Source organism: Sipha flava, unplaced genomic scaffold (assembly GCF_003268045.1).
Source record: "Sipha flava isolate LNK unplaced genomic scaffold, YSA_version1 609_pilon_pilon, whole genome shotgun sequence".
Classification (NCBI taxonomy): Eukaryota; Metazoa; Arthropoda; class Insecta; order Hemiptera; family Aphididae; genus Sipha; species Sipha flava.
In genome coordinates, this window is record NW_020273586.1 from 1 (window position 1) to 56,670 (window position 56,670).

Consider the following 56,670-nt stretch of genomic DNA (forward strand, 5'->3'; position numbering starts at 1 on the left):
GTATCTTTGATATTGCCCAACCCTGGTTATAACCAATTGAGTGTTTAACGCTATAAATAATTTAAACGTTATGAAAAATTTAGCGTTTTGCGTTATTTAAATTAGTGTAAAATTTGAAACGTTTTCAAATGTAGTAATACTATAAAATACATCATAATTTTTGTTTCTTAATAAAATACCCATTAGTTATATAAAAATTGTCTTGGTCTAAAAATTCTAGGGGGGAGGGCGACTGCCTCCATCGCCCCCCTCAAATACGCCACTGCCTATACTTCACCTACCTACCTACCTATCTTGGTATTTAATTTAAAATATATAAATCTAAATTGTTTATGATATTTTTATCAAAAAAAAAAAAAAAAAAATGACAAATTTGATCAAAGCCATGGAACATTTAACCGTTCCCATATTTTTACACCAATACAAAAATATAGTAAAACTAAATTTTTTTTCTTTATAAGTAGACATAAAAATAAAATTTGGTAACAATTGCTATTTATCAATATTAAGAGATTCTAACTATCAAAAATAAAATAACCAATTTAATTTAAAATATTTTTTAATTTAAATAAATATTTTAGAAAAAGTTATTGAAAATATTATAAATGCAAAGATAATTGGAGTAAAATTTATGGGATTTGAATTTGGAAACCAAATTTTTAATTCCATACCGTTTTTTAGTGTCAAAATTTGGAAATTATCCTTAAATAATTAATTCAATTCAAAGAATAAGTACTGAAATAATTGAATATTTATTTAAATGTGGATCAATGCAGCCATTCTCTCATGAAATTCCCGCAGAGTGTTTTCCCAAAAATTCTCAAGGTAGATAATTTCATTATAGTTGCTAGTGGAGAAAACCACTCAGTAGTTCGTCGAAAATGAATGTCCTATTCTAAGATTAATAACCGATTATACTGTGTTCATTGTGCATTATTTGGTAAAAAAAGGAAATGTGAATGGATATGCAATGAGATTTCAGATTGGAAAAATGGACCTGTCAAAATTTGTAAAAACGAAGTTACGGAAAGTCATACTTTTGCTTCGATTAAAGCAATATATAAAGAAGCAGCTTTTTTTCTTATTCAATCAATGAAATAAAATTAAATGAAAAACTAGTAATGAATAAAGATGTTATCAACAATTTAATAGACATTATATTTAGGTAGACATAGTTTACCATTTAGAGCAGGCCCTATTATTTGTACAATTTCGGACTGCACACTTGATTTTGCTGCTTTAAATGAAAAATTAGTCTTGCTACTGTCTTAGAAAAAGGAATATATTACATACATATATATATATGCATTAAATTTTAAAAAATTCAATAATACTCATATTTCCTATTAGTTGGCTTATTATTTAATTTTTATTTTGTAGACCGTAGTGTACACTTGTACATTCGTGGTACACATTGTGTGTCGGAGTGCACATAAAAATAGGGCCTGGTTTAGAGGCCATAGAGAAGGTTGGAAAGATAAAATCCGTGGAAACTTTAAAGATTTAACAATTTTATTAGCAAAATATTCATCGCCATTAGCATCGCATTTAATTGAAGTTCACTTAAAGGGAAAACACATATATCATTTTACCTCATGGCAACGGCAAATCCAATTAATTCAAGCTATTGCTACTCAAATACGTAATTCAATTAAAGATGAGTTATTAACACGTTCACTGCTGACCGAATTATGCATTAGCGCGCGCATAGCCGTAACCAAAAACCAGTCTCGGCTGATACTGTCAACTACGTGCTGACACCGGCGTTGCGCGCCCGATTCATGCTAATAATAAATAAGAATCCACAATTATATCTAAATAAATACTTTAATAAATATAACTGTTCATACATCACACTTTTAATTATGTTTTTCAATAATATTACGATACTATTGAGTTTATAAGTACTTTGGTTTTTTCTCAATTTGTACTACAACCAGCGGTTACACAAAAATGTAAAATGAAAATTCAACTTTTTTTTTGTATAGATTTATTTTTAATATTTAATAAAATGAAATAAAATAAAAAAATACTACTTATTGAATTAGACTGTAGTTTTTAACTCACAAATAAGTATAAATATATATAAAACAATTAACATAATTTTTAATTTATATACTTCTGTGAAATTCTTCGAAGCAGTCTAGACAAAATCCTGGCTCGTCTTCACACATTGAACAATAAAACGACGTCATTTTTCGTACTCCTTTTGAACTGCATAGTTTACATTTCTTATACATGATTTTGTTGTTTTTATTTTTAGATACTTTTTTTGAAAAATGTAATGCATTATTATTTGTTGGTTGTTTTTCAGTAATATTACTTTCCCCAGAATTTAATAAAGTCGAAATAATTTTTAACCGATAGTCGTAAAATGAATTTTTTTTTTACATTTTTATTATACAATAAGTACGAATTAAGTAGTACGAATTGTATAAAGTGTATTCCTAGTTTCTTATACCACCGCAACGTTTTCCTTTCGCAAGGATAATAGGAAAGCATTTGATCCTCTCTGTCAATGCCCGACATATATTCATTGTACTTTGTTATGGAAAGAGGTTTCGATTTAATTATTCCTCTTCTATTAGTTATACTTACCAAATCGTGTGAATGTTCTGAAGATATTGCGATCACATATCGTCTGTCTTTCCATTTTACCACACCAACTCCCTTTTCTGTATATTGATAAATTGTTTCACCTTTCTTCGATTTTTTATCATTTATAGCTTTAGGATTATTTTTTCTATTGGCTCGTAAAGTACCCGTACAGTATGTTTGTTTTTCTAATAAATAATGTGCTATCTTGACACTGTTATAATAGTTGTCCATATAGATTGAATGGCCTTTGTAATAATAACCTTCCATTAGTTTCTTTACAACGTATTCGGTATGATTTAACTCTTCTGATGTACCAATACCTTTTCCTGAATAAATTAGAACTCTATGAACCAATCCCCACGACTCAGTCATCATATACAACTTAATCCCGTATTTGTGTCTCTTATTTTTTATATACTGACGAAACATAAGTCTTCCTCTAAATAAAACCATAGATTCATCGATCGATACATTTTTAGATGGTTGGTAAAGTTCTTCCATTGTTTTATTGAAATAATTTGTCATTTTGTCGATTTTATGTAAGCGACTTGTAGGATTATCATTTTGTTCTGGAATTTTGCAAAAATGTAGGACTCTGAGCTATAGCATAAATCGGTTACGACTCATAGTACTTCGAAAAATATGAAAATTGAAAAGCTCATTGGTTTTCCAATAGTCTTCTAATCTATTTACGCGAATAGTACCCGTGTGAAATAAAAGAGCAATACATTTTTTCATTTCAACAACGTCTGTATTTTTCCAAGTTGAAGTACGAGAATTAGACCGATCGCTGTTCAAAAAGACTTCAACTGCATATGAATTTTCCTCTTCTACTAAAAACTCCCAAAATGTGTTTGTAACAAATAAATTATATTTAAATAGATATTTGAGCTAACTAATCCTTTAAGTATATTTTTACAAGGCGTATAAATTGATTTATTGGCTGCTACTGAATATATATAATGTGTATTTGAAAATATTCAAGTTTTCAGAGATGACAATCAGTTTAAAAAATTAATCGAAGATAAAAATCAGTTTGTATTATCTAGAAATGACGAATTATTAATAATTAAATAAATTAAATTACGAATTTCACGCCATTAGTAGCAAATAGAAGAACAAAAGCCGGGTGAAATTATGTCTAATGAATCTATCAGCTGTCCACTTACAAATTTTAAAATTAACACATACTTCACAATCATTGACATTGTGTGTAATAAAACGAAAGGAAGATTTAATGACCAGTCAACACCACTATATAAAGATTTATCACTTTTTCAAGTAAAGCAAATAATAGAAGTTAAAGAAAAATCAAATTTACCAAACGATACATTTAATGGTTTTGAAAAAATATATGGACAATTTGTAAAGGCTGAGGATTTGAGGCGTGAATACAATTTGTAAATTTATATTTAATGATTGCAAAATTAATAAAATTACCAGAGAAGTTACATAAGCCAATACCATGTGATGATGATACCAGTAATGACATCGAAAAAGAGAACTCAGAAAATCATATTGTCAACAACGTCTGGAACAATAAATATAGTATACATGGTATGTCAATAAAATGGGCTAAAAGAAGTGTTTGCAGCTATTTATACGGCGTTAAGCATTGGACTAACTTTACCAGTATCAAGTTCATCTTCAGAACGAGCCTTCTCAAAATTAAAATGAATTAATAGTACAATCGCAGAAGTACGATTGGATTCTCTGATGTTAATATCATGTGAAAATGATATTGACATTGACTCTGACTTATTTATTAATATTTTTACATCATACAGTACAGTACTAAAAAAATATTATGTTAATCAAATAAGTAGGTAACAGGATGCAGTAAGCAATGAACATATTATATTTATTAATTAATTATGATGTTATTTATGTAAATAGTTTCTATTAGTGCATGTAACTCTCAATGCATCCATAACTGTATGTCCACATAATATGATCTTAATAAAAATATAAAATATAAATCAGTTTTATTGTCAATATCCTTTTCTGATGATCGTTTATCATATAATTAATTTCTATGCTAATTAAAAATTAAAGTACTTATATATATATATATTAAAATATTAAATAATGCGAAAATTTAGTAAATAATACAATTTATTTGTGAAAATAATATTTTGAATTTAAAAAATCGGTATTGACCGGGGGGTGTGAAAGGCTCTGCACCCCATGGCTTAGGTTTCATACCGTATAAAGATAGGTGGGTATAAATTAATGAAATTTGCTACACCTAAAAAAAATTAGTTCGGCGCCACTGTGTTGTATAATGTAAAAATTTCAATTTTGACGGTGCATTATGTAAGCAATTGTGTGACAAAATTATTTATAAATGTATAATTAATTCTAATAAGCATCATGTATATTAATTTCTGTAAACAATCTAAGGTGACTAAAAATGTATTTGTTTAGTTATCTATAGCTATTTTATAGATTTAAAACTATTGATTTGATACTATGAAGCTATAGATTTATTTCAATACTTCTACTCAAGAATTTCTCGTAAACTATTCTAATAATATTACTCAATTAATTATTGGCTAATTAACTATCACTATTTGAATTCACAATTTGTACTTCGAACATTTAAAGAGTGATAAGTTGAGTTCTTCTACTGTAGTTATGTTAATTATAACCAAGCCTCGAAAGCATTTCAAGATCATGCAAATAAAATCGAAACTTGGAGAAAAAAAAAAAAAAATTAAAACAAATTAAAGTACAAATACTATAACAAATTAAAATTAAAATAAATACCGACAAATCTGAGCAAATTACTCTTATCTTAAAGAGATCTCCCCTAGAGTGTCCTCGATTAATAGTGGATATCATACTTATTCCTGTTCGAACAGAAATAAAATAATTATAGTTATAATACTAGGTAAAAATCCTTGAAGTCTAAAGAAAAAAACAGCAAACAATAGACTCCGTCTCCTCCGTCCTTTCCTCACTTCCAGAATACCATTTCAAAACAAACTACTTATATATGTCATTATACTAGTTTGGTCTTATGGGATCACAATCTGGGGTTCTTCCAAGCCCTTAAAACACCAGGCCAATTCAGGCTTTCCAATCAATTGCATTAAGACTATTGACCAAACAATGTATAAACGTTTCCACTAAAATGTAAGCACACATAGCATTATTCTAATATCCCATATGTCCACCGTCATGCCTTCGAAAATATCCGCCACGCAAATTAAAACGAAAATAGTGTAAAGATCTATTGAATTAGCAAAATAAATGTTATTCAAGTTTTTCTTATCTTATTTTAAATATCCAATTTGTGTATTGTAATAATTTGTATTCAGAATGTTAATTGGCTTTTAATAATAATAAAAATAAAGTTGAGTTCCTATACTTAATTATATGTAATAGAGAAACCGTATATGTCAAAAGCTTCTAACCTTACTTCCAGAGCATTAGATGACTATTAGTGAGCTTATCAAATATACGAGTACTAGGAGCACAGATGGGCAACAATAAGAATTTATCTAGCATAAGCGTTTAAAGTAACTTTTGTTGGGCCTAAATATTTTTTGGAATTTTTTTTTTTTGACTTGAAGGTTATAACCTAGGTTAGCGACCTATATTAGCGATAGGTTATAACATATCGCTAATATAGGTCGCTAAAAACTATAATTAGGTTGGTTGCAATGAATTTGTCGCTAGACTGTTTGAGAAAAACCAGGACCCGATTGTTAGATTTGGGTCCATGAATATTTTCACATTTTAGTAGACCATTTAATAAAAAAAATTTTAATATATACTCCATTAATATTTGTTTCTATTCGACCATATTCTATTATTTATTTGCGTGGTTTGAACATGGGTTGGTACAACTTGATAAATTTTTATTAATATTTATGTATGCCCAGTCCGCATATTAAATTAAACAGGCCTACAACATTTTTTCAATAATTATGGCCACTTTAGCCCTGAACTCTAGTGTAAAGTACAGAACTTTATTAGCAGTAGTTTTTAGTTAAAGTAATAATTGTTGGTCTATGTATAGAACAAAGATTATGATAATATGATAAAAACTTCTTGGTTGGGTTTATTATTCCGAAACAATTTTTTTCTCTTTCGATATATATTTCGCATTGTCTCATTAAATTCGATCTTAATGAATATTTAAAACGTAAAAATGAATAATGAAATTCATTGATTTATAGTTCATGAATTGAAACAATGTTACATTATATAGTATGGGGCATAAAAACGTAATAGGTAGTTAACCAAAAATGTATTGAAACTAAAACGCCACTTATACGTTTCATAGTATGTTTCCTTAATTATAATAATATTTGTCTATTATTTTTGCCTATATTGTATAAGGGAATCCCGAACTTTGCGAGTGACATATTATACAGCGAGGGCAATAGGCTCATAAATGCATAACTTATGAGTAGAGCAGAGGACTTGTGGCATTTGCATATTTTTTTGCACAGTCACAAAAATAACAGAGTGCGAAACAAATATGTTTCATGCTTCTACAAAGCTAGTTTTGAAATTTTATTGTACATATAAATGCATATTTTGCATTTCTTTGTTTTTTAGGGCATATTTCTTCCATTTTATACTTTTAGATGCATATTTAAAATAATTTATCATTTTATCAATAATTTTTCGTTGACGTTTTTATTTATTTATACAAACAAAATTACGTTGAATTTAAAATGATTTTAAATTTTGATCATAATATTAATATGGTTTTTGACGTTTTCCAGACCTATCATGGTTTTACTAAAAACACGTCTCGAGAGTTGTTGTTTAGTTTGATTGTCGGGTTATTAATTTTATTTATAGACAGATGACATAATATGAACAATATTATTATATTAATGCACAAAATATTGATACGGGCTACGGGGACGCCATATTCATATTTCAGTAATCGCTGTGTTTCTCAACGGTTGACAGTCCTAACACGAACTATTTACTATTTATTATAAAAAATGCCTAAAATAAGTATCCAGATAAGAAAACCCATAAAATAAATCCAATTAGTTCATTGTAACTTGTAAGTTGTTAAATAAAATTGTAAATAAAATGTATTCATTATAATAAGTACCTACAGAAAAAATTCTTATTTTTTGATAGCATTGATTTTAGAATATCTAAAAGGTTCATGAGGATCTACTATATTTTCCGTGGACAGGCCCCTTAGAGAATTTTTTTTGGCGCGTAAAATGTCTTAATATGGCATTGCATAATCTCGTTTATGAAATAAACGGCATATTTTTTTTACATTATGTCACTTACTCATGACTATATGTTTCGTACAAGTCCATAAACACACCATTTATTTCACTAAGTATACAGATTAATTATCAGTTTATTCAGAGACATTTATCACAACTGACGTAACTATTCGATCATAAATTAAAGATAACTGGCAAATTGAAAAATATTTTTTTCCTAATAAAAAATTACACAACAAAACCTATATCAGTTTCTTTATATATATTATATGTATTTAACCTTATGGTCATTATATAAGTAATTAACAGTTCTCTGTTATTATACGATTCACTGAAAGCATTTCAAATATTTTCAAGGCTAAAGTTCTTTCATTATATGTAGGTATTATTTATTATATTATAAATAGTTATATAAAGAAGTATTTCATTTTATCTGTATAGTGAATTATTTTTTTAAGATAATTACGTATATTTTTTAGAATACTTAACATTAATAAGTAACTAACTAAACCAATACAATTAGATTATTAATGTTATCTGACATCATATAATAACTCTTATCTAATAATACGTATTATATTATTAATTTGATCATATTACACTTTGACTTAAGAGTTTACACATATATTAAATATATATTTATTTGTTTAAACTGTTGATAATAATTCAACCATGAACAATTACCTTTTAAATAAGTTCATATGTTCAAATTATTGACCATTGTAAATATTTATAACATTACGTACCTACCTACCTTATATTGTTATTATTAAATTATTTAATACGTAAATACTGTATTAATTAATTTCTAGATCTTGAGATAGGACTAAGGAATGTATATATACATCGTGGATGTAAATATAGAACTATAGTCTATCATCTATGGACTACTACTATAAATTAATTATACATTTAACATATGTTACTTCAAGACAACTACATAAAATTGTATTTTTTTCATTTCATAAATAAAGAAATAGAATCTATTTCTTTAATTTTTTCTTTTATTATCTGATAATAAACTGGATTTTAATTTATACACAATAAGGGAAATCAAAAATAATTAAGCTTAACTATGGTATTTTCCTTTTTCTTTTTAACTTTTACATTAAGTTAAGGATTATTCTTCCATTATTCTAACTTTATAATTAAAAAATCTAAAGCATAGATTTAATTTAATTAGTGTATTGTTAACTGATTGTTTTCATAAACAACTATAATAGACATTGTATTTTATTTCATAATAAATTGTGAAATTTTATCCATGTGGACTTTGATTTTGTTATAAATGCAACTTGAAAAAATGAGTCAGGCATTTATGATAAATACATTTTTTGCAGTACCTTCAAATCATTTTTGTCAGATCACAAAATAATTTTATCTTATTTTTAAAATAATAACTGATATTCATACAGATACATATATATTATAAAATATAAAACAAATTACAATTTTCAGGTGTAAACTAATTTTAATAAATATTAAGAAAATATTGTAGGTTGTCAGAACAGATTACATTTATATTTTAAAAATGACAAAAAATATTGAAATAAAAACATTACATTTTTTTTTGATTTTGTTAAAATTTATCATCAGTCTCATAAATGAAAGTAGTTTCCAAAACATTAACTTACACCTAAATTAATTTGGGCTCCAATATAATAAATAAAGAACTACCACCAATTTGATGAAAAATTAAATGTTGCACAATTATAGAAATAAAAATAAACCGTTGTTAAAATACAAATAGTCATAAATATATACTTCTGTATTTCCATTAATTACTATTTGCAAGAGAGATTTAATTTAAGTTTTAAATTAGCAGCCAATTTGTCCAAAAATTCAAATGTATTCAAATAATCAGATCGTTGAACACCATTCATCCCTTTAATGCATATAGCCAAATCTTTAGTCATGAACCCACTTTCTATAGTTTCTATGCAGACTTCCTCCAATTTATTTGCAAAATCTTCCAATTGTTTGTTGTTGTCCAATTTTGCTCTATGCAACAATCCTCTAGTCCATGCAAAGATAGATGCAATTGGATTTGTAGATGTTTCTTTACCTTGTTGATGCATACGATAATGTCTAGTAACAGTACCATGGGCAGCTTCTGATTCAACAGTCTTACCGTCAGGGCAAATCAGTACAGATGTCATCAATCCCAATGATCCATACCCTTGGGCAATAGAATCAGATTGAACATCACCATCATAATTTTTACAAGCCCAAACAAATCCTCCTTCAGATTTCATGGCATATGCTACCATATCATCAATTAATCTGTGTTCATACCAAATACCTTTAGCTTCATACAATGGTTTATACTGTGTATCATAAATTTCTTGAAATATATCTTTGAAACGACCATCATATTTTTTTAAGATTGTATTTTTAGTACTTAGATATAAAGGAAGCTCCCTAGATAGAGCAAACTTCAATGAAGAATGTGCAAAATCTATAATAGATGCATCTGTATTGAACATTCCCAATGCAACTCCTGCACCCTTGAAATCATTGACAACTTCTTCAATTTTTTCATTACCTTAAATAAAAATAAATAAAAATTTACATTTTATATGGTAAAATTAAAATTATAAAATGTACAAATCATCATGTACTAAAAATCAAAATGTACCATCATTAGAAGTCCATGTTAATGTAAGTTTGCCAGCTCCTGGAACAACAAAATCTGTAGCCTTGTATTGGTCAGCATGAGCATGTCTTCCAATTATTATTGGTTTTTCCCATCCTGTAACCAATCTAGGGATGTTTTTGCATACAATAGCTTCTCTGAACACAGTACCACCAAGAACATTTCTGATGGTACCATTAGGACTTTTCCACATTTTTTTAAGTTTGAATTCTTCAACTCTCTTTTCATCTGGTGTAATAGTAGCACATTTGATTCCAACATTGTACTTTTTTACGGCTTCAGCACAATCTAATGTAACTTGATCGTTTGTCAAGTCACGATTTTCCATCCCCAAATCATAGACGTGAAGTTCGATGTCCAAGAATGGTAAAATTAATTTTTCCTTGATCAAATCCCAAATAATACGTGTCATTTCATCGCCCAAAATATCAACGACAGGTCCAGCACTGATTTTCGCCATTATTATATTTAATATAAAAAATGAGTTTACAATAACGCCTAAAAATTAACAACGAAACGGATAGTTTAACTGTTCTTTAGATGGTACTAAAGACCGTAACGATTCAAGTTTTAAATTTAAATGATATTCAACTGAGTAGCACACAATTGATTTGATCACTGTCGACGGAAATTATATTAAACGAATAGGAATTACATCAAATTGGATGCACGATAACAATGTAGAATAAAAACCGGACTTCGCACTAATCGCAAACCGTCTACGTGGAAGGTGGAACCATTGATTACGACAAACTCATATGTTTTTTTTTCCTCTTATAATCGATATTACATGACCACGAATATAAATGTGACAATTTATTTAAATGATAAAAAAGAAGATAATAGCTTATCTCGTATATAGGGATTGTTTTTTCTGATATAAAACCATACAGTGGCTCCCTTTCTGCACGGTTCATATTAAGTACGGTAAGTTTTTCCCAACTGTTCGCTCATACTGTTTTTCATTTAAAATGGCGTCTAAGTGATTAATATTATTATTATTATTTTTATTTTATTTTTATTAGTAGATTGGTTGAAAACCTTAAAACCTGCTAATTAATTAATTTATCTATGTGTCCAAGTTATATTTATACACCGGATAATTGAATGCGTCAATCAGAAGTGACTAATTAATAATGATATCTCAGTACGTATCGTATACGGTGTGCATCGTTCTGTTTAAGAACAAAGACTATTCGCTTGGGTAATGTTTATAATATTATTATTACTTTTTTTTTTTTATTACTTTCAATAATTGACTGTCATCGAGAATAGTCATAGTCATAACTGTTCTACCTGCTAAATGTGCTTCAATTATCTTGTTTGGTTAGTTCCTATTTCGGTTGTTAGCCAAGATTCCGTGTAGTTCTACCATATCTCGTTCATCAGACAATTTTCAGCACTGCAAAACTGTTTACGAAAAAAAACTTGTAATTTAAAAGGTTTATTTTCCACTCTATGTGCTTCGTTTTGTTTTTATATGTGTATAAAAAATATAATTCCATACTGCATATTTGTTTAATAATATTAATTGAAAATATTAAGTTTTGATTCAATTCTGTAGTTTGATCGTCAGATCATTATTATTAGTTTTGACAACATCAATTTATATGAACCTATATCTTAGGTGCCTATATTGTGTATTTTTTTCTTATTGCTAGACTTTATATTAGATAATTTGAAAGTTAGTTACTCTTTGGTTATATTAATGTTTTAATGATTAACAATATTACTTGCTTAGTTATTAATACTTTTATTACATTAATTTGGTGTAAGTGTCAAAATTAAATCAATATGTATGTATGCTTTTTATATAATTTATTAATAAGATAAATTATTTAATCTACATTAATGTTTTAATGACTTAATCGTTTCAATTAATCTTTGAAAAAGAAGATAAATTACCCTAGACATTATATCTATTGTCTTCAATTTCTCTAGATCACCTTTGATAGTATAAATATTTAATTTATTTGGTTCAAAGAATTTATTTTTATTATTATTATATATTAAGATTAATATAAGGCATGTTTTGGCGGAACAATAAAAAACCCTATTGCTATTTTCTGCAATTACACTGTTTTGGCCTATTGGTCACTATAATTATTTACTTATCGTTCACTAATTTCAGTAAACTAATATATAAATTCTTCTAACAATTAAAATAAGGATTTCGATGTTTGGTTGGATTGTCTATCAATTGTACACTTAAAAAATTTATAATATATTGTAACAGGTAACTATCAAATTTTGATGTTATAATCTGTCATAATAGAATTGAATCCTTCTAGATCCTTTAACTATAATTTTAAATGATACTGTATATTATTCATTTTTATTTTCTAAAATATACATATTCGATTAGTAAAATTAAAGAGTAAAATTAATATTTAAAATAAATAAAGTAATATTCCTGTTTTATTTCATTTTATTATTTATATATTCATAATTATTTAGAGAATAAATGTCTTGAAACATTTCATTGTATTTTCATGTTGGCATTCGTGATCTGCGAATTTAGGACGAGTGATCTACATTTTAATAGTATAAAAACACATTATTTTTTTTACTACAAATATGTCATATCTTATAAATATTCTTCAAATATAAAAATAAAAAATAATTAGTCAAATATAATTATAATTTCAATTACAGTAAACATTTTATAAAATTCAGACGTTCGCATTATAGACAAAATCTGACCAAAAAACAATTTGAAACTAATCAATCCAGCTATATTGCTAATAATTCGTAGTTATATTGTAAATGTCATTAATCGTTATTGCAATACTGTCCTATTGCGGTCTACAATTATGTGCGTATAATAATAGGTAATAATAATTGTAGATCACCAACTATACCTTGTATAATATGGTAGATCACCTGATATATCTAAAAAGAGGTTGTAGATCATCTGCTGTACGAATGCCTTCATGTTTATTGGAATACTAATAATGGGTCTCAATACTTATCTCTCTTTAAAAAACTCAATTTTACACTTTTTTTTTTTTAAAAAAAATGTTTAAAACTATGAATATTGTTTTGTATTTATTAATACTTATGGTATTTAAATCAATACCAAGATGCATTATTTTAGCATTGTTAATTAAATGTTCAACTACTTATTCTAAATTTATATCTATGTTTTCAATTACAAAAATATTTTTCATTCCGAAATCTACTATTTGCTCCATTCAATTAAAGAATTGACTTTATATAATTAATGGTTTTCACTAGTTGGGTGTAATTTTAAATGTATGTATATTAGGTGGTTTGTTTTGCAAACATTTTTGTTTTTCAATATTTATTAAATAGGGCCTTTTTGAAATTGTGCTCTACAACATAACCCATATATTATTTATTGCTTATAAATAGTTCTGTTATAATTATAATCACTATCTTAAAAATATATAAAACATTATTATAATGATCGATAATTACATTGAATTAATTAAAAGAAAATTATTCCTAACTGTTAATATAAGCAATTTTAGTTTCATAATTATAGTTAATAAATAATGATCAAATATAATGTGCCTAAATATTCTATAATTTAGGATAAAAACTAATCATTTTCTTAGACAAACTAAAAATTATTTAGTGGTATAAACAAAATATTTAATCTGGCTTATTTATTTATCACATTAATACATGTATAGTTTATCCGGGTATCTACATCAAATATTATATTGTGTACATAATATGTATATTCTACATAGACAATTGAATCTTATTCAATTATAAACTTCTTAAATTATATCAATACTATTATTTTTAATTATAATTGTTCTTGTACTTATTGAGATGTTTAATACTTACATTTGTAGTTAAGCTTTTATGAAATATTTAGATTGAAAGAAATATATTTAATTCTGTATCTGTGTCTTAATTTCTTAGCTAACTGTTGTTATTTTAGTAAAACAAAGATACTTTTCATGAATAAATTTAATAAATAAACAACATTTTAACAATATTGTCAATTTACTTTGTTTTATTTCGATAAATATTATAAAAGTGATTTTAAGTATTATAGTTGAAAAAACTAATATTTTAAATTTATTATTAGTAGCACTTAAATAAAACACTTCAACTGTAATGTAGTAAGTTAGATAATTGAATAGTTATTATTTAAGTATTTTACTGACAATCTTTATCTGCCTAATTTTTTAATATTCTACCAAGTCATCAACATTTGCAGTTACTTAGCTTATTATTTTAATTGTTTATTATATTTTCAGGTGCAGTTATTTGAAATAATGAAAATGTATTAAGAAAAACAATATCACTATGATTTAGAAAAGTTATTATATAAAGAACCCGAATGAACAATGGGTTCAACCCAAGGGGAGATTAGAGTTGGACCATCTCATCAGGTAAATTCAAATTTGTATTAAAATTCAATAAAATTATAAAATAACATATATTTCTTTGTTTAGGCTAGATTACCAGATTATCGAACAGTTAGTAATAGTTCAAATGGAATAGTTGGAGAGGATAGAGAAGAAGCCCGTTGGGTATCAGGTACTGTAAGAGATCGAGATTTATTAGTTTATTTACGTGCAGCTCGATCCATGGCTGCATACGCGGGTATGTGTGATGGTGGCTCTGCTGACGAAGGATGTATTGCAGCATCACGGGATGATACAACAATTAATGCTTTTCACATTGTAAGTAAAAATTATTAAAAATCTTTTATTATAATCAAGACTTTAAAATTCAAAATGTTAATCCTTTGAGGAGTGACTTAGAAATATACAGACGCTACTCAGAGTGCGAATTAGAAATGAAACATTAAAAAAAAAAGAAAAAAATTTAAAACTTGGATTGATAAATTATAGATTTGTCTCATTTTTACAATCATATTTTTAGTAATGACATTTAATATGTCAGAAATACCCTAAAAGTTGTATCTTTTTATTTTAGCATTGATGTACACTTGTACATCATGTATTAAATTATATTATTTCCAAATACATTTATAAAAGAACATTTATTTAACTAAAACAAAACATATTATATTAATGGTTATTGATATTATTTATAAAACTATTTTCAATTTTAGAGTCCGGCAAAAATTCTGTATCTAAAAAATTGTCTTCTCTTTCACTATCATCTTCAGACTCATCATTAGTAATATTTTCTTATACCTGTTTATTTGATAAACTCATTTTTATTTGTAGTAAAACTACATTAAAAACTAACAAATATACTAGGAAATAAACTGCGAATAAATTATAAATTTATAATGAAATTGTAGACATTGAAATATAAAATTATAATCATGAGTTATCATCATGTAATCTGAATTGTGTGATAATCAAAGTGACGCCTTTGAACTATGATATGATAGACAATACCAGCTGTAAATTAAATTGACATGACATAATTAATATTTTAACTGTAGACTTCCATAAAATAAAATTAATTAATTTAGTTTAAATTATAACCAACAGAGCGAAGCACATAATTCATCTATCTCGTATATTCCTACAATGCTATTTTATAATATAATATACATTAACATCAAGAAAATAAAAGTGCTTAAAACATAAATGTACATCAATGTTTTGCGTATAATTTTTAAAAATGTATATATGTGTCATTGCTCTTCAAAGAGTTAAAGGAATTTTTTTTTTTAATTTAATGTTTTAAAAAAATTAAAAACTGAAGCTAATTTATTTTTTATACATTTTAGTTACATGATTCTGGTTATGATCCTGGAAAAGCTTTACAAGCACTAGTTAAGTGTCCAATGCCTAAAGGAATTGATAAAAAGTGGTCTGAAGAAGAAACGGTAATACATATTATTACTAAGTACTATCTTAAGTGATATTTATTGTTAATTTTCTGTTTTAGAAAAAGTTTGTAAAAGGATTAAGACAATATGGAAAAAATTTTCACAGAATCAGAAAAGATTTGTTGCCCCATAAGGATACTGTTAGTATTTTAATTACATATGTTTCATTAAATAATTTTAAAATAAATTTATTTTAGCCGGAATTAGTCGAGTACTATTATTTATGGAAAAAAACACCGGGTGCTAATAATAATAGACCTCATAGAAGAAGAAGACAAGGCTCTTTGAGACGAATCAGAACTACAAGAGCTACAAGACCATCTAGTGCTCAAAAAGATGAATCTAGTAATTTACAATTTTTTATTATTCTATCCATTTATTAGTATTGTTGTGTACCCTTTTGTATTACTGTTATTATTTATTACTTAATAAACTTTAAACATAAAATAAAATAATAAATATCTCATATATTAAAATAAATAAATAAATGCTTAGCCTGTCTGGATAATTATTATATTTATAAAGTATGTCTGGTTTCAAATTTAGGTATATACAAAGTCAATAAAATCTTGACTCAATAATAATATAATGTATTATTATAACTCTAATTTAATTAAAATAAAATACTCAAGGGTAAACATTAATTTGTTTATATATTAATTTACGACTATTATCCATTTACTAATTTTTAATTTTAATTAAATTTTTTATTATTTTATTAAACTTGATACTTTAAAACTAGTATCAAAATATTATTTACATTTTGTAAAAACATTATTTTTCAATATTTATAATCAATATAAATTTTTCATAATACATATAATATAATTTTCTTTAATTATTCATCTTTATTTAAATAATTTTATTTTTTACTAGGTACAGGTTCACGTCCATCACCTATATCAAAAGAACCCGGTTAGTAAATAATATATAATACCGTTTTTTTTTTTTTTTTTTTTTTTTTTTTTTTAATAATTATTCCATAAGTAGGTGATGGGAGTTCTGGTGTTAGTGAAGACGATGGTGGAAATACTGAAGATGACTCTGACTCTAGAGATAATACTACACTATTTCGATGTCATCATTGTTTTGCAACAAGTAAATCTAAAATATTGCTTTTTATTAAATATTGTTGTATTATATTTTATTTATATACTTATAGGTACTAGAGATTGGCAAAATGCAGCTATTGGACCTAAGCAAGGCAATTTATTATGTTTTGAATGTCGCAGTTATAATAAAAAATATGGTGAATTACCACCTACACCACAATCACCTGCTGAGTGTCCTAGTCCAGCTACTTCCGATGTCACTGTTACTGCTGAATCTCCAAGTAGAATGCGTACCCGTAATAAATCTAAAGAAACGGTACTAATATCAATGTTCATCGTGGAATGTTTTTATTTATTTAAGAATTTTTTTTTTTAGCCTACTAAAAGTATCCAGAGTAGATCAAAGCGCAGCAGAGCTAATACACCAGAAATAATTCAAGATAATGAAAAAAAAGAAACATCAGTGGCTTCACCTTCAACTGATAAATCTAAATCTAAGGTAATTTTTTTGTTTAAAATTTTAATTTATTTTAAATTGAATCTTTTCTATAATTATAAATATTTAGGGAAATTTGAGTGATACTCCAAAAAAACGATCATTAGATACTGACGGTGAAGAAGAAAGTCCTTTAAAACGAGAATCCAACCATTCTGAGAGTACAAGTTCTGATGGATATTCTGGTAATGATGATGAAGCTCAAGTTACTACTCTAGCATCTAGTGAATCTATGAATCAAGAAACTGAAACATCTGACACTATACAAACAGAAACCCAACCAGAATCTGAATTTACCTCTGATGTTATACCTAAAGAAGAACCTATTCAAGAACAAAATACTGAATCCCAGTCTGAAGATATGATAGTTATTTCAGCTGAAAACGTTAATAATAACGAAAATGTATCAATTAAAAATGAAACTAGTGATGAACTTATGAATGTAGATGTGCCAGAAGAATCTCAACAGTCTATTAACTCAACTGAAGAAGTTGAAAAAGAGTCAGTAGAAAAAATAGCATACACAGTACCAAATACTCAGTTTGCAGCTGAAAATGTCATACCTTCAGATGCTGATGTTGAAGTTAAAGAAGAATTGACTACTACTACAACTATTTCTGAAGAAATATCCCAACCACAAATTGAACAACCTGTTCAAGAAGAGTGCATGACTTCACCAATTGCTTTAACATCCTATTCACCTAGGCGTTCAGAAGCAATAAAACCACCTACTCCAAATCAACCTCAAATACTTGTACCAACATATCAAAATTCATTTAATGATCATGAAAGAATTGGAGACAAATCATTAAATGTACCTACTGTTTCTGCACCGGTCACACAATCATTTGCTACTCCATTTTATCCTTATAACAATCAAATTTCGGATAAAATACATGCTCCTGTGTATGAAACACAATTGGAACCACAAAATTTAAAAATAAAGCAAGAAATATCTGATCCATTACAATCATTAAAAGAAGTTAAAGTACCTGGTTACAATGGTCCTGGTGCTGTTTCTCAACCATTACAAGCAACAAGTTCTGCTATTACTGTTAATACAGACTTAGCTAATATGTCGGCTGAAACAATTAAAAAAGAACCAGAATTAAAGTCTCCGTTACAAGCCAAATCACATACTCAAACTTCTTCAGCACCATTATTTGCTCCTCCAACATCTATTCCTCAACCAGTAATGCACCCTTCACAACAAATATCCTCATTAAACCGAATATCTCCAGCCGGTGGAGTTCCACCTCATCATCCATTTGCTGCTATGCATCCTCATCATCCTTTATTACATCCACATTCATTATTTGCTGCTGCTGCAGCTGCACATGCAGTTCTGCATAATCCATATCATCCTCATCCTGCATATGCAGGATATCCACCATATGGATTCCCTTATGCACCTTATCCTATACCACCACCGAGTAAAAGAGGTCCTGATGAAACCACAACAATGACAGCTCATCATCATCATTCAGTTAGTACTAGCAGTCGCATTGATGAAGAAATTACTCATCATTCCAGTTCAACATCAGTTCAACATCTTTCAAGTTCTACAGATAAACATACTTTATCACATTCAACTACTTCATCTTCACAATTAGTACAGCATAAGTTAAAAAGAGGAAACAGCCCTCAGTCAGGTTCAAGCCATATATCAGCAACTCTTTCACACACAACTTCTTCATCTTTATCTACTCATGGTGGTGCTGGTAATGCAACAAATGGTAGTCACACCCATCATCATCAGCATACCCACCATCATCAACATGCCTCTTCATCTGTACATGGTAAATTAATACGGAAAATAATTTTTCTACAGTAATTTTTATTTTTAAATTTAAATTGTTTAGGTTCAAGTCGAAATTTACCTCCTCAAGCAAGTGCTATTAAACATCATACACCATTATCTTTGGAAGCACTGAGAGCCCATACAGCCATGCATGGTAAAAATCAAATTTCAAAAAAAATTTCTTTTGATTTGCAATTTATTAATTTATAATATTATTAATATATTTATTAATTTAAAAGTAATGTTTGTTAAAGTTTTATCTCAAATTATATTATTGAGTAATTTAATTATTATTACAACAGGTTACATGGGTGCAATGGAATTAGCTACAGGAATGCCACCAGGAATGGAAATGATGAAGCCCGATCAGATGATGAGTCAAAGTACTGATGATGGTAATAATGAAGAAGAAAGTTCACCAAGTCCAAACTTACATATACCTCATGGACCATCACCTGAACCTAAAATTGAAGATAGTGAATGTCATCGTAGTCAAAGTGCAATGTACAGTTTTTTATATTAGTATATCTATCATACTTGTCTATTGTTTATAATTTTTACTTTTGATAATAATTAAATATCTTAATTTAGATTTTTGAGACATTGGAACAGAGGTGATTACAATTCATGTTGTCGTACTGATTTAACCTTCAAACCAGTTCCTGAGTCCAAACTTAGTAGAAAGCGTGAAGAAAGAACTAGACGACAAGCTGAAAAAGAGCGAGATGAAAGAGATAAATCACATTCAGTAATTATACTAATAATAAACTAGTAGTTATGAATTTCTTTTAACTTGTATTTAATTGAAATTTTTTTTAGAGAAAAAGTTCAAATAATGACAAACATATGCAAGTTGCTAATGAACAGGTTGTTAAGCCACCTTCTCGAGGTAGTATTGAAGCACTTCAATCTCCATATGATAGAGTTAATAGTTATCAACATAGAGGAACACCGGCCAATACTCCTATATACCCTGACACTCCTGCATTAAGACAATTAAGGTACATCATATAAAATCAGAAAAAAATATTTTCTTTAGTAATAAATCTTGTTAATTTTTACTTTTAAAATCTTTACAAAAAAAGTTTATTAATAGGTTTTGATATATATTTATGTAGCATCTTATTAGTAATTATTTTAGATTACAGTGTTATTCTAGAATTTTTATAGTTAGCTTTTCTTTTCTTATTCTGAAATATTTTAATATTTTGAAGTTTGAAACTATCATATAACTTTTTTTTTTTTGATTAGTGAATACGCTAGACCACATGCTGGATTTTCTCCTGTTTCATTACAACGTTCAGGACCTGGATTAGGTTTGCCACCTCATTGCATTGATCCAATGTTACATTATCAATTTAATATGTATCCACGTGACAGGTAAGTTAAACTATAATATTTACTATTTGAAAAAGAGAATCAATTAAAACATATTTTTAGATTCGAATTTGAACAAATGGAACGCGAAAAACGTGAAAGGGAATTAAGAGAACTTAGAGAAAAAGAATTGAATGATAGACTTAAAGATGAATTTTTAAAGTCTGGATCATCTGGTCCTCCCAGAATTGATCCACATTGGATTGAACTTCAGCGTCGTTATGGAGGAACCCCTGGTATACATCCATTTGGTTTGTATCCATCACCTGGAGCTCCTAGTCAACCTTCTACTCCTAGTAATATGAATCCATTAGATCGGGAGCGTATGGATAGACTTGGTAATATTAATATTCAATTTAATGTTTATGAAATATAATTTTTATGTTCTAAATGTTTATAGCTGGTGGGCCAAATGGAAATTCAAACCAAAATAATTCAAGTGGAGGCCCTTCTGGACCATCTACTGAAGAAGCAAATCGTTTAGCATTGGCAACTGATCCTATGGTCAGGTTGCAGTTAGCTGGTATTTCTCCTGAATATCATGCACATACTCACGCACATTCTCATACTCACCTACATTTACATCCAGGACAGCAAGCTGCTGCTGCAGCTGCTGCTGCCGCTGCTGCTGATAGCTCAGCTTCTGCTTCTTCACCTTCAGTTTATCCACTTGGTTGTATGTATAACTAATTATTTATTTCATTAAATTTAAATGTTATGAATACATCTACACAATATTTGTTTAATTTAAATTGTATTATAAGTTTCAAAATAAAAACCTATTAATTGAATAAAATATATGATTAATTATAATAAAACAATTGTATCTAACAAATTATTTGACTAATTAAATTAAATTAAATTAATGTAAGTATATACAGATAAAAAAAAAGAGAAAATAAGAAATAAATATAAATTTATTTTTAGGTTAGTTAGTTATTTATTTTTATTACAATTTAAATGTATTTTAGTGAGTCTAAGTTTATTTCAAACTTAACATTAAATTATATAACATAAATTATATAACTATATAATTTCAAAATAAAATATTATTATTTTAAAACTTATTTCCATATTTTAATAAGATGTTCTACTATCTACTATTATAAAAGAATTTTTTTTCATTTTTTGTAAAATTTTAATAGCTAAGTATAGATTATATATAAAAAAAAATAATTTATATTAATTTTTTTATTGAGATATATGTATATTTAATATTAATATGTGATGAACTTATACTAATTTTAGCTTCTGGTGCTTACCCTCGTCCAAATCTTTTACCTGGTCGTGATCCTACATTAGGACTTCATCATCCAAGTGATGTGTTAGCTCGGCCATTTGCAGACCAAGTAAGACCATTTTTAGATCAAGTAATACTATTTTATAGTTTTAAATTCAAACAAAATATGACATTATAACTAGAAATTACATATTTAAGATCCAATAGTTTTATTGTATATTGATTAAAGTTCAGATATTACTAAATCTATCTTCTTGCAAGAATATTACCTTTTTTGATATCTTTAAAAAAAATATATATATATACACAGTGCATCCCATAAGTTTTGAGACTAAGGTACTAATGTTATTAAAAAAAAATTAAAAAATTGTTTTAAGCAATTTTTTATTCAAAATAGTCACCATTACATTCTATACATCTTCTTGCACAATAGCCCAATTTTCCATGGTCCGTGAAAAGTCAGCTTTAGGAATATTCTTGATCTTTTGAGTCATTGGTTCTTGAATTGTTTCAATGGTGGCAAAATAGTATCCCTTGAGCTCCATCTTCAACTTTGGGAACAGAAAATAGTCCGGAGGATTCAAATCTGGTGAATATAGGGGGGGTGGTTGAGTACTGGAACCATTTTTTTGGCCAAAAATTGAGTGCAATCGCCGCGGTGTGTGCTGGAGCGTTATCGTGCAGCAAGAAAAAACCGATCTTTCCATAAAGCGGGCCTAACGCGTGCAATTATTTTACAGAGGCGATCTAAAACATTTTTGTAGAATTCGACATAAATAGTATTCCCGGGGGCACAAATTTTTTGTGTATAATTCCTTGGAAATCAAAAAAAAAATCAATCAAAGCATGGTCTTGATTTTGAATTTTCGAAATAGAATTTTTTTTGGTAGTGGCGAATTTTCCCCTACCCACTGTGCACTTTGCCGTTTGGTTTTCGGGTCATAGGCAAAACACCAACTCTCGTCATCCGTAATAATATTTTTTAAAAAATTTGGAGTATTGGTAACCATTTGAAGATAATTTTTGGCGTAATTTTTCGTCTCATGTCGTTATTTCCTGGTTAGCTCATGAGGAACAAAACGCCCTCAAAATTTTTTGTTTCCTAAATCTTCTCTAATAATTCGTTGAACAATCGTTTTTGGAATGTTAGTTAACTCTTCCACTAATTTACAACCAGCATTTCGATGTTCGTTCAAAACAGCTGAGATGTGAGCAATGCTTTCGTCAGTTTTCGTTGTGCTTGGTCTTCCACATCTCTGCTTGTCATCAAATGACTCCCTGCCGGATAAAAACTGACTATATCACCAAATTAAAGTAGCACGGGACATAACTCACCGTAAGCTTTGATCATCATTTGGAACGTTTCTATAGCTCTTTTTTTAACTTAACATAAAATTTTATCGCTATTTGTTCAAGATTATTTTCCATATTGGAATAATAACCGCGATCACAAACATACATTCATGAAGGTTACAATTATACTGCCAAAGATTATCCTATACATGTGAATCTTTGTACGAATGACTATGAGTGTCATCGTAATAACTTTCCAGAATTTCACAATTATCTAGATACTAGAATTAATTTTAGAATGGTTGTCTCAAAACTTATAGGACGCACTGTGTATATGAAAAAAATCAATCATTTCACTATTTTACTTTTTCAAAACTTTCGAAATCTTTTATGAACCCCTTCTCTAAATATTTTTATGTTAGTATTACAGAAGTCCTAAAATAAAAAAATTATATTAATATCAAAATATGTTTTTAACCTTTTAGGTTATGTAAATTTAAATTCTTATTTAAGTTTTAACTTGAAAGCCTCAGTATAGTTTAAATTAAAAAATATATTGATATGATTCATATTTCCAAATAGGTTGCACATGAACATTTTCAAAGACAAATGATGATGGAACGTGAACGTTTTCCACATCAAGCTTTTATGGCTCATGAAGAATTTATTAGGTGTGTATGAAACTTATTGATTATGAATTAAAATTAAAATTAAAAAATATTGAAAAATTAAATAGGAAATCAGCCACAAATAGTTCTTAGTAGGTCAATTTTTAATTTTTTCCATATTTTCTTCTGACAGTAAAAAAAAAAAAAAAAAAATGAAGAAAATAACTTTAATATAGAAATAATTAACCATTTTGAATCTCGGCCATTTGTAGTTCTTTTAATATTAGTATTAATAAAAAGTTTTATAATACATGTATTTATGCATAATCAATAATATACTTTATGTGACAACAACATATTAGGCAACAACAACAACAGAGAGAGCGAGAAATGAAAGTTCGTGCCCTTGAAGAAGCTGCACGAGGAAGACCATAACTTTTAGTTACACAGGTAAATTATTAACATAATTGAGAAGATAATTACCATATGTCAAAAAGGTAATGATGTACATTAATTTTTGAAAAATAATGTGAGTGATATTTTTAAATAAAATATCTATACTTAATTTTTTTAGTTATTAACAATTAAAATGATAGGGAAAATGTTTATAATATTATGTTTATATATATATAAAGTTACTATATTAATGTATACTATAAATTATAAAACTATATAAAATATGGTAATTTTATTAATCAAATGTATAAGCATAGTAATTATATATTGTTTAATATTTATTATTAGTTACTTCCTAACACTAATTATAAAATGTATGAAATTTAAGTTAATTATTTTAAATTATTTTAAGATAATGAATTGAGTACTTTTTAAGATCTATCCATTGACATAATACATTTTAAATTGTGAATTAATTATTTAAAAATTTTAAAGTAAACAAGAACTGGAATATTAATATTATTATTTCTTTTTTAAATTTTATTATGAAAATTTCACATTATACGTAAATGTTGTAATCATTTAAAATTAAGATTTATGCTTGTATTAAACTTTTTTAATTAATATTTTACTCTGATTGTTTTAATAAATTAGACTAATTAGTACTTAATATTTAATAATTAGTACCTAATTAATAAACATAAGTGCAATTACATTTTTGTATTTGCTGCACCCTTATCAAAATCAATCCGTCGCACTTCTAGGGATATATCAAGTATAATTAGAAATGCTTACTGATTGACCTTATAGAACCTTATATAATAATTCATTTCAAAATATGCGGTTATTCCTAATAATCTTTTTATACCAATATATTAATTTAAATATACCAGTTGACTTTGGCATTAACTATAATTTTAACAGTCCAAGAAAACTAAAAATAATTAAGACATTAAAGGCAACAATTCTGTATAAACATATTAAATTATGTGAATATTTAAATACAATATGTTATTATTCACACCTTTTACTTTGACCATGACTACTGACCAAACTTCGATAGATTTTAGCTCTCAAGACACTAAATGTATTCATTATTTCTTTTGCCATTGTTATTATTATCATATATTTTAAATAAATTGTGTTACTAATCATTACAATCATATTGAATCAATTAAATTTTTATTATTTTATGAAATTTTTAATTTCCTTTAAAAATTATATATTTTATTTGATTTTTTTATCAGATTTAATATTAACTTAAAAATATATTAACTGATTTTTTAAATATTATAATTTATATATTTAATTATTAACCAATTGTAAAATAGAAATATTTACCAAAAGTATATTGTATGGTGCTATTTTGAAGTAGCAAAAATAATTCTTGTAAACCTTAATTGGTTCAAAATCAATTTTATGATATGTATAAGCATAATAATGTTAGTAGTGATTTGTTTTAATATCTATTATATATTTACATATAAGTATTGATTGATAACATGTGAAGTTGTAGTATTCAAATTTAATTTATTTTTTTCGATATGAAATTTAATTGAATCATATAAATAACTAACAAAATTTCACAATCTTTTTATTTTAATGGATTGTAATTTGTTATTTTAGTGTGTTCCTTTTTGGTTTATTTTAGTTTGTGCTTTATATTATCGTGCACATAAAAAATGTATATAATAATTTACAGTATATTTTTTTTATTTGAATGTAAGTGTACATACACATAACTTGAACTATATAATTCACTTCATTTATAATTATGAAAAGAAATAAAAATATATATATATATAGGTATATATAATAATAAATACATTTTGGTGAAATATATTCTTTTGAGTATTTGTTATTTTGGATAAGTACTATTCAAGAATTCGTTTTATTAGTTAAACAAAAAATACATACATCATAGGTGGTACTGTGTTCTTGTTCATAATTTCCTAAACAAACATTTAACATGTTATTAAATTTGTGATACAATTCTATAAGTTTATAATTATAATGTTATAAATTGCACAAAAGATACAGTAAGTAGTACATTTAATGGTTTATAACTAATAAGTAGGCTTAGGGACTTCTAGCATTTGCATACTTTTTTTAATTATTGTTAAGTATAGCAGAGTGCAAAATAAATTCGTTTCTCAGTGTCATGATATCAGATCTAAAATTTGAATGTGCATATTTTTGCATATTTGATAGATTTTGCAGGAGAGTGCATATTTTAATATTGTTATGCTTATTTTGCATATTTTGACAAATTTTTCAAATTTTTTTATTTAAAATTAAAAACTATAGATACAAATAACATATACATATTTCAACTGATCGATAAAAAAAAAATGTACTAAGAGGTACTTCCAGTAATATGCCATCTGCAAACTACCTCTCATATCTCGTTATAATTTTTATGTAAGTATAAATAATACTATAAACCCGTATTGACCGTATAACCCGCTGGATATCAACCGATATCGATAAAGATAATAGTCGTTATAGAATAATAGATTATTTGTTCAGTATTCAGTTCAGTCGATTATTATCCGTTGTTGTTTTTGCGCCTCGTAAACACACAACGTCGTATCATACTTAAAACGTCGTACGCATATATTTTGTAACATTGTGTAATGCCGAAAGTACAACAATCTACGAGTAGCCGGCTAAAAAGTTTTGTTTCGGAGTTTAAAGATACATTTACATCTGATGGACACGTTTTATTTTGTGTACTACGTGGTCATTTTTTTTTTTTTTTTTTTAATGCATATAAATGTATATTATAATGCATATTTTAATGATTTTAGTAGCATATTTGCATGCATATTTGTGTATTTTTTAGAGCTATAAGTCCCTAAGCCTACTAATAAATATTAAATAATTATTCTTCCGAGTTCCAATGAACAATCTATAAATATCAAGGAATTATTTGTTAAATATTAATAATATTAATACTATCAAAATAAACCTATTAAGTGTTAATCATTAATAAAACTTCTACTATGAATTATTTGTATAATTAAATTTATCTAAAAATTCTAGTTCAATCATAACCACAAATAAATTCTAATTAATTTTTAGCCAGTAACCAAGGGTTAGAATAAAATTATTCATAACAAATGTCAATTTATTCAAATATCTGAATTAAATCTATTGAAAATAAAAGTAAATTATTCATAAAAGTAATAGGAAAAATTACTGGGATTGTAACATACATATAAGCATATCTGTATATATTTGTTTTCTTCGTCTCATAAAATATTTTATCGATGGTTTGTTGAATAAAATTCTACTCTAAGCGGTGAAAACTTAAAAGAGTAATAAATGCCAGTAGATGAAGAAAAGTAATTCTACTCTTATAAATTATACTAATAATACTACTGTTAAAAATTAATTGTTTTCATTTGTGCACTAATTGACAATAGTTTCAAAGCATATTTACCAGAAGTTAATATTTGAGACAGATGATTTATGTATTTTGTAGCCAGTTGTAATGTTTCTATTTTAGATAGTTTCCGATCAGGTGGATCAATGGGTATCATATTCCGTAAAACATCAAATGCCGAGTTAACACTAAATAAAATTAGAAAGTTATATTTTTTTTATGAAATTTTATTACTAAAAAAGTAAATACCTTTGAGTTCGATCTCTTTCTCTAGCATTAGCTCCTGATCTGATTCTTTTCTTTGAGGGCACTTGATTAAAAATAACTTTAAAAAAGGTTTGTTAATATTTAAATCGTACTGTATATGTTCTAGAGTAATTACTTGAGTTTTTCTGAAAACCATTTGAACCACCATCAAATTCCATATTATGAACAAACAATAAATTATTTGAATATATTTTATTATGTTAAGTCTAAACAGTTTGAACTCATATGATAAACAACCCGATTTATTCAGTTTTAAATAATAATATATGGTACTATCTAATCTAAAAATATTCTGTTTAGGTGTGGTTTAAATGATGCTTCAAACCTACTTAAAAATATGGTTATATTATAAATGAACTATTATGGTTGTCAAAAATAATTAATTTGTTTTAAAACTGTAATTGCATCAACATGTGAGCATATTGTACAAAATGTATACAATTATTTTGAAAAATCTTCGATATTAAGGCTCTCATACACGGTCAGTTATGAATGAAAATAAATGTGACTGATGATTGATAATTTCCATATTTGGTAAATCAAGAATATCAATCTTCATTTATTCATTTATTTTGTCAATCAAAAAATACATTTTTTGTGCTATTTCCTATTGTTTATCGTAAAACTTTTTTGAGCTCCCTACGATAATTTGATGTCATATTTATTTTCTTCTTGGCACTATATGTATCAATTTCCTTTAATTTTTCAGTTAATTTTAAGTAACTTTCTTGCTTCAAAACTCGGTTTTTATAGATTTCACTTTTTACTTGCCACGTGGCCGGTAAACTACGATATAAATTAATAAAGTCACATTAAAAATTTTTATTATTTAATTTATTCATTATATATTATATTAAATGATTTGTTATAAATTAAGTTTAAATTTAATAAAAAATATTAATTAATGTATATTAAATATAATATAAAATATAGTACTTAAATAAATAATATAGGTACTTTTTTATTATTTTGGTAAGCACGTGCACTCATGCGCACTGCACTTTTCGGTTCATTCGACTGACATCATGTACGTACACGAGCAATCATGAATGTCAACCATATTGACTGATAATAAAAATGCAAACATGTTTGAATTTCATAAATCATAAAATTTTATTGTCAGTATTAGTCATACACATATACGGTCAGTCATGAATGTCATTAATAACTGACCGTGTAGGGGAGCCTTTAGATAGTAAATTGTTAGGTTCATGTTTTGAACTTTGTTCAGATCTAATATTATAATATAATAAAAGCATAAGAGTTATGCTGCGTGTATAGTATGTCATACTGTTATTATATCTCCTTATTACGTATTGAGTACACCCAATAAGCAATAGTCATCCGACACCGTTTTGAAGCCATTCAAATACATGCATTTCTGGATAGACATGTTATAAACTTTAGTATACTTTTTATATTCGAACATTACTATTGATGGTTCATATTGTAAGAGATTTATAATAAAATGGAAAATATACCAGGACCAAGTACTCCTTCTGAACCCACTGTAAACATTCAAAAACCATTGAATAATTCTTCAGTGACACAAGTATTTCATAAATATCTATTACCATTAATAATTTAATTTGTTTTGTACACTTCTTTATTAATGATGTGCACGTTAAATGATTTTCTAGGGTATTTTAGCTGTTATATCATTATTACCATGTGTTATTTCTGGAGCCGTTTTGGGTTATACAGGCTTATCGATATGGGATTTGCCATTAATATATCGAAATGCAACGTGGTTTGGTAAGATTTTAACTTAATATAATATAGTACCTATATAAAATATGTAATCAAATTAAATACGATTTGATTTAATAGGTTTGTAAATGGTAAAACAAGTACATTAATCGAAAATTAGTTCGTTTTCATATTCGTAATTTTATGTCAATGCATTCGAACTTAGTTAACTTTATAAATCTATAATTTATTATATTCCTATTGTTCAATGTTAACAAATAATCAGTGGCGGACTGAAGGGGTCAAGTATGACGCAGCTGCGTCACCTTTTTATTGGGGGTGGTACCATCCGGCACCCCGTCTTAGTGGCGATGGTGTGGAATTACATGGTAACTTTTTATAAGTAAATAATGTATACTAAACTTTTACAGCATATTCTACTAATTTGATATTGACGGTACACATTGTAAATTGTAATATATTAATTATTATAACCTAAACAGTATCTACATATAAACAGGACCTAATACATAATTGTAGAAAGTATAATATTATTTGTATCATAATACGAGTAAATTTGAAAACCGAGAGGTGGAGGATAGCCCTATGGATTTGTGAGGTCTGACATTAGGTTCAAGGCCGTACCTGTGGGGGTTCAACCCTCTCCCCCACCCGAAATTTTCTAGCATTTTATACAAACTTAGAAATTTAACATCAGTTTTTTTTTAATATAATATTTTAATTTTTTAAAGTATCCTCCCTACTCACCGAAAATTTGTTCTGGGTACAGCCTTGATAAGGGGGTGGTGGTATATATTTAAATATGAAATTGCGTCATTTAAAATTTAAGTTCAGTCCGCCACTGCAAATAATTATACATTTTTGTGGGTTTTTAGATTTAAAAATATTACATGTGTATTCCATTCAAAAACGTAATTTATGAAAATTCAATTTGATCCAAACTGATAAAGTAACGACATTACTTTTGAAAAACATTACGTCATAGTATCATTGCATATTACATAACTATAGTATTACATTATTTGTATTAACTGCCTGTATTATTTTAACAGTATAACTTCCTATTTAAATCTTATATATTTAAAATAATATGTTTTGTACAAATGTACATTGATTTATTATTAACAATAAAAAATAGAAACAAATTTAAATGAAATTAGTTCAAACCGAACGGGATGTTGTAACTTGTGAGCTTTCACCCGTTTAAACAATAATACAAATATTAACAATTTTACTATGAAACAATTGAAATGATTAAATTATTTATTTTTATTTTATAAGAAGATATGAAAATTCGAGTATGCATTTATTTCTAGATAAAATTATTTTAATTTTTGGTTTTACTATCAGTGATGTAATAATTATGTCGTTGAATTAAGTAATTTGATTTAATTTAATAAAATCGTTGATTATTCCATGTATTGACGTAGTTAAGCTAGAAATATATCTGTTTGTAAAAATTTTTATTTTCTAAAATACTTTTTTCAAACGGCACCAATAAATTAAATGAAAATCCTTTAATTTAGAATTAAAACTAATTTTTATTGGACACAATATTTTGTAATTTTGTTATTAGTGCTTTTCGAAATGAAATAATTAATCCTGTATGTAATATAAGATACATACGAGAGTGTTCTCTTTTATATTTCGATGCAAAATGAAATATTTAATTATATTGTCATAAAATATTAGATAGGTACCTACCGGAAGGTTTTTACTTATATAATTTTAACCACGGGCAATTCGATTGCTTTTCGGTAGAAGAACGTTAGTACGTCAAAAAAGAGCGTATCCAAAATTCTTTTCACCCTCCAAATACAACAAGAAAACCGTGATAACATTGATGTGGGTGTAGTTTAAAATAAAAAGTAGTCGGGGGTACTTAGCTATGATTTTTGTTCTTTCTATAAAATGCACTGTATAGGAATTTAGACGTTTTCTATTTCCAACGTATCGATCGATCAATCGATGCGATAAGGATTTTGAAAACTGATTTAAATTCGTCGTTAAGTCTTCTTTAGATCGATTTTCCCACTTTTTTTGATTTTATCTCCCAAAATTTCACAAAATAGGATTAAATAAATTGGAAACATAAAAATTAACAAAAATTAATTTTTAGATATGTTATGTACAAAATTTAAGAAATGTAAGAAAGTCGATCTAAAGAAGACTTTACGACGAATTCAAATCATTTTTCAAAATCTTTATCCTTAGATCGATCGGTACGTTGGAAATAGAAAACGTTTAAGTTTCTATATTGCACGTGTTTTGATGATAGAAAAAGAAAGAAAATCATGGCTTGCAATCCCCTTAAAGACGGTTATTGGTTCTAGTCTAAATTAACTAGTAGAATACACATCATGTATTTGTAATGTCTGTTCGCAGCTAGTCTGGCCTTTCTGGGCGCCGCAGCGGGCTGCCTGGTCTCGCAAAGCTTGATCACCGCGTTCGGCCCCCGGGGCACCATTCTTCTGAGTCACGTGATTTGCGTCATTGGCTGGGTGATGACCATCAGCAGCCTGTCCGTCATCAATCTCCTGACGGGCCGTGCGTTGACCGGCATGTACGTGGGCATCGTTTCGGTGTCAGCCACCACCTACAGCTCCGAGTGTTTCCCGTCACGGTCCGCGGCCAGGCCCGTCGTGTATACGGCGCTAGGAGTACTTTGCGTCTACCTGGCCGGCTCCTTGCTCAGTTACTCGCAGACCGCGACCATAATAGCGCTGACCACCGTCGCTTCGTTTGTGTTGGTCCGCCTGTTCGTTCCCGAGAGCCCTGCGTGGCTGGAGTCCCGGGGCAGGGTCGGCGACGCCGAGTACTCCAAGCTCAGGTTGAAAGTGGCCACCGCCGGTGCGTCAGCCACTGCCGTTCCCAGCCCGTCATTCTTCAGGCACATCAACCGACCGGACGTTTACCGGCCGTTCCTGGCGCTCTGTTTGCATCTGGTATTGCAACAGCTGTCCGGCCCTCTGGTGATCATCTCGTACGCCGCCGAGCTGGTGGGCGACTCGGGGATCCGCGTGCTCAACTCGTACTTCATAGCCATCGTACTGGCCGCGTTCCTCGTGATCGGCAGTTTTGTGTCCACCGCCATGGACCATCGGGAATCCACCACCATACTGTCGTCCACCGGCATAATGGTGGCCGGTCTCGTGATCGCCGCGTACAATCTGGGCCGCAGGCTGTTCCTCAACCGCCTGGGCTCGCAGCTGTTGAGTTTCATACCGCTAATGGGATTGATAATGTTCATCATGTCCAGCAGCGTCGCGTTGGTGCCCAACTTGCCCGTGAAGAACACGCCCGGCGAGCACGTCGCGCTCGCGTTCAGCTACGTAGTCGCCTTTTCGGTCATCAAGAGTTATCCGTACGTGCACGCGTACCTGGGCTGGTGGGTGTTTGCGTTTTTCGCCGTCGCAGCCGCTTTGAACGTTGTTTACGACGTACTGATGTTCTCGGAACCCAAATCATCCAATCGTTCCGCAGCCGCCGCTTCCACACAGTCGTCGTCCGTCGGACCGGCGGTATAATGTCCATGTCCTTCGGTTGCTATCTGTTACGATCATTTCGCTGTACACACCACAAACTCGGCGAGCTAATTATGTAACGATTCCGATCGCATACACGGAACCATGAATACAATTTACCGTATAATTATAGCGAGCACATGCGCACGTTGTGCTTAGAATATTGTATAACTCGTATTCATATTAATCATTATTGTTACGATTTAAAAGGATTGTTTTGTACACACGGTTTTTCATACGATATTTTTCTGACATATGTTTTAAATAATTATAAAACTAGTTTCTAGTGATAAATTTCATAAATAAACTGTAATTTGAACTGTTTGTTTTAATGATTGTGCCTATGGCCATATACGATATAACGTTTATGAACAATCATACTCCCAATGTAATTCTATTATTGATTTAAAATTAAATTTTTATTTTTATTTTATCCACTGCTACACATATTTAATTAAATTTAACATTATGTTATACGGTTAAATTATTTTCAGGAGTTCCTTACATAATTAAGTTTAACCTTAATGGTTTAAAAAATAAAATGTTTAATACAATACAAATCAATCAGATATTTAAACATTAACTATACATTTATTTATATTTTCTCGTAAGTTGAATCTTATACATATTTTCCAAAAAAGAAATGGTCAATTCTTTTAATTTTTCGTTGTAAATCATCCATGTTATTTTTAATTAAATATTCCATAGTATAAGGGTTTTTATTGTTTTCTTCCTGCCATTTTTTTTTGGCTTCATCGAAATTCAAAATATCTTGGCTGACAGCTTTAGCTTCAAATGGGAGTTTAGCTGCAATTTTACTTAAAATGTCTTTTACCTGTAATACAACAAATTACTTAAGTTAATTTTTGTGCACTTAATTTAAATTATACACAAATAATATTTAATAATGGTCAATTCATTGATATTTTAAATGATTATCTACAAAATAAATATATACTAAAAATTCATACTTCTATGTATTCACAATGACCTGCAACTTCAATTATAATTCTGCCAGATCTTATGGGAGTTATGTAATGATCAATACTACCTTTTCCACCACCCATCCGCTGTCCTTGACCCTGGTAAAATATACATTTTAAAAATATTTCTACACATTTCATTTGAATTTACCTTTTTAGTGACAGCTTGCCATGGTGAATCAATTCTCCAAATAGCAAACATTCTAGACCAATCTAATTTTTTTAATAATCCCATACGAATAATTTCAAAATGTATAAATCTCATTTGGCCTCCCCCAGTTGCCTAATAAAAAAAAATCAAATTCAATATTAAATCTTAAAACAATTATTTTATTAAGCTAATTTACTATTTCTTTTAGAATTCAACACAATTCATACAATTCATTTTCATTTACTTATGAATTTAAAATTGTATAAGCATATTCAGATAACTAATAAGTTGCCATATGATTTTACCTGGATACCATACTGTTTATGAATAAGTTTATTGTGGACTAATTCAGGCCCTCTCATTAAACCCAACATTTTATGCATTTTTGGAGGTCTAATATTGCTATTAGAATAATTTGGTACCCTATCAATGTAATGGAGTTTAGGTCTTTCAGGCATCTGAATGTCTGAAATTGGAATAAATATGATTATCAATATGATTCTGATTCTAAAACTTATACAAATGGTTTAGTTACGATCATATGTTATCGGAGGTTTGAAGTACTTAAGGCCTCGGATATCATTAAATAGTGGGAAGTGTACAGTACCTATAATATAAACGAAATATAAATATTAATAAAATAAAACTAATTTCTTTAAACTTACACCCAGTTATTTGGTTGGTTGAACCACGAGAAAACTTAAAAAAAGTTTGCAATGCCATTTTCAAAAATTAAAATTAATAAAACCTAAGAAAACTATTAGAAATTGTTATATTAAAATATAAAAACAGATTATGATACTCTGACAAAATAATTCATAATTATAGATTTTCATAAACGATGTACCACAACACGGTTGTAGATCTTTTAAGACCGTATTCACAATAAACTTAGTCTTATCTTGATCCGAATTATCTATTGGCATTATCATTTCTTTACACTTAGAGCATAGATATCAGTATTATAGCGTCTTTGAAATATTTGTAGCTTATCAACACGATGATTTTGATAAGAAATTTCGTTAATTTTTTTTAAATTGAAAATAAATTGAACTACGTAATATAGTGTAATAAGTAAAATTAATCAATTATTTTCAAATTATCTTCATATTTAATAAAAATGTATAGTTCATACTACCTTTTAAGTGTTAATGGATATAATCGATAAACTGTGTTTCACTTCGAATTTGATATTCTCGGTTTATTTTTGTTTACATTTTTTAATTATTATATTACTAAATAATTATATAACATTTAATATAAAAAGAAACAGATTTATACAGTTTAAAAATGACAATGTAAAAAAAAATTTTCAATTGTATTACCAATTTTTATTGAAATTGAAAATAAAAATATTTTTTTTTCTTTTCAGGGAAAGATACAGTGATGGTGATTTAGCAGTTAATTCAGTAGCTGCTGATGATATATCCTATAGTTTGGTTAATTATTCAGATATATCCTATGACCAAACAAATAATGTTACAGATTGGTATTTTCCTGTGATTGACTTATGTGAAGATGGAAGATGGTTATTATTTGAAGATAAATTGGAATTAAATGATTCATGTATTTCAGAAATTTGTTATATTTTTAAAAAAAAACTTTCATGTGAGTTTCAAACTGAAATATTTTTACAACATCCATTGGTTATTAAGGTAGTTAAAATTATATGTTTAAATCAGTATTTATTTAAATGTATTACTTATTGTAATTTTTTAAATTTATTTCTAGAAATTAATTAAATGGCTGAATGAAAATAAAGAAACTGAATTAATTTTGGAATGTTTAAATTATTTTGTTGAAAAATTAGTAAAACGTCATTTTGAATTTACTTCCGGTTTATGTGTAAGTATACAACTTCTCTCCCTTCTCATTTATATATTTATAAATATGTATAATTATTTATTGTCAACAGTCTTGAATTATTTATATTCAATTTTTATTTTTATTATTTATTAAATATTTATTTTTCATTATTATTATCCATGAACCTATAAACTAAACTAGTTAATAGGTCTATGGTGTAATCTACTATTAATAATATTACGTAGCGTATCTTGGTCTGATGATTCACACATTCATATTCTTAAAAAGTGATTATTAATAGTTAATAAAAGTGACATAAACCCTTTTGCCTTTCATAAAAAATAAAAGTTAAGCCATAGAACTATATTCATAGCGATGAGTAAAAATTCTACACTGTCTTATACATAAAAGGTTTTTTTAATTTTGATAAAACTATTAATTATATTAAATATTCCACCAACTCCCAAACTGAGAAAAATTACTTAAAAAATGTAAAATATATGAATCGATAGAGTTAGTCATCTTAAAAAATCATCTTCAAGAAGAATGGTTTAAATCTATTTATGGACATATTATATTTTTTTAATTATTTATTATTAAGTTTTTAAGTTTAACGTAAACAATTCTTATAAAAAATTAAGTTGTTTATTTTATTGAATTTAATGCCTATAATGTATGTCTTTGTCAGTAATTAATTTTATGATAAATCTGAAACTTTTGAAACAAATTATTCATTAAATGTACGTGTATTAAGAAGATAAGAAAAGAAAAGATAGTACAATTTCTTTTTTTAATTTCATATATATTTTCCATTTAGATTTTTGATAGATTCTAATAGAATGTTGTATAATATGCCTATTAAAATAGAAATATACATAAATGTGCCAAATAAGATTTCACATATTTCACTGTAGTACCTTGAAATGGATTTCTATGTCATCTTGCATTAAATACAGCTTTACAAGATTGATATGCAAATCCATGAATTTACGAGCCCTGGTTATAACCATGATATTTTAATAATTTATTTTACAATAAAAAAATCAGATGGTATTATCTTTTAAACCTATGCATCCTAATTTCATTTTAACTTTTATATATATATTAATACTTATATTTTAAAAATAAATTTATAATACTTTTAAGTATTTGCCAATTTAATTACATACTATAACAATTAATTTTATAAAATCTTAAAATTAATACTTTAACTGAATCTCAGATAACACGGTCCGAAATGCTTCTGTGCATAAATTATTTTATTATTATTTTTATTCTTTAATATATAAAAATTATAAATGTAAATTTTGAATTTATTAATTTTTTTTTTTTTTAGGAAAATGTTGAAATTGTTGACAATAGTTCTAGTTCCAACTCTCAAATAACAACAGGGACTAATAGTGAGACTACAACCAATGTAAATTTTTATTAATTTTTCATAGAATATTAATTTAATATTTAATTTGTAATATTATTCTATATAATAATTAACTCATATAAATTTTATTTACTTATAAATGTATGATTAATTTTGTATCTTAAGAATGGAATTTCACGTTGGGGTATTGCCAAATTTTGTGCTTCATTGATGCCCACCTTAATGAAACATATTGTCTATAATTGCAGTGAAGCTTTTTCATTATTTATATCTAGTATACATCTTTTATCATCAATAGCTGGTAGTTGTAATATTACATTCTACCTAGAATTAATAATTTCTAATTGTATGATTAAACATACGTTACCGTAAGTATTTTTAAGAATATTAATTTTATCAAATATCATATTTCATTAAATATATTTACAATTGGTGATTTAGAAATGAACCCTCATCTTCACTGATGTTTCTCATTATTGCTAAGAAATTATTACCATATAGCATATCTAATGAACAGTTCAAAGAAGTCATTTTAAATATACTTAAACAACCATACTGGATTCATCTGTATCCCGATTTGTACCATCAACTTTATATAAAAATTATTAATGTAAGTGATTAATAACTAAAATTAATAGTTTTCATAGAATTAATATAAAAATATAGTTTATTAAATTTTATATGATTTATGTAAACTTGCTATGTTTTAGGAAGAACTATTAGAAAAAAAAATTATCAAAATGGTTGAAAATGTTTATACTTTATTATTTTCTTGTAACTTAGATATAAAACAATATGGACATCTACTTAACACCTCAATGCCTATTATATGGTTTCATCAAAAGTTTAATATAATTGATAAATTTATTGGAGATGTATGTAAATATGCGTAAGTATTAAGCGTCAAATTATAAATTTTCTTTTATTGATATTTTTATTATTAGTACATTATGTATTTAATGGCACAATAATTTTCTTGAATTTTACATACATATAGTTTTTTTATTTTCTTATTTACTTTAGAATTATTCTAATATACTTTAGAATCTAATTGTTTTTATTATTGTTATTATTTTTTCAGCAATTTAACTGATCCTTATAGAAATGAATACAGTAACATTTTGTTAAATTTACTTTCTTATAAATCATTAGATGTTGTAATTCATACATATTCAGCACTCAATAAAACAGTAAAATCCATATTGAATAATTTTCACTCCCAATCAAACAAAATTAGTCGGTTATTAGAACATTTATTGTGTACCAAAGTATTAAATGAGATTGTATGTTCTGGCTGTGCTAATTCTAATGAACAGGTGTGTAAGCTTTTATATTCTTTAATCTAAATAAACTAATTATTTTTATATATAGATATGTCAGTTAGCATCAGAAGTTATAGAATTATTATTGAACTGCAAAAATACTGTAAAAATTGATCAATGGAAAAAATTTTTGAGTAATTTAGTTCCAGTCTTGCCAGTTTTAAACTGTTATGCTAATCAAACATCCACTTTTGGTCAAATTATTTTTAATTTGTTTCATCCTGATCAAGCAGAAGAGCTTAATATTTCAAACCTAATGGTTTGTTTTATGCTTTGACTACATTTATGATAATTTTATGACTACTTTTATACATTCTCATTTATAAGTATATTTAAATTGCATACTTCCTATTGTGGTAATTTTGATCTGTGTTACTTATTAAATCAAGTACTAGATGTTAATTTAGATTTTATTTGAAATGTACTAATGTTATCTTAAACTTTCTCTTTTATTATTTAGTAAACTTAACATTTATTTTTTAGTTACTTCATTCTATAATCATAATGTTGTTGAGCAAAGACAAGAAATGTCGAATTGAAGCAAATAATAGATTAACATGGTTTTTACAAACAATGCTAAATAAAAGTATTGATCTTCCTAATGACATTTTTGTAATTGAATTTGATGATTTGAGTGAAAAATTAGAAGAACCCATTGGAGAATATAGTGTATGTATTTTATTATCTTTTTAATACTGTAATCTTAATGATTTTGTGTGCTTTTAGACAAATGATTTAGATGATATGATTGATTTAATCGAGAATAATTCAAGTCATCAAATCATTAAATGTGCTTTGTATAAAGTATCTGTAATGCTTGAATATAATCATCTTCAACAACATTTTATACATAATAGAGGGATTAATATTATACTAAATTTACTTAAATCAACAAAAGTACATTTTTGTTTTTTATAAATAGTATTTTTTAAGTTTTTGATTTATATTGTTTATTATTTTTACAGTTATTTGTAAATGAACGGGGTTTATTAATTGCTTTATTAAAATTAATTTTATGTTTCACAAAAAAAAAAAAATTCACATCAAATGAAAATGATTTACTAGCAAATAATTTTGATATCCAACTACAATTAATCTCAGGTATATAAAATAAATATACTTATAGTTATTTTTATTGAATTATAATAAACTATTATGTTTATATTGCAGTGTTATCAGATTTTTATGACATTCCACTTGTAAAACAATATATTTTACAAATTTTGTTTTTCTGTATTTTTAACCAATATTTAACTAAATTTAATAAAATGCCCTCATTAGTTGTTTGTAAAATATATATTCCAATTCAAATTGACAAGTACTGGAATTCAAATAATAATTACACTGATGTATCATTATTTTCAAGTAAAAAATAAAAATAATTAATAGTTTCATCTATAATAATATATTTTTATACCTACCTACTCTTATATTTTAGAAATTAAAGAGAGCAAAAGTTGTATGGATGTTTTAATATTAACATGGAATTTGAAGCAATTCGATAATACTGAATTGTTTTTGGAAAATGGTCTTGACACAAGTACACAGAGCTCATTATTTCATGAAGTCTTCTATAATTTTAGAAAAGCTTGTATTAAATGGTCTGTCAAAAAGTATTTGATTGACTTAATTGCAGCAAATTCGCATCCAGTTGCATTATTTATTCTTGGTGATTTGAAAAGGTAATATTTAAATTAATTTTTATGGCTAATGTAGTAATAAATATTTAAACTTTTACTTTATCTATTATTTAAAACAGTATATTATAATAAAGTTATATTCGTATAGTTTTTCATATAATTTAAATATTTTATTTTATTGTCCTTAGTATAATTAAGATTTAAGAATGCAAATTTATACAGTGATAATTTATTCATAACATTTTAAATACCTATTTGATTTATACTTATAAAAATTAATTATTTTTGATTGTCATTGTCTTAGGATTTTGAGTATTTTATAATATGTAAAGGTTTCACTTTTATTTTTCTGATTTTTCAGATATGTCTTAAATTCTATCCCCATTAAACATTATAATAAAATATTATTAATTAACTGAATAATAATTTTCTTCTAAATTGTAGAAAAAAGTATACAATTTCAATATAGTTTTTGACCATTTATATAAATTTCACATTCAAAATTCATATTTTCTATGGTTCAATATAAAACAATAACTTGTAAATATTTTAAATTATTTATATGTGATGAGACTAAAAATTATAATATCCATCAACATATTACTAAATTTAACCCATATAATCGAATAGTCGAAATAATCTATTACATAGTTCAAACCAGATTGTATAATCGGCATGCCTAATTACCTAATTAATTATTATTGTTCACAGTATTTACCCATTAAATTATTATTTATCTCATCACAGTAACAAGTTAAACTGTTATAAACATTGTACTTTACCTACACTGTGTTTGTTACATAACTTAACATATAACCATTGGTTATAAATATTATATTTATAATCAATGATATAACCTTTATTTATTACTAAACTAACATGTGGTTGTTTAATTATTATCAATTGTTACCTCATCATACAAATTTCGTTTTTTACATATCATTCCTTATCTCTAGTAGATGGTCAAAGTCGAAGTTTGAAGTCCGTATGACTTTGAAAACTTAAGATTAATATTCATTAAGTGATTTCCAGTGTTTGATTTTATATGTGATCATTACTCTCTGTTTTTAATATTCTGTTTTTAGAAAGTAATTACAAGTTATTTTTTTTAAATATTCAAAGATTTTTATGATTATTTAACGTTATAAAACTTACATTATATATTTTTAAAAATGGCAGTTTTTCTAAAATCATCGATGTCTAAAACAAAATTGGTGTTTTCTTTAACTAAAATATTAACACCTATTTCTTCAATGAAAATGTCAACGAGTAACCTTGAATATATAATTACTAAAAAAGTTGGTGAGAAAAATAATATTGGTCTAGTTCAACTTAATCGCCCCAAAGCTTTAAATGCTTTGTGTGATGGTTTGGTCACTGAACTCACTGAAGCGGTGTCTGCTTATGATGCAGATGATAAAGTTGGAGCTATAATTGTAACAGGTAGTGAACGCGCATTTGCTGCTGGTGCTGATATCAAAGAAATGCTTAACCAGACTTATTCATCAAACTTAAAAACTGGTTTACTACAGCAATGGGACAATTTGAGCAAATGCAAGAAACCAATTATTGCTGCTGTGAATGGTTTTGCTCTAGGGGGAGGTTGTGAACTAGCAATGATGTGTGATATAATTTATGCAGGAGAAAAAGCTAAATTTGGACAACCTGAAATAATAATTGGTACCATACCTGGAGCTGGTGGTACTCAACGCATGATTCGTTCTTGTGGTAAAAGCTTTGCAATGGAAGTATGTTTGTCTGGTAATCAAATCACTGCTCAAGAAGCCTTAATGAGAGGATTAGTTAGTAAGGTATTTCCACCTGAAAAATTAGTTGAAGAGGCTATTAAATTAGCAGAAAAAATTAGTGAACATTCACCATTAATTGTTGCTTTATGCAAAGAATCTGTAAATCATGCATATGAATCAACTTTAAGCCAGGGTTTAAAATTTGAGAAAAAATTATTCTATGGCACTTTTGCAACTGACGATCGAAAGGAAGGAATGGCAGCATTCGTTGAAAAGAGAAAACCAAATTTCACTAATAATTAAAGTGTAATGCCATTATTATAAAAAATTCAAGCTTTTACTTTATGTAATTGGTTTAAAATATTGTGATTTTTTTATATGGAATAAATTTATTATATTTGTTATAAAAAATTATTGTTAAGTTTTTTTATTTCAAAACATCTAAATTGACTTTTTAGATTTTCCTAAAGCTCATGTTATTAATGGAAATAGGTAGTAGGAACTTAGAATAATCTTAATTTGATTATATTTTATTTTTATAAAGTATAATAGTCAAGTTCTTTTTTTATAATTATACATGTTAATAATTGAAGTATACTAAATTTAATGTAAGTGAAACAATGTCATACAACAATTTAATCTTTGTGAAATATTAAGTGATATCTAAATAATAAACAAATCAAAATTTTTTTTAGTATACATATTATTTTTCTATCTATTAGCTCTTACATATATATATTTAAAGTGCATTATCAAATATTAAATATTTTGAAGAAATTTATTTTAGGATAATTCTTTAGTGAGTTAAGGTTAAACCATATATTTTAAATTCTAGGATTTAAGTCTTTTTGGAAAGACTAGGTAACAATTATTTAAATAGTTATTTCATTAAACAAGTGCACATATTTTTATTTAAAATACATCTTAATTATATTGATTAATTCATTCATATTTTACAAATAATAATTTTTAGGTACTTAGAATTAAGTGTACATATTAAGAAATTCGATGTCGATGAAGAATTATTAGAAAATGCATTGCGAAAATTTTTGGTATTGCCTCCAATTATGTTAAGTGATTTACAAACATTAATTGTTGTCATGAAGTTATTGCATTTTGTTTTACAAAAAAGTATGTATATTCACTTAAAAACTAAAATATTATGTAGTAGAATTCTTAATTTTTTTCTTAAAAAAAAAAATGAACTACATTTAGTTCTTATTAAGTCAAAGAACTTCCTTTATATTTTTGTTACATTATTAGTTGATATATTCCATAAAATGTGTCTATTATTTTTAGTGATTTATAACACTGTTAATACTAATTTGCATCATATTGATGATATTTTTAGGAGTATTAATTAGTAAATTTCATTGGGTTCCTGATTTATTAATGAAATCAAAATTTATGCATCATAATATGGCTGATAATTTTAATAATGATGACATTTCAAACCAGTTGGTCTGTATAAAATGAGTAATTATTTCTTGTAATCATTATAATTTTAAATTTAAATTTTTTTTTATTTTCAGTGCAATCAATTTTTTGTTGAGCTTTATGAAGTTTATTGGCTTTGTTTAAAAAACTACAGTCATTTTTGCACATTAGATTTAACAAAGTTGTTATTTAATCAATTACCATCTATGAAAAATGAATTTGGTACAAGAATATGCATTACTAACAATTTAATTTATATTAATATCTAGTAAATCATGTTATGACATAATAACTATGCATCAACATTTTTTTATATCCAATAAAAATAATATTTTACAATGCAATTTTTTACAATGCAATTTTTACAATTAATCATAAAATTAAATTGGTAATTTTTTCCTTGTAAATTTTTCAAACCATAATTTTTGACTCAATAAGCAAATTTAATTATTGCAATTTTGATTGCATTTAATTATTTTAAATGTTAACCATTTCATTACTATTCATAAATAATTCATATATGTGGCTTATAACTATGTCATATTAAACTTATCATTTTTACTTATAATTTTGTATTTCATCATTTTTAAATAAAAAAGATAATTCAAAGGCATTACAATTTTTTATTCTAAGTTGCGTGAGATAGTGAGTTGTAATTGAAGAAATGTTGGTGTAACTTCCTCATAAATGTTGTATAGTTATTATATTAATGATGTGTATATTTAATAAATAAATTTATGATTTATGTTATTGTGCAATTGCTTTTATTTTATATATATATTTTCAGTTTTATTACAAGTTAACTTGAAGTGTTTAACTTTATTAACAGAAAATCAGAAAAATATAGATATAGATCTTGTAAAATTGTTTTTATCTCAACTTATTCCATTAAAAACAATTTTGATGAATAGTTATAATGAAAAAAATGTGCAAAGAAGTTATTTAATTATTTTGAACCACATTCTTCACCATACAATTTTAGTACCAAATGTATAATAAACAAATTTTTTTTTCATATTCTTGTATTTACAATAATTTTTATTATTATTCTAATTTACTAGATTTATGAGGTTTGGTGTTTATATGATTGGGAAACATGGACATGGTCAATGATACACAGTACTGATCCATTAGTGCGTGCTTTAATCTTCCAATTTTCAGCGGGTTTGGCTGTTATTGATATTTCAGTATCACATAATTTAATTAATCTTGCATTAAAGTAATGTTTTTTTATGTTAAAAAATATATACCAACAAACCAAATACTTATTGAAACATTTTATTAATTAATTAAAATTTGTTTTTTTAGCTATTTTTGTGAAATTCATTGTTTGGAAAATTGTATTGTTGCTGAACAGGCAACTATATTTTGCTCAAATGTTTTTTGTAATCCCAAGTTCAAAGTAATATTTAAAATATATTTAATTAATTAACATACTTATTTAATAGTTACATACTACTTTTTTCCAGGATGCATGCCATAAATATATTAATAAACTGGATTTTAACACTTTTATTTACTTTATTAATTTGTGTTCATATGATGATTTTAACAAATTTGGTAACATTTTAATATATTTTATTAAATTTATATAGTAGTGAACATATGTTTTTTTTTATAGAAAAAAGTAAATTTTCAACATCTCCAAAACTTGTTGCAAATATATGCTGTATGCTTTTTAATATGATTACATTAACCGGAATAGATCTACAAAAATTTGATCAAAATAGTCAATTTTTACATTCACTAATTATGTATGTATTTAATTTTTAATAATTCTTTGGTACTAAGTTAATGTTTTCTTTTTTGTAAATAGTATTCTGCTAAATATAAAAAAAAAAAAGTAACTATATAATTTTACATTTCGCTTTTATATAAAATAAATTAAAGGTAAAAATGAATGTATTAATTATCATTATAATTTATGTTTTAATTCTTTACTGTTTTGTATTATTCTATTCCAACTTAATTTGTTCTGGAGTGTTTTTTATCAAAACCTATTTGTTAAATCTGTTTATCAGTATTTAAAATTTTCTTTCATCTTGTTATGTTATGGCTTATATAATTTTTGAAAAGTAGTATAAATATACTATTATTAAATATTGATTATATAACTAAATATTTCATGACGAATTTTACAATATTTTTAATTGTATATTAATTAAATTGATTATTGTATTTCAGATGTTTAAAAAAAAAATTAACCCCTGTATGCATTGAAGAACCCAATATCATGGAAATGTGTGGTCGCATTTGTTCAATTCTTACATTATTTATTCCTTATAGCAATTATAGTTTTGAAAATGTATTAACCTCTTTAAACATAATTTATGAAAGAATTGATATCAAATTAGGTAAAAAGAATACATCATAAGTTATAATTTATCTTGTTCGCTAATTGTTTATAATTTAAATATTAACATTGTATTTTAGATCATTGTACAATAATGGTATGGCGATCATTGTTTAAACTAACAACCACAATCATACAGTATACAAATAATCAGACTTTTATTGTAACAAATTATTTAATATCTGCATTATTAAAAAGTATAACTTCCATAAATAATGATCTTAGTATAGATGCATTAAATGTTGTTGCTGCATTATGTTCACTATTTTCTAAACGTAAGTTAATTATTGATATTATATTAATTTTTACTGATAAATCTCTTTTTCCAGAAGAAGATTATAAAAAAATCTATTTTCATATTAGATTTAAAATTAAAAAAATCAATTAAATTTTCTTGAAAATGTTTGAAATGTATTTACAGTAATACATGTATAATAAAATCCTAGATAATACAAAAACCTATCTTAAATTAACATTTAGATTGATCCTGTTATACTGTGAAAAATTTTCACTCTATATAGTTTCAAGTTTAAATGTTTGGAATTTAAATTAATTAAATAAAATACAATAAATTAGTGATGGGAATAATCGAATGATTTTAATAATCCAAATAATGATACCAGACATATTTATCAATAGCAAATTAATTTAATTATTCGAAAAAATTGCATGTTATACTCATTTCCTATTGTGTACTGGTTTGTCCGTATTATATTATTATTTTTAATCATTGGTTTAATTCCTGGTATCGGTGATGATCACACTAATCGGTTTAATACGTATAAATATTTAGATTGAAAATGCATTTCACTTTCACGCTTATAAATAATCATTTGATTATTTATATAACCAGTTCAACTAGTTAAATCATGAATTATTCGATTATTTTTATTTCGTTTACTAATCATTTGATTATTTTATTTTCGACTACTAATCGTTCAATTTTTTTTTTTCAATTATTCCCATCAATACAATAAATAGTATCAACAATATGTACACAATATGTACACTATTTTTAGATTATTTTTTTTAATTATTCAAATTAAGAATCATCCCATAGGCGGATATCAGGGTGGCTTAGACCCCCCAAATTTTTTAATAGCCCCCTCAAAATTGAAACTTTGTTAGAAATTTTATTCGTTTTTTTTAATTTATTTTTAACTATTTGTTCATTTTTTTTTTAAATCGTTAAATAAGAAATAATAAAAAACTATTTACAATAGCATTAAAAATACTTATTACATAGTTAGGCTACTTGCGAAAGAAGTTTCAGTGCAATGAAAAAAATAAAAACTTGGTTGAGGACATTGTTGGTTCAAGATAGGTTCAACAATCTTTCAATACTATATATTGAAAAAGATATATCGAAAAATATAAAAAGCGATGATATTTTTAGTATCTTTGCTAATACTAATAGTTATTAAATAATTAAATAATAATAATAAATTAATTTAATATTTAATAGTCATTAAAATAAAATATTAATTATTTTTAAATATACGTTATTTAGTGTCTTTTTAATACAATTTAAACATAGGTATCTATATTTTTAATGGTAGGTAATAAGTTTTAATTGTGTACAGGAAGGAGGTGTGGGGGCGAAGCCCTTGCGGGTTATTTTACATTGAATTATTATAGCCTCCCCCCCCCAAAAAAAAAAAAATTCAACCAAATTTCCACCTATGAATCATCCTTTTTATATACTGAAAATTATATTCAAAAGATTAGATATTTTTAATGTTTATAATTAAATTTTTTGTTATTATTATATTAATATTGATGTTTAATTTAGAATCTGCTCTTTGTGTGTGTAAAGTTTTAATTGAAACATTAATTTCGGATTGGCATATTAAAAAAAAACGAACAATGTTATTAATTGCATTATCAAATGTATTGCTTGAGCATCCTTTTACATATGAAACAGCAAAAAAAGAAAATTTGTTATATTTTATAACTTCAAAATTAAAAATGATGTTGCTTCAAATAACTAAACAATCAAGCCAAAAATCTGTATGTATACTTATTCATATAAGTCTTAAAATTTGTTTTTAATACAAATATTGCTAACGTTTTAAATTATTATCATTTAATATTTTAGAAAACATTACTAAATCACTATTTGGAAATTGTGGGATTTTTTTGTAATATATTTCATGGATGTGTTCAAGCAAGAGAAGATGCGTCCTCAGAATTGCCAGATGTAATTCATAAACTCTGGTCTATTGTTATTTCTAATCCTAAATCAGATATATTAATTAATACAATGCAAATGCTTGTATCACTTACATCAAACTGTCCATCTGGTAAGTATTATTTTGGCTACCATAATTTTTTCTTTACTTTATTTATATTTTACATTTTAAATCCGTGTTTATTAACATTAACAAAGTAATTTAGATATTAAACATAATAATCTAGAATAAATGGAATTAAATAATTTAAACTATATATTTTAAAATATATTATAAGTACATTGCAATAACATAACTAAATGTGATTATTTTAAAATTGTAATTCTTATATTTAGCATGCAGTGCAATGACCATGACTAGTAGCACACTTGGAGTAGACCCTAAAACAAAAATTACTTCATACTCGTTATTTCATGATATTATTTCATTATTTAGCTATTTTACTTTGCATACAGAAATATTAAGTATTATGTTACTCTTAATAAGTAATTGCTGTCAATCTCAAGAATGCCGCGCAATCATTACAAAAGTATATAAAATTTTGATTTATTATAATTTATTTGTTATTAAGCATTGCATTTTTTTTTTTTTTTTTATTTATTTGTAGAGCAAATTATTATCTCATATTATATCAGTACCTAATCTTAAAGATAAAAAACGCTCTAATAAAATTGAACAAGAATGTTTAAATTTTTTATTAATCTTCACAAGTTACGACGAAGGACAAATACATCTCCTAAAAGTAAAAACAAATATCTTCATAAATAAATTACTTTACAATTTTTTTAAATTTTGTTTATTTACTTACTTTATTTTTTATTGCTTTTCTTTTTAATTACCAGGTTAATTATGTTTTGGACATTTTAGTAGATCTCCTCAAATCAAATTTTAAAAATGATTCTTTAGCTATTTTGAGAAACTTGTGTTTTAATGTACAAAATCGTGTTACTTTCTTATCATCAGGTAATTTTTTTTTTCATTATGTGTTATATTTATAAATAATTATATTTAAAATACATATTATTCTTTACAGATGTATTTTTAAATGGAATTAAATCAATGTTAGAAGAAGGAAATCTCTCGAACCAAAACTATAAAGATATTAGCTTATCCATGTGGTCAATTGCTTGCAATAATCAAAAAGCATGTTTAGAATTACGCCATTGGGGTATAGATAAGTATTTTGAGAAATGTGACTTGTCATTATGTAATGATGAAACTCGAATGATTATGAATTGTACATATAAAATTTTAAGAAGCAAATAATTAATTGTTTAATAGTATTTAAATTTATTTTACTTTGTTTATCTAAATATTCTTAAAATTTAAATTGAAGTATATTCCTATTTTTATTTTCTATTAGTGAATTATTTTATATATTTTATTCTTTTTATTTTATACATTTTTTATTTCAAAATAAAATATTATTATTTTTATTATATTGAAGACATGCTGTTACCTTTTTTTGTATTTATGTTAGGATCATTTTCTTTATTTTCATAAATATTACATACAATTAAATCCAGTAATGAACACAAGGAACAAACTGGGTATGTATTGAGTGAATCCCCTATAGCTTTTTGTATTTGTGGTTTTATAATTATTACTAAGTACTTTTAAAATAAAGTTAATTTAAATATTTCCTTTCTCTCAACCAAGTACTAGAAAATTGTAATTTATCCATATAACTAAGTTATACATTTTTCTATTGGTCATCTAGATAATTTAGTTGAAAATTATAATTGTATTTTATTATTAATTTTTTTTTTCTTATAGTGCTTACAAATTTTTTAGAATTTTAATTTAAAAAATAAAATGGGCAAATTTTTAGGTACTTTAAATTATTAGATTATTGACATTTTCATAATTATTAAACATACTGCCACTATTTTATTTTTCATATTTGGGAAAATGTAATAGGTATACATTCACCCACTGAGGTACTCTCCTAAAAAAAAATGTATTTTAACTACTTGGGTTAAATCCAAACTATTTTATTTTTAGATGTTTTGTACCAGGCACGAACATAGGAGAAATTATGGGTACACTCTTTTTCACCTGAAATATCAAAATAAAATGTTATAAAAAAATTACCTAACCTACACATTTAATAGGTATTTCAAATTTATAGGAATAACAAATAAAATACATACATATTATATTATATTATATAATGAGTAATACAGCTTATTTTTTTTTATATTTTTACAAAACCTCTCGAAATGTTTTCCTGTAATCGTCCTTATATTGTACACTTATTAGAAAATCAATATGTCAACAATTTTCTTTTACATAATTTTTTTTTTTTTTGTTATTTGCTCCAGCCTTTTTATGTAAGCTGTTGTAAAATTTAAAGGCTCTGTACAATAACCAGACAGCTCCATTTTTAGCAAAATTTGTATTAGTATTTCATTGCTTATATGTTCCTCTAAATGCTATCTATTCTTCAGCATTAAATTGGTCAACTAAAAATATTTTATTATTCTCCAATTTATCATTTTGCACAGCAGAAAAAAAAGCCAATGTTAGAAACAAATAAGTGATGATAATTTCTTAGAGATTTTTCTTTATTTATTTATTTTTTCAAATAACTAAATACCTTTTGGCATAATTTTTAAATTATAATTTTCTGATTCAATATGTATTTTTTCAATTTAATTTTTTGATATAATTTCCTATACTCAAAGTAATGGAGACTCTTATAAGTTTTCAATAGCTTTTATTAATACATTTCTTCTTTTAGTTATATTGTATAAAAGAACATCATTTGATTGTATTTGTTTTTGAAATCGTGAATACAAATAACCTAATCAACAAAAAAAAACATCATAGTTTTAATTTGTTGAGATTAGTTAGGTTTTAAAAAAATCTTCAAACTTTGTTTTACAATCATTTTCTAGTTTTTTTTTTTTTTTTTTCGAAAGTAAAGCTCTCAATTCAGATTTTTCAAAATCTTAATATGTTCATTAATAAATTATAAGTAAACTATCCATCTGTTAAATTACTTTGGAAGTGTATACATAGTTTTTTTTTTATTTAGAACTATTTTTTTTTACTTTTTAGTTCTAATTCCTAATTGGTGAAAGTAGGAGGCAATTGAAGAGCACATTTGAATAAGTTTATTTACCTAATGCACCTATTTCAGAAGTTTTTTTTTCTTAATCTTATGCATAGGTGTGCGCAGACTTGGTCCGCAGGGAGCCCCTTAAAAAAAGTGCACCAAAGATTCTTGTACTAAAGGCTACTAGTATAATTAAATATTTTAAATTTTATAAATTATTTATTTAATTCAAATATAAAAATTAATACTATTTAAACTTACACAATTTATATCTAAGAAATCCTTATTTACATATTATTATACTATTTACAACTACATCCTTCTGTCTACGGGAGTAAGGTTTTTGAATGTGTCAATTACATCTTTAATTTTTATATTATATGCAAGTTCTGATTAATAACTAATAACTTTATTACATTTATTCACATATATCAATTCTATACTAGAGCTCCTTATTTCACGTGCATACGTTTTCACGTGTTCACGTGAAATAAAGGTTCAATTTTTATAACCCGTTGCTTAAAATTTCACGTGTATTTATAATTTTATTCACGTGAATTCGTGAATTATTTTATTCACGTGAATTTGTGAATTATTATATTCACGTGAATCTGTGAATTATTATATTTACGTGAATCCGTGAATTGGATAATTACGTGAATACATGATTTTATATAATCCCATACCCAACTTTTTCTTTTCACCATTTTACGAGAAAACTTAAATTTTTTAATGAATACGATCACTTAATGATTGCACGCAAACTAAAAGCGTCGTACACTAAAGTGTTTAATATCATATTATCATCAAGATATCGATATAGTCACTACCTATCCGACTACCAGATAAGACACACGCAACGGGCACTACGAGTTCAATAAGTTCAATAAAGATAAATAAGCGCGAAGTTAATCAGTAAAATTATAAATACATTTTCAAATAAAATACAACTAAATAAACAGTACCTAAAATCGGTTTTTGTAATGCAATATATGACCACCATGTAGGCATTATTAACAAAGTTAACAAAATCTTTTTGTTCTATAAATGACTATTTTCTTTTACAATCAAGTTTTCGATAAATGCCTGTTCACGTGAATATACTAATTCACGTTTTTTCGTGAATATGATTCCGATACGTGTTCACGTGATTAAGCTTTGGTTAATTCACGTGTATTAACCATACGTGATTTATTTTGTTTCATTCACGTGATCACGGTATACGTGGACACGTACATTCATATTCATGTACAAAAACGAGACCCCTATTCTATACTATAAGATTAAAACTGGCTTTACTTTATTCATGTAAAATGTAAAAATGTTCGCTATCTTGTATAGTATAGATATACATTTATTAAAGAAAAAGCCAGAGTCCGCAAGTGAGACCCACCCGGCCACCCCCGTGCGCACGCCTATGATCTTATGCACTTTTATGAACTGTACACCAAATTTTGATAAACGAATCAATAATATTAAACATTTCATTTCGTTTTTGTTCAAAAATAAACTATACAATTTTTTTTACAACATTAAAATTCTCCATAGCTCTATATGTAACAATAGTTGGAATTAAAGATAAAACATTTTTCCAATCGTCAAATAGTTCAACAGCTTTTTTATAGCTTAAATATTGTTTATACATTCGAATTGAATTTCATATTATTTCGAACAATAAACTAAAATACAATATAAAACATTATATATGTGTACGTTTATAATACTGAGTACACACTTTGATTTTCAAAGTTTAGTGTCAGGGAACTCACTATTTTAAGCCCTACTATATTGTACCTATACATTTTTTTACTATCATTATATCTTAGGAAGTATCTCTATTTATATTAAGACATATCTCAAAATTTCAAATTTAAGAAACGAATGTTCTATATAGCGTTAAAAAACACGTCTAAAAACATCAGAAATTGGTTTTTTCTATATTTATTTTAGAACAACTGGGTATTTGGGTAAATTGTTATGTATCATTTATTTGTATAATATATATAATATATATATATATATATATATATATATATATTGGTATATATAAAAAATGTATGCTTACTAGGTATTATTTAGAATAACCGATAAGATTATAAATTTATAATTATAATATATAAGTACAGTAATTAATCTTTGGTGTTATTACATTAAATGTGTTTTTTTTTAATTTAACGCAAAGACATAGAGTAATAATTATCATTACATGTATGATAGAAGCGTGGAATAAATTATTTTTTAGTATACCGGTACGTTCATTATTTTAATTATTTTTGAAACAAAAATCATTAATCATTTAATATCATATTAACAAATCAATTTTACTGTAATCGTAATGTGTTAGTGTAGCATAATTATTGATTAAATGATCAATACCCAGTGATGCATTTAGAGGGAGAACAGAGGGGTTGATTATCCCAAGTGGCAATATTTTACAAGGTCAATATTCTGTAAATTAATCATATAAACTGAATCGAATTACATTTTATCAATAGTCTTTCGTGTCTCTGATCAACTCAGGGGCGGATTTAACAATTTTCCTTTCCTATGCAAAATTAAATTAGTCACTCCTATCTAGAAAAAATAACTTCTACGTTCAATATCCTTAAATAAAACTTTTCTCTCAATATCTGATATGCAATTTTTTTTCATTTAAGTTAATTAAAAAAAAATACGGATTCAATGTATTATCATTTTTTTTTTTTTTTTGTTTATTAAATGTTTTATTCAATCTGTTACAAAAAAGAACAATAAGAACAATTGAGGAAGTAAGAAGAAAAAAAAAATTAAATTATAACGAGGTAAATATAACAGAGCGTAGAAGCCTCCCAGTGGAGGTACTACATTAGCAAAAAAAAAAAAAAACATGAGTTTTAAAATTTAGTTATTCAGTAGGTTTCTACACCACTTGCGCTTTAGCCGTTTGGGAGGATTTCCAGGGATAGTCAAGGAAGAGATATCGTGCATGAGTGGGTTTCTATGATTTAAAAGACGGTTATGGAATCTTTTGTAGTGTATTTTTGCCACGTCTACAACAAGGGGTATGGAGAGGTCGTGATGAAGTGTGTGATTGGAAACGTAGAATGGTGCTTTAGTGATTTGTCTTAGAGTTTTGGATTGATAGGTTTGTATTCTATTGATGTTAGTAGGTTTTGCTGATCCCCAAAGCTGTATACCATAGACCCAAATTGGTTTAAGTAGCATTTTGTATAAGAGAAGTTTGTTATTCAGATTAATATGTTTGGAGGTCAGTAGGTGTCTTAGTTGGCGACTACGATCATTTAGCGTTAAACGTTTGGAGCGTATATGAGGAGTCCATGTGAGCCGGCGGTCTAGGGTTAGTCCAAGATATTTAACGTTTTGAGAGTAGGGTAGAGGTTGATTATTGAGGAAAAGTTGTGGACAGTCTCTGGGGCGTAGTGTAAAGGTAGAGTGGAGCGATTTTGTTTGGTTTAGTTTTAGGCCCCATACTGTGTACCATGAGGCTAGTAGGTCAAGATGGGTTTGCATATAGGAGGCAGCTATGTCTGGGTCAGAGTGGCATGCAAGTAGCGCTTTGTCGTCTGCAAAGTCGGCTACTATTGTGTTTTGAGTAGTGGGTTGATCCGCAGTGTAGATGTTAAAAAGGAGTGGAGCAATAACTGCACCTTGCGGGACACCAGCTTCTATTTTAGAAATATTTGAAAGAATTGTTCCTGAACGCACAGAGAAGTGGCGATCGCTGAGATATGATTTAATAAGTAGATACAAGTAAGGAGGGAAAAATGCTTTAATTTTGTGGAGGAGCCCTTGGTGCCAGACGCGATCAAATGCCTGTTCGACGTCCAGGAACACTCCTGTGCATATGAGCTTTTTTTCAAGAGATATCATATCTACAAGTCGGTGGATCTGATGTATTGTGGAGTGATTATGCCTGAACCCAAATTGAATATTGGGGAGGTTTTTTTCTATGATTGGTAGAAGACGTTTAAGAATCAGTTTTTCGAAAATTTTTGAAAAGTAGGGTAAGAGGCTGATTGGTCTATACGATTGAGGCATTTCTGCTGGTTTGCCTGGCTTATGGATCATTATTATTATAGAAAATTTCCAGAATAAAGGAAAGTAGGTGAGCCTTATCATAGAATTGTAAATAAAAGTGAGGAACAGTAACGCCTTTTTTGGGAGATGAACTGCAACTTCAGATGTGATTAATTCGTATCCGGGCGATTTGTGTTTCTGTGATTTTTTAATTTGGTATGCAACTTCGTGAGGAGATATATGTTTGGGTGGCATTTTCATAGGCAAAGGAGAGTCAAGGGATGTGTTTATTTCATCAACTTTGATGGGACTAAGTAGTGAGTAGTGTGGTTTAAAAGTCGATGAGAGGTGTTCGCGGAAAATGTCTGCCTTCTCTTCATCGCTTGTTGTCCAGGTACCGTCTGGATTTTTAAGAACATAGATTTGTTGTGGAGTTCTTAATATATTTTTTGTAGCTTTCCATATCGAGTTGTCTTTTGTGGTGATTGAGGAGAGATGTCTATTAAAACTCTCTATTCGAATTTCGGAGAGGGTGCGTTTTAGTTTTTGTGTAAGATTATTATAGTGGCGTTTGTCAGAGGGATACTGGGTTTTTTGCCAGATAGCTCTGGCGCGACGCTTGATAGCAATTAGATGTCTAACGTAGGTAGGGAGGTTTTGATTTGTGGATTTTGGTGGTATTGGAGTAGACGAAGACCAGGCAGCTGTTTGGATGGAAGTGGTAAACGAGTTAATTGCATCATCAATATCAGAGGGAGATTTAAGACGAGTTTTTAGATTTATTTGTTTATCTATAGTAAGTTGAAAGTGTTCCCAATTCATATGGCCATTCGTGAGGGACGGAGGGAGAGGTTTAATAGGTGGTAATGTGTCAATTGACAGCAGAACGGGGGAGTGGTCTGAGCAGGGTTCATTTAAGTTTGTTATATGACAGTTAAGACTATTTGAGATTTTCGTTATGTAAATATCGAGTATGTCAGGTCTTTTTCTGGGTGAATTGGGCCAGTACGTAGGAGAAGATGGTGAGAGTATTTTATATTGCTGGAGTGTTATGATGCGGTGTAGGAGGTTGCCACGGGGGTTGTTTGTATGGCATCCCCATTGAATATGCTTAGCATTTATGTCTCCTCCTATTATAAATTTTGATCCGAGATAATTAAAAT

At 26.7% G+C, this 56,670-nt stretch overlaps 8 protein-coding genes and 2 pseudogenes across 8 annotated transcripts; 5 read left to right on the forward strand and 5 right to left on the reverse strand.

The window, feature by feature from the left end:
* The first annotated feature begins 565 nt into the window (after window positions 1-565).
* Window positions 566-1,758, forward strand: LOC112691392 (annotated as a pseudogene).
* A 697-nt stretch (window positions 1,759-2,455) lies between these two features.
* On the reverse strand, window positions 2,456-4,346 carry LOC112691381 (piggyBac transposable element-derived protein 4-like). The gene is made up of 5 exons (XM_025565621.1): window positions 4,224-4,346; window positions 3,292-3,438; window positions 2,763-3,198; window positions 2,599-2,675; window positions 2,456-2,512 (listed from the first exon to the last, which is right to left on the reverse strand). Exons 1-5 carry the CDS (start codon window positions 4,344-4,346, stop codon window positions 2,456-2,458), a joined length of 840 nt encoding a protein of 279 aa, XP_025421406.1.
* Window positions 4,347-9,546: 5,200 nt separating this feature from the next.
* LOC112691395 (isocitrate dehydrogenase [NADP] cytoplasmic) lies at window positions 9,547-11,249 on the reverse strand. The gene is made up of 2 exons (XM_025565635.1): window positions 10,453-11,249; window positions 9,547-10,359 (listed from the first exon to the last, which is right to left on the reverse strand). The coding sequence occupies exons 1-2, from the start codon at window positions 10,928-10,930 to the stop codon at window positions 9,599-9,601; spliced, it is 1,239 nt and encodes a 412-aa protein (XP_025421420.1). The 5' UTR covers window positions 10,931-11,249; the 3' UTR covers window positions 9,547-9,598.
* Window positions 11,250-11,471: 222 nt separating this feature from the next.
* LOC112691393 (arginine-glutamic acid dipeptide repeats protein) lies at window positions 11,472-24,716 on the forward strand. The gene is made up of 21 exons (XM_025565634.1): window positions 11,472-11,674; window positions 14,709-14,843; window positions 14,907-15,137; window positions 16,166-16,264; window positions 16,327-16,407; window positions 16,465-16,612; window positions 17,144-17,182; window positions 17,258-17,365; window positions 17,430-17,635; window positions 17,696-17,818; window positions 17,886-19,614; window positions 19,678-19,770; window positions 19,919-20,120; window positions 20,208-20,364; window positions 20,436-20,617; window positions 20,868-20,996; window positions 21,057-21,331; window positions 21,394-21,669; window positions 22,242-22,342; window positions 24,109-24,197; window positions 24,497-24,716. The coding sequence occupies exons 2-21, from the start codon at window positions 14,799-14,801 to the stop codon at window positions 24,567-24,569; spliced, it is 4,386 nt and encodes a 1,461-aa protein (XP_025421419.1). The 5' UTR covers window positions 11,472-11,674; window positions 14,709-14,798; the 3' UTR covers window positions 24,570-24,716.
* LOC112691396 lies at window positions 22,399-23,953 on the reverse strand (annotated as a pseudogene).
* Window positions 24,717-26,364: 1,648 nt separating the features above from the next.
* Window positions 26,365-28,990, reverse strand: LOC112691391 (transcription factor 15-like). Its single transcript, XM_025565633.1, has 4 exons — window positions 28,301-28,990; window positions 28,168-28,243; window positions 27,976-28,106; window positions 26,365-26,482 (listed from the first exon to the last, which is right to left on the reverse strand). Exons 1-4 carry the CDS (start codon window positions 28,341-28,343, stop codon window positions 26,409-26,411), a joined length of 324 nt encoding a protein of 107 aa, XP_025421418.1. The 5' UTR covers window positions 28,344-28,990; the 3' UTR covers window positions 26,365-26,408.
* A 153-nt stretch (window positions 28,991-29,143) lies between these two features.
* On the forward strand, window positions 29,144-33,743 carry LOC112691389 (facilitated trehalose transporter Tret1-like). The gene is made up of 3 exons (XM_025565631.1): window positions 29,144-29,737; window positions 29,826-29,940; window positions 32,281-33,743. Exons 1-3 carry the CDS (start codon window positions 29,654-29,656, stop codon window positions 33,420-33,422), a joined length of 1,341 nt encoding a protein of 446 aa, XP_025421416.1. The 5' UTR covers window positions 29,144-29,653; the 3' UTR covers window positions 33,423-33,743.
* A 295-nt stretch (window positions 33,744-34,038) lies between these two features.
* On the reverse strand, window positions 34,039-35,444 carry LOC112691390 (39S ribosomal protein L16, mitochondrial). The gene is made up of 6 exons (XM_025565632.1): window positions 35,219-35,444; window positions 35,089-35,160; window positions 34,859-35,019; window positions 34,554-34,685; window positions 34,391-34,501; window positions 34,039-34,254 (listed from the first exon to the last, which is right to left on the reverse strand). Exons 1-6 carry the CDS (start codon window positions 35,274-35,276, stop codon window positions 34,039-34,041), a joined length of 750 nt encoding a protein of 249 aa, XP_025421417.1. The 5' UTR covers window positions 35,277-35,444.
* Window positions 35,445-35,818: 374 nt separating this feature from the next.
* Window positions 35,819-50,491, forward strand: LOC112691382. Its single transcript, XM_025565622.1, has 31 exons — window positions 35,819-35,851; window positions 35,926-36,208; window positions 36,285-36,398; window positions 37,696-37,776; window positions 37,903-38,105; window positions 38,179-38,347; window positions 38,448-38,626; window positions 38,819-39,053; window positions 39,109-39,318; window positions 39,543-39,728; window positions 39,786-39,956; window positions 40,025-40,160; window positions 40,230-40,424; window positions 40,498-40,741; window positions 43,421-43,578; window positions 43,799-43,908; window positions 43,980-44,106; window positions 44,672-44,874; window positions 44,946-45,103; window positions 45,193-45,286; window positions 45,354-45,444; window positions 45,506-45,638; window positions 46,069-46,238; window positions 46,318-46,512; window positions 48,030-48,247; window positions 48,336-48,540; window positions 48,765-48,958; window positions 49,037-49,171; window positions 49,272-49,392; window positions 49,463-49,691; window positions 50,434-50,491. Exons 1-31 carry the CDS (start codon window positions 35,844-35,846, stop codon window positions 50,489-50,491), a joined length of 5,013 nt encoding a protein of 1,670 aa, XP_025421407.1. The 5' UTR covers window positions 35,819-35,843.
* On the forward strand, window positions 41,658-42,926 carry LOC112691387 (enoyl-CoA hydratase, mitochondrial). The gene has a single exon (XM_025565629.1). The coding sequence runs from the start codon at window positions 41,872-41,874 to the stop codon at window positions 42,748-42,750; it is 879 nt and encodes a 292-aa protein (XP_025421414.1). The 5' UTR covers window positions 41,658-41,871; the 3' UTR covers window positions 42,751-42,926.
* Window positions 50,492-56,670: the final 6,179 nt, after the last annotated feature.

What these genes read in the sequence shown, in the direction of transcription:
- LOC112691381 (XM_025565621.1), bottom strand. Translation starts at nt 4,346, where the DNA reads ATGTCAATATCATTTTCACATGATATTAACATCAGAGAATCCAATCGT. An exon ending in TTCACACGGGTACTATTCGC is followed by an intron (nt 3,199 to 3,291) that starts GTAAATAGATTA and finishes TTTATGCTATAG; the next exon opens with CTCAGAGTCCTACATTTTTG. An exon ending in AAAACAAACATACTGTACGG is followed by an intron (nt 2,676 to 2,762) that starts GTACTTTACGAG and finishes ATCAATATACAG; the next exon opens with AAAAGGGAGTTGGTGTGGTA.
- LOC112691395 (XM_025565635.1), bottom strand. Translation starts at nt 10,930, where the DNA reads ATGGCGAAAATCAGTGCTGGACCTGTCGTTGATATTTTGGGCGATGAA. An exon ending in AACATGGACTTCTAATGATG is followed by an intron (nt 10,360 to 10,452) that starts GTACATTTTGAT and finishes TTTTTATTTAAG; the next exon opens with GTAATGAAAAAATTGAAGAA.
- LOC112691393 (XM_025565634.1), top strand. Translation starts at nt 14,799, where the DNA reads ATGGGTTCAACCCAAGGGGAGATTAGAGTTGGACCATCTCATCAG. An exon ending in CATCGTAGTCAAAGTGCAAT is followed by an intron (nt 20,121 to 20,207) that starts GTACAGTTTTTT and finishes ATCTTAATTTAG; the next exon opens with ATTTTTGAGACATTGGAACA. An exon ending in GCTCATGAAGAATTTATTAG is followed by an intron (nt 24,198 to 24,496) that starts GTGTGTATGAAA and finishes ACAACATATTAG; the next exon opens with GCAACAACAACAACAGAGAG.
- LOC112691391 (XM_025565633.1), bottom strand. Translation starts at nt 28,343, where the DNA reads ATGGAATTTGATGGTGGTTCAAATGGTTTTCAGAAAAACTCAA. An exon ending in TGGTTTTCAGAAAAACTCAA is followed by an intron (nt 28,244 to 28,300) that starts GTAATTACTCTA and finishes CCTTTTTTAAAG; the next exon opens with TTATTTTTAATCAAGTGCCC. An exon ending in GAAAGAGATCGAACTCAAAG is followed by an intron (nt 28,107 to 28,167) that starts GTATTTACTTTT and finishes AATTTTATTTAG; the next exon opens with TGTTAACTCGGCATTTGATG.
- LOC112691389 (XM_025565631.1), top strand. Translation starts at nt 29,654, where the DNA reads ATGGAAAATATACCAGGACCAAGTACTCCTTCTGAACCCACTGTAAAC. An exon ending in ATAATTCTTCAGTGACACAA is followed by an intron (nt 29,738 to 29,825) that starts GTATTTCATAAA and finishes ATGATTTTCTAG; the next exon opens with GGTATTTTAGCTGTTATATC. An exon ending in TCGAAATGCAACGTGGTTTG is followed by an intron (nt 29,941 to 32,280) that starts GTAAGATTTTAA and finishes GTCTGTTCGCAG; the next exon opens with CTAGTCTGGCCTTTCTGGGC.
- LOC112691390 (XM_025565632.1), bottom strand. Translation starts at nt 35,276, where the DNA reads ATGGCATTGCAAACTTTTTTTAAGTTTTCTCGTGGTTCAACCAACCAA. An exon ending in ATAAACAGTATGGTATCCAG is followed by an intron (nt 34,686 to 34,858) that starts GTAAAATCATAT and finishes TTTTTTTATTAG; the next exon opens with GCAACTGGGGGAGGCCAAAT. An exon ending in GGCAAGCTGTCACTAAAAAG is followed by an intron (nt 34,502 to 34,553) that starts GTAAATTCAAAT and finishes ATATTTTACCAG; the next exon opens with GGTCAAGGACAGCGGATGGG.
- LOC112691382 (XM_025565622.1), top strand. An exon ending in CCAACTACAATTAATCTCAG is followed by an intron (nt 40,161 to 40,229) that starts GTATATAAAATA and finishes TTTATATTGCAG; the next exon opens with TGTTATCAGATTTTTATGAC. An exon ending in TTTTTACATTCACTAATTAT is followed by an intron (nt 45,639 to 46,068) that starts GTATGTATTTAA and finishes ATTGTATTTCAG; the next exon opens with ATGTTTAAAAAAAAAATTAA.
- LOC112691387 (XM_025565629.1), top strand. Translation starts at nt 41,872, where the DNA reads ATGGCAGTTTTTCTAAAATCATCGATGTCTAAAACAAAATTGGTGTTT.